Raw genomic sequence first — 71,338 nt, forward strand, 5'->3', positions numbered from 1 at the left:
GCCAGAGTCATCCCACCCAGTCGCAGCTCCGCCTCCCTGGGCCATGTCCGTCCGTTGGGGACAAACGGACTGTGACTGTGCCTCTTCCTCTGACCATCAGCAAACTTACAGAGCAGGGGCTCAGGGGGCGCCAAAGTTCCTGGCACCATCTTGATAAACTTCCCATTGAAGTGGGAGATCACTGCGTTGCACTTCTCTGTGGACTCCATCCTGGCGAAGCCCACCCCTCTGCTGTTCCCACTGTAGTCCCTGAGGACGCGGGTGGAGATGACCTGGCCGAAGGGCCTCAGCAGGCTCTCCAGCTCCTGCTCGTCCACTGACAGGGGCAGGTTGGAGATGTAGAGGTTGGTAGGGTCCTGCTCCTGCTGCTTAGCCATCTGAGCTTGTATTCCACTCGTCTTCAGGGCATGGACTGCCTTCAGGGCTGCTGCTGGACTGTCAAAGTCCACAAACCCATAGCCTTTACATTTATTTGTTGTCTTATCAAGGATGGCCTTAGCCGATACGATCTTGCCATACGGCTGGCAGAGTTTGACTAGATCCAGGTCGGTGGTTGCCGGGGGCAACCCGCGGATGTACAGGTTGGTTTTGCTGAGCTGGTCCCAGCCCGTGGTGCTGCTGTTGCTGCTGCTGCTCACCGTGCTGGGGCTGAAATCTGTTTGCTTGCTGTGACTCTAATCAATGCATTCTCTCAGCTTCAGAGATGGCAGAGTCCAGATTATCACCTGAACTCGAGCCTTCTCTTGGGAATACACCATTACACATCTCCCAGCTGGGTAAGGACTTGGGAATCCTTTGTTGATTCTCTGCTTTGGATTGTTCTTGGTCTAATCTGTAATACTTACCTAATGGGAGATGAGTTTGATGATTGATTAAAATGACTGGTTAGAATTAACCTATATTACTTCACTTATTCTCATATTTTGTCCATGCAGATACGGATTCTGATGACCCATATGTTGGTGCTCAGCCTTGCTCAAAGAGGAAAGATGGAAAGAAGCAACAAGAAGACACTAGTGACAACTGTCCTGGAAAATCCCTGCACAAGAACGACCAGTGGTTGTCACCTTGCAGTGATGTGTCGAGACCAAAATCATTAGATCCAATTCCTTTCCCTGCTTTATCAGCTGAAGACGAAGGCATAAAACAAGACAAAAAGCCAAGGTTGACCAAAATCAAAAGAGCTGGAGTCAAGAAACAAATTTCTTCAGAGAGTCCTGATGGTAGCAAGAGTGTGTTTACCTTTGACATGGCTGTTCCAGGAAACTCAAGACGATCAAGCAGAAGTAACAAAGCAAAAGGATTACCATCAGTCAACAAAAAACATACAGTGCAGTCCCCCATAGAAAGTAAATCAACCACAAATAAAGATGCTTGTAGTATTTCTGCATCTCTGTCCGCACGGTCCTTTGCTCTCTCAAAAGGATTACCATCAGTCAACAAAAAACATACAGTGCAGTCCCCCATAGAAAGTAAATCAAAATCAACCACAAATAAAGATGCTTGTAGTATTTCTGCATCTCTGTCCGCACGGTCCTTTGCTCTCTCAAGGGGCTCAGTGAATGCTTCTTCCTGTCCCAATGAAGATGATGGAGCGTTTGAGGACTACTTTTCTCCAGTTAACAACCCACAAAGGCCTCGTTTGCTCAACTTGCCCTCAAAGACTAATGTTCAGATCCTCTTTGAACCCAGCCCTGGGAAGAGAAAGAGGGGCAAGAGTGAAACCACAGGGCCTATGTTGGCCCCTGCCAAGAGAAAAAAAAAAAAAAGTGTGAAGGAGACCTCCTGGGAGTCCAACAGAAACAAGGAATTGCCTTGTGATCCTGCCAAACAGAGAGCATTGTCATCACAGATCCCACACCTCTCAAAATGCAGTTTAACAGAAGCCAGTAAAGCTTTAGATCAGCAGGAAAGTCCAAATGTCCTACCTCATCACAATGAAAATGATGTGAATTACTATCATTATAAACACATCACCCTGCAGTATCTTCAGTTGAATTAATATTTTCTTAATTAATATTGCTCTCCCAGTTATGTTTGTACCAAGGATGTTATTCAGCTTCTTATTCAGCACAGCAGAAATATTATTTCTCGAGAGGAATGTCTCGTTCAGATGTTTTGCATTCACTACTGTGTAACTTTTCAATCCACAATCTTACTCGGGATGGCAATAGATCGCTATGTAGCCATCTGTGTCCCTTTACGCTACAATGATTACATGAATCTGAAAAATTCACTTGTTTTTACTTCTGTGTTTGTTACTAGAAATACTATGATTATCGTTGCAATGGTTGGTTTGTTTGGACCGCTCACATTTTGCTTATCAAATGTTCTCTACCACTGCTTCTGTGAGCATACAATAGTGGTTAGTGTGTCATGTGGTGATGTTTTCAGAAACTACATAGCAGGGGTTGTGGCTTTCTGTATACCAACTATTGACTGTATTTTCATAGCGTTTTCTTATATACTGATTTTTTTCAATATATTTCGGTCATCCTCAGGAGATTCACGCCAAAAAGCCATCCAAACCTGCAGTTCTCATATAATGGTCATCTGTGTTGCCTATGGAAGTGTTTTGGTTGCATTTACTGGGTATAGGGTTAGTACTATCCCCCCTGATGTGCGTGTCTTAACAAGCTTAATGTATCTTCTTGTTCCTACTTCTTTGAATCCAGTCATTTACGGTATCAGAACAAAAGAGATAAAAGTTCATTTAATTAGATATTTAAAATGCAATAAAGTTGACACTTTGTTATCCTGATTGCAATAAAGGATGTGTGCAAAGCATAGATAACGACTCATGTCTGTTTTGTTTTTATCATTGATACTTGTTTACATGTAACAATAACAGCAGCAGCCAAACAGATGCCTTTCGGCTTTCACCTTCCTCAATGTTTGGAGAACAAAAGACAGTCACTCTGTGGTATTCTGTAGTAAGGAAGTAGTTAGGAAAGAATGAGACCGGGAGACACGCAGCTGCTGTTCCTTCGCACGTTTATTCAACTCCTCCTTCTTCACATCCGTAAGTGCATACATCACTTCCGTAACTGCATACATCACTAGCATACTAGCGCCCACTGGCGGTATAAACAGGACACAACATTTCCCCCTTTCTTAAAGGAATTACCGTACTCAAAGAAGGCAATATTCTGTAAACTGGTGTCAGTACAATTGAAATAAAATGAAAACTAAGGAAATGAAAATGAATGAATCAGCAGAATGAATAACAACAATAAACAGTTTATGACAGTGAAACATGAAATGAACATTCACTTTTGTCCTTGCATTGTAGGACCTTTTGGTACTAAGTTAGAACCGTGTTCTATCCTACCCTTTCAGTACGTTCTCTACGGCACAAAGTCTACCAGCCACTTAGGTGGGTTTCTGACTCTAAGGTTCCTTCTTGGACCTGGTTCATTAAACACATTCTCCGACTCGGGCACCATGAACTCCTCTAGCTCAATCTCCTTTTCACCACTGGTGCCAGACAGAGCATCCTTGGGGAAGCGTGTAAGCTTGGATGCATTCCATTTTCGACCATCACTGAGCAGGTATGTATTCTGTCCTGCTTTACTAACTACTGTCAGCGGTTCTGTGAATCTTGATGATCCCTTTTTTACATGCTCCGGTCTGCGGACACGTACGGTGTCATTCACTTGGAACATGGGCACTTTCGCTCCCCTCATTCTGTCTGTGTACTCCTTACTCTCCTGTTGCTTGCGTCTCACTGTCTCCTGCACTTTCTCATGTGACTTAGTTTGGTGTGAGACAGGGAGGACATTTAGTTTTGTACGCATCTTTCTGTTCCTCAGCAACTCAAAGGGAGTAGCTCCTGTAGTAGCATGCGGCGTAGCGCGATAGTTCAGTAAGAACTCTGTTACTGCATGTTTCCATGGCTTGTGCATTCTCTCAGCCGTCTGAATACACTCTTTGAGAACTCGATTAAATCTCTCAATAGCCCCGTTGGCTCTTGGATAATAAACACTGGAACGCAGGTGCTTTATCTCTCTCTCTCCCAGAAAGCTTGCAAAAGCATGGGAGGTAAACTGACATCCGTTGTCAGAGACCAGGAAGGAAGGGTTACCTTCACGACTAAACACTGTAGTCAAGAAGCTAATAACCGCCTCTGTAGTTACAGTAGAGACAAACGCCACCTCTGGCCACTTACTGTAATAGTCTGTGAGTGTAATAGCATAACGGCAGTCCCATGTCGCACAGTCAAAGGGACCAACAATGTCAATGGCCACCTTCTCCCATGGTCCACCTGGCAGTTCCACTGGGGTAAGTGGTGCAGGCGCAGTTTTGGCTGTTTTGTCATTGTATTGACAGGGTACACATGAGCCTACTAATGTCTGGACACATCTGTCCATTTGCGGCCACCAATATAGCTCTCGTAGTCTCTGTTTAGTACGCACTATTCCCTGATGCGCTTCATGAGCTAAATTTACAACTTTAGACCGTAGTGTAGTAGGAACCACCACACGGTCGGGCCTCTCATGACAAGTAGTTCATCCACAGCCAGTTCATCTCTCACTCTAAAATATGGAGCAAGTTCCTTTGTCACATTCTTACTGCATTTTGGCCAACCTTTCTGTATCTGCTGTCTCAGTTGAGTCAGTTCAGGACAGGCCTCACAGGCAGCAGTGAACTCGGTCACAGATATGGCATGTGAGGAACCTGTGAACACAGTAGCCACCATGTCTGGCTCCTCCTCCACCTCTCCTGTCGAAGGCAGAGGGAGTCTGGACAAGCAGTCAGCAGTCACATTACGTTTCCCTGGATGGTAAGTGACATCATAAGTAAAGCATAGTAGACGTGCAGACCATCTCGCTATTCTCAGACCTGCGCGACCCGTACCCCTGGAAGTGAGTAGGGTTGTCAACGCTTGGTGGTCTGTGCGTAGGACAAAACGATGTCCCCACAGGTAGGTTCTCCACCTTTCCACCGCCCAAACGCATGCCAGCGCCTCACGCTCGACGGTAGAGTACTTTCTCTCTGCAGGAGAAAGTGTCCTGGACGCAAAAGCTATGGTTCTCTCTGTATTGTCTGGGTGAATCTGGCTCATTACAGCCCCCAATCCATAGTTAGAAGCATCGGTAGTGACATAAGTAGGTAACTCAGGATCATATAATGCTAAGGTAGGACTCTCAGTAATCAGTCTCTTAACCTCAGTAAAACTGGACTCTGCATCCGCTGTCCATTCAAACTTAGTGTCAGTAGATTCCCTGAGTGTAGCACGTAGCGGTTCCACCACAGTAGAGAAGTCAGGTATGAATTTACTATACCACGATGCAAGTCCTAGGAAGGACCGCAGGGAGGATGTGTCGTGCGGGGCAGGCGCGTTCGCCACAGCACTGACCCCGTCTTGGTCAGGATGAAGACCATCTTTGGACACAGTGTGGCCCAGGAAGCGCAGAGCTTTCTGGTTGAACTTACACTTGTGCATGTTCAGTTTAAGTCCCACTTCATTTAGAGCATGTAGCACTCTCCGTAGGCTGACATCGTGAACCTGCTGTGTGATGCCGTAGCAAATCACATCATCCAGGTAGGCCTGTACGCCTGGCAGGCCTGTCAGTACAGTCGACATCATTTTCTGAAAAGCTGAAGGAGCAGAAGCGAGGCCAAATGGCACTCGGCAGAAACGAAAGAGACCCTCATGCGTGATAAACGCAGTTAAATCACGGCTATCTGGATGCAATGGCAACTGGTGATAAGCAGAGGCTAAGTCTATAGTAGAAAAGACTGTGGCTCCACGGAGCTCAGCGAACAGTTCATCCATGTGCGGTAAGGGATGACAGTCACTGATGATTGCCTTATTAGGTTCTCTGAGGTCAACACACAGGCGAGGCTTTCCTCCCCCCTTTCTCTGGGTCACAACTATAGGGGAAACCCATGGAGATGCGTCTATACGTTCTATAACGCCTTTTTCCTGTAGATCTGCGAGCTCATCGGTCACAGCCTGCCTCACTGAGAACGGAAACCTCCTCAGTTTCTGCTGTACTGGCACAGCATCTGGTTTAACCTGTATTTTGTGCATAAAACCTTTTGCACACCCTAACTCCTGTACTAGAACCTCTGGTTCGGTCTGTGGAGTGGTACTCTGTACAGTAGGTGCTCGGAGCACAGTAGGAGAGCTAGCAGGGCTAACAGTAATAATTTTCTTACCCTCAATGCACATCTGCAATGCTACAAATAAATCTAGTCCCAGCAATGCATTTCCTGATTCAACCACTATCAATGAACCTGTAACTGAATGTCCATTATGAACAACTGTAGCATGCATGCAACCTTTAACAGGAATTTTCTCTCTGGAGTAAGTAAGCAGATTCAATGTAGGCTCAGCAAGGACACACGTATGGAAAAGTGTCTGGTAAGTACTCTCTGGAATAATAGAAACAGATGAGCCTGTATCCACTATCAGCTCAACATCATGGGAATGATAATTTGCATCAACTCGTACAGTACACATAATTGTATCATTCACGACGGCCCCCTGCATGTAAAGCACAGTAACGTCATTCACCACTACCTCACGCACCTCTTTTTGAGCCGATCTACACACCTTGGAAAAATGTCCAACTTCTCCGCATGTATTGCAAGTCACCTTAACCGCCGGGCATGTAGGCTTGTTAGCTAAGTGTCCTGTGGATCCGCATCGGAAGCAGGCGCGCTGATTCCCAGTTGTAGCTGGCTGGCTGTAGACCGTGGCAGGTGCAGTCGTCGTCGGAGCTTTCTTCTTGCCCTTGTCGAACCTCCTCCTCGTCGGCTGTTTCTCGATGGCTCTCACCGAAGCTGTAGCTCCAGAGAGAACGTTGGAGTTCCGTAGTCCAGCCTCGATTTGTAAGGCCATTGAAGTAGCTTTGTCCAGAGACAAGTCCGATTCAAGCAAAAGTCTGTCTCGTATGCGTGTATTAGCAACACGCTCAATCAGTTGATCACGAATCATTTGTTCCTCCATGGCACCAAATTCACAAGCTGCAGCTAGCTCGCGTAATGAAGCAAGGAACTGATTAACCGTCTCGTCAGGACCCTGAGCTCTCTGTCGAAATTTGTGACGTTCAGCAATCACATTCACCTTAGGAACAAAGTACTTTTTCAGTCCCTCCACGGCAGAAGTGTAGGTAACACCCGTATCCTTTAGAGTGTAGAACAGTCTTTGTCCTTCGGTCCCAAGTGCATGGAGAAGAACCGCGCGCTTTCTTTCCTCCGGCCATTTTTCTCCGGTAGCATCAATTACGAGCATGTAATTTTCAAACATTCTCAACCAAGTAGGAAAAGAAATAGCAGGTTCGCCTGGCACAGGCATGAACGGTGTAGGTAAGGGTACGGAAATAGCCATCCTCGTCGCCAAAAATGTGGTATTCTGTAGTAAGGAAGTAGTTAGGAAAGAATGAGACCGGGAGACACGCAGCTGCTGTTCCTTCGCACGTTTATTCAACTCCTCCTTCTTCACATCCGTAAGTGCATACATCACTAGCATACTAGCGCCCACTGGCGGTATAAACAGGACTAAACACACTCCTATTTATAAACTGTATCAAGCTGCAATAAAGTACTTCATGATGATGATGATAATAATAATTCTGTCAGGACATTCTCTTCTTAGTTTGAAAATGTCCACGGAAACATGGACATGACGGACTCAGTCTGTGCCCGAAATGACAGCACCTGCTGCCCCCAAAGCAAAGCTGTCTTTCTGGGCTAAGCTCAAAAGGAAAAGCAAGAAGACCAAGAAGACAAAGAAGGTCGACGATTCAGAGCCCTCCACGGGCTGCTGCCTCCCCTTCTGGCCAATGATAACATTATGGCTAAAAATATAAGTAAAAAGCTATGTTTCTGAAAACTCTCTTGTTTATGTTTTTCTTTCATAGTAGGCTTAGACATATAGGATAATGATAATAATAATAATAATAATAATAATAGTGGTCATAATAACGACGACAACAACAACAACCACAACGTTTAATATAATAATACTTAAAATATTATTATTATTATCCCATCTCTATGTTGCTATCTTAACAAAGCAATATATGCAAAAAATACTCATTATAATAATTATACTTATAATAATAGAATAATACACTTTATTGATATAGCACAAAAAAAAGTAGAGTATCAGTTAAAGGCTAGTCTATAAACATGAGTTTTAAGAAGAGATTTAAAAGAGAATACTGACCTTGCTAGCCTGATATCCTCATAGATGTCTGTCTGATCATTTTCTATAACCTTGATAGCTATAAATATCCTACTGTGTCTGCAGTGAGAGTTTATTTAATTGTATTAGCTGTTACTCAATGAAAACCAGACCGTACAAAATGTGAAGGAAAGGAAGGAAATGAAGAGAACTATCACTTCCACTCATCCTAACACTTACAACATTTACAAAACTGTCCACTCAAAACTGTCTGTCTACTTGAACATGGTTTGAGTATAAATAAAACGTGTGGAGAATTTTCAACAAATGTGGAAGATCTTGATTTTCTTATGTCTGAGTTGTTCATTATGCTAGGTGTATACAGTGTGTATTGTATTAATCTACAGTGTTTTCCTGTTATTGTAAAGGATTGCCAAAACACATTGAATCACTGTCTACACCCTCAAAATAACACCAACAGAAATTAAATGTCTTTTGCATTTGACATTTAAATTTTTGGCATTTAGCAGACGCCTTATTCCAAAGCGACTTACAATCAATACATTTGAATACTAAGCAAGTGAATCATCAATCCACCAGTCGTAGCAGGAAGAGTAATCCAGCTCAGGCCCGGGGCCATTGATAGAAGGAAAAACCTTCTTCTATCACCTTCTTCTATCACCTTCTTCTAAACCTAGGTTTTTTTTATTTTTTATATTTAGACACTGGAGAAACAGAGAAACAGTACAAGGGGGGCAATTGAAGTTTTTAGGGACACAGTAGAGGGGAAAAGCGGGTGTCTTCAGGAGACGCAGTGCTGGGGGGCAGTAGATGTCTCAGGAGGAGCAGTTAAGGTGTAACCCGAAGAGATGGGTCTTCAGTCTACGACGGAAGATGGGTAGTGACTCTGCAGTTCTGACAGCCGTGGGAAGCTCATTCCACCAGCAGGGAGCCAGTGTCGTGAAGAGACGTGATCGGGCTGCATGACTGCCGTGTTGGTGTAGAGGTGGTGGGGCCAGTCGGCCAGCCGAGGTGGAGGAGCGGAGTGAACAGGCTGGAGTTTGGGGGGTGACCATTTCCTTCAGGTAGGCAGGGGCTGCCCCTTTAGCTCCCTGGTAAGCAAGCACCAGGGTCTTGAATCTGATGCGAGCTGCTATCGGGAGCCAGTGCAGGGTGCGAAGGAGAGGGGTGACATGAGAGTATTTGGGGAGGTTGAACACCAGACAGGCAGCAGCGTTCTGGATGAGCTGCAGAGGTCTGATGGCGGAGGCGGGGAGCCCAGCCAGGAGTATGTTGCAGTAATCAAGGCGGGAGATGACCAGTGCCTGGGTCAAGAGTTGCGCTGCTTCTCTGGTGAGGAATGGTCGTATCCTTCTGATGTTGTAAAGGAAGAATCTGCAGGAGCGAGCCGTTGCTGCAATGTTCTCCGCACAGGATAGTCGGTTGTCCAGGATCACTCCAAGGTTCTTGGCTGTTAGGGAGGGGGTTACAGTAGAGTTCTCCACTGTGATGGAGAAGTCTTGGAGAGGGCAGGCTTTCCCGGGGATTAAGAGGAGCTCGGTCTTGTTAAGATTGAGCTTGAGATGGTGGTCTGACATCCATGTTGAAATGTCAGCGAGACATGCAGAGACACGGGTTGCCACGTGTAAAGTATTCTGAAGAACCTTTTATGGCCTTGCGTGAACTCGCAAACTTTGCTCAATGCAACAATGCCTGCCAGCACTTAGCGTGCCACAGAGAGATATACTGCAACACTGATTATCGTTGTTGTGTTGTTTATTTCAAATACATTTTAATGGTGTACACTTTGCCCTTCAACATCCTTCATTGCATTATACAGTTCCGTAGACATAGACCTAAGGCTACTGTTGACACTCAGTGGTCATAATGAACATAGTGAGCGGGTGTGATAATTGCCCCCTTGGGGATGCTCATAAGTCCATTCTGACCCCCAGATGCCACCTGGGCGTTACTATGTGTCTGGTGGCTAATGAGTGTGTGTGTAAATGTGCTCTATTGATGCAGAAACTAGAACTGAGACTCCACTGAGGTTCATTACAGAACCAATTAAATAAAAACAAAACATGGGGTAAACAGGATTACATTTTCACCAAGGGTTTGAGTTTTAATTAATTTGAAATAAACAACACAACAACGATAATCAGTGTTGCAGTATATCTCTCTGTGGCACGCTAAGTGCTGGCAGGCATTGTTGCATTGAGCAAAGTTTGCGAGTTCACACAAGGCCATAAAAGCTTCTTCAGAATACTTTAAGGCTACATTGAGGTGCAACAAAGTAATTTATAGAACCTTTTTTTATTTTATCAAATAGGTTCTATTTGTAACCTTTTCCTATCTAACCTATCTCATTACATGCATCACACATGTTTGAAGTTGGCATGTCACAGATATAATACAGTTAGAATCAAACAAGAACCAACATCACAGGGACATTGGCTAGTGAGATATTAGTAATGACCGGCCCTCCACTTCATACAATATAAACATTTTCATATTTAAATGGCACTGCACACCGGTTCAATGAAATCCCAGGTCGCGCAACTTGTGACTGAACATGTTGAATGTATCAGCATTTTGATGTTTTCTCGAGCTGTGGTTTTAGTCGGACGCCCATATGCCCATATGTCCCATATATCCAAGAGCTTGAGCTCCCATATGTCCAAGAGGTGTTGTGTGTTTTGTAGCTGTCTGCTACCTGCATTCTCTTTCACAATCACAATCACCTTACGCAGTGTTACAACTAACCGAGAGGTGAGGTAAATTGGAACTGTTCACTCCTTGTATTTGAGACAACATCACACCCTTTCTGTTTGCTTTAGTGAGACAATATCTGTACCAATTGGTAGCAGACAGATGACTTTGTTGACTTTGTTTTTATTTATTTATCTTCACTGTCTTAGCCGTTCTCATGTATTGTATGTATTGTTTTATGTTGACCCTGAGTGTTTCTGTTTATATGTTTGTTTTATTCTTGCCGGGGGCCTCTTGGCCAGATCATCATTGAAAATTCGAATTTGTTCTCAACTGATTTTATCTGGTTAAATAAAGGTCAAATAAATAAATAAATAAAAAGTAATTTAACAGACAAGTTATTTGTGAATCGGTGGGTTGCCAAAATAATTTAAACAACCAATTGTTTTTAAATGTTTTACCGATCCACGTTTGGGAAAGACCAGGTCATTTAATCGAGTCTGATAACACAACGCTGAGACATGCATCTTTCCACAGGTCAGCGTTTTATTAATATCTTCACATCCACATTATCATAATAAAGCCAATATAAAACGGTACATTGGATATGACTTCAAAACAAACTATTGTTAACGAAAGGATGCTACTGCATATGCAACTTCAGTTTCCATAATAGTGCAGATAAGTACCTGTGCTTGATGAGAACATTACTTCAATAAACATGGTATTACAGTTACTACACATGGTTGTGTGGCTACGAAGACAGAAAGCAGACACAAAACAACATAAAAGTGGTAAAAGGTCAGATGGTCAGTCATATTAAGATCTTATTCATCCTGTGAGATATATATATACAGTATATATACTGTATATATATATATACAGTATATAGTATATATAGGCTATATAATATATATAGGCTATAGTCAAATAAAAATTGCAAGAAATATTCACCCATAATAAACTTGCACTCTTTTTCATAATGCGCTTTTTATATTCATATTCATTGCACGTGTACTGACTTTATACTAACCTACTTATACTTTATACTATATCTTAGTATATATACACTATATATAATATATATATATATATATATATATATATATATATATATATATACTGTAATACCGTACACCATGCACTGTCCATACATTCATGACTTTTGCACTGCACTATTTGCATCTGGTTAGATGCCGAACTGCGTTTCGTTGCTTCTGTAATAAAGTTGAATCTAATCTAATCTAATCTATTGAAGAGTTCCCTGCAGTGCACACATAAAAACATGATTAAGAATAATAAATACAAACAGAGATATTGTTTTTTGCAAAACAATCCCTCAAATTTGTACAGTTTAATCTGGAATCATATTTGATTGGATGTGTAATTATTAAACAATACTTGCATGTTATGAAGTGTATTCTCATAAATAATAAGAACAGTAGGACAAATGACGTTTAAACTGATGCTGTTTTCGAGATATGAGTGCAGTTACATATTGTTATGATGTGCTCGTTGTGCAGAACTGTTTCACTGGGTGACATTTATTTTCTATGGGGATTTGCCGTCATTGTCCTCATGCAGTCAGTATAGATTAATATTAATTTGGGGCGTTTCACTGAACATTTATAGGCAACTATGGGCATTAAAAGGGTGGGACAAGATGCTTGTTCACGTGCGCAAAAGTTTTAGTTGGGTGGGTCATTTTTTTTATACGGTGCCATTTGGACTTCCTAACTTGTGAAAAATAAATTGTTGATTTATCTATATTTTAATGTTCTATTATATAAAGGACATATCTAGCTTGTTGAAAAACATAGTGGTCGAGCTCAGGCACCTAAATTGTATTTTATTTAGAATACCCTCTGTAGTTGAATAGGGCGAGTGTCTCCAGAGCAGAGTGGACACATAACAGGGTGGACACTAACAGGGTGGACATTTTGAGTTAAAGTTAGCCTTTAGCCTGTCTGTGTTAGCATAATGCCTAGAATGACCATGAATACTTGATGAGGAATCGAATTTGCACTAAATACTTTTTGAAATTATTCAATTTGATTGATCTCCTCAATATTTAGGCATAACAGGGTGGACACGTTATCAACCACATTAAACTCACTGGATAAAAACATAAAAATCAGATGGTAAAAGATCACACAGCTTACAACATTTGAAATCCCCTCCACTGATGTGATGTCACCTCATGAGAGTGATGTGATTGAGAAATATGGTTTTCTTTTAAAAGGGACATTAACACAGCATAACAGGGTGGACAGTGATCGCAGGGACAACCTTACTTTTTTGTACAAAAAAAAACTATAAAACTATATTTGATTCCAATAGATATTGATCAGGAAAATGAAATAATAATAACATATTTGGAAAGGTATGTTTTTAATAGTTATTTTTTGGATTGAAGTTTAATGAACAACACTGGGGACATCCCAAATGTAGAAAACAACAACTTAGAAGCCCATATCATTGTATTCATAATAAATAACAATTGACTATACATGAAAAACCTAATGGAATTAGTATTTGTCCAAATTTAGACAAAATACAACATGATTTGTACTGGGGACGGAAAAGGCACCGTATAAAAAAAATGACCGATTGTGATTTCTAAAGGGAAACAGGCGTGGGACTTGCGTGCGCACCGTTTTACAAATCTGAATGTTGGTGCGCGTTAACATTCTTGCTTGTCTATGTATGCAAGCTTTTTACACCAATCCTACGCAAAGCTTTATAAATGAGGCCCCAGGGATCTCACAGGATGCTAAAACAACGCTGCTAAACGAAAATCCAGGCTTATTTTGATAAGTCTTGCGAGATTGGATTTTCCTTTAGCAATGTTGATGGAATACTCCCCAGGATAGAGGAATGCTGATAATGCTTTAGATAATGACTAAAAAACTAATTAAATACATGTAATATGATTAGTCTTAAAGTAGCTATCAGTGATTTGTGCAAATAGTTTTAGATTTCTATGACCTAACTTTTGTGCATTACTTTTTCAAAACTTGATTTGAAGCTATACCATACATCATGTGTTTACAAATTCTAAACAAAAACAAACAATACAGCAATAGGTCCTTCTTTGGTTATGAAGAGGTACAAAGCTTGTTCTACATTGATTAATGTATTTAGGAGTAATATTAATCATAATCTAGGAGTATTTTTTTAGGACGTAACAAAATCACTGACAGCTGCTACAAAGGACTCCTAAGACAGCAACAGCTTATAATAATCGTCATCACTAGGCATGGGAATTGATAAGATGTTATTGATACCGATTCCATTATCGATTCTGCTTATCGGTTCGATTCTTCTATTGATTCCCTATCCATTTTCTGTGTGGAAAAAAGTAGGCCTACACAGGTTTTATTATCGAGTCTCTGAACACAGTGTACAAATATCCAAAACTAAATAAAAGAATGGAAAATAAGTGAAATGGTCCTTTTCTCAAAAGGATATAACTTTGAAAACAAATATAAAACTGATAAACTCAACAATGTCTCATGTCTGCTTTCTCTGGGAGGGTCTGTAGCAACCGTCTGTCTGTCATCATCAGAAATGGATGAAATGGGAGAATATTTGTACAGCGTTCGTTTTCATTTAGGGTTTCCTCGTCAAAGAAAATATCTGCTAAGCCTGCCTGCGTGGCACTAATGTTATTAGCATAGGATATTTACCCTCAGAGACGGACGCGTTGCTCACTTGGGAGGCAGTGGCACTCGTGCGTAGTGTGTGGAGTGTCAAACACATGGCCTTCCTGTCATTTAAGCCCATGTTGCGTCGAAAGATGTTTCAACATATTGCTGGTGTTTCCACCATTATCATTTTACAGATGTTACAAATAGCCATGTTAGTAATTTTTCCTTGCCATGCTTTGGACCTTTTCTCAACTGGAACCGGTTCTCCATTCCCATCTCTTGCAGCAACAGTTTATAATAATCGTCATCACGTTTGACCTTTCGAGATTCCAGTGTGCCCTTCATCAGTGGGGCCCTCAGTTTTACGTGACCTGTGATCTGTCCAGGAAAAAACTCAGTGCCCAGTCTCCCAAAAGTTTCCTAGCTAACGTGACAGTTTATTTCTCCCAACAGAGCTAGAGGACTGACCTCCCAGCACACATTTTACAATCATTGCTTCCTCTGCACTGTGGCTGGGTTTCTGAGAGAAATAAAGTACAACTTTAGTTACAAAGCTTTTTGGATACTAAGCACGGGTCTCTATGGGGTATAACTTCGGCCCTTTTTCTGGTAAGGTTCATGTGGTTAGGAAAAACTCTTGGCCCTACATAAAGAAAGGGGTGGGGACTTCATTGTCATCTTTAATCAGTGCATTCACAAACACAGGACTTTTACCATAGCTGTATGAGCTGTTGAAGATGAGGTAATGTGTTTTAATTATGTCTCTCTGAGTTATTCAGTCTCTCAGTCCTAGTCCCTAGTCCTTTGTGCAAATCTGGATTTTCATTTCCATAGTCAAACTCAATCACAAACTCACAATAGTACAGTATTGGGTCAGTATTGGGTCAAATGCACATGAAAGAGATAATACATGTCTTTGTGGGAGTCATCTTTTTTCTTATTTTTTTTCTTTTCTCACTCACACACACACACACACACCTTGTCCTTCTGTATTTGAGACCTCCTTTCTCCTTTAATCCCTCCCCTCTCTTACAACCTTTCCCCACCCCTTCTCTCTCCCTCTCACCCCATCCCCCTCTCCTCCAACCTTTCCCCGACCTTCCTCTCTCCCTCAGCCGGTCAGTAGTTGCTGTGCCAGTATCTGGACGCTCTCCCGCTGTTCGTACAGGTACATCTGGGTCTCCCACAGCATGTCCACCAGGACGGAGTCCCTCACCTCGTCCAGCATCACCTCTTGTGAGAGCTGGGGGCTCAACCTGGGGGTTCGAGGGCAGGAGAGACGGAGGGAGGGAGGGAGGGAAGATAATGGGGGGACAGAGAGACATTCGAGGGAGGAGAAAGACGGGGAGAGGGTGGAAGGACATTTTGACAACATGAGGCAGAAGAGGGAGGGGCGGGGGGGAGAATGAGCTTACTAGACAACAGAGAACTGCTTCGTTGCAATGTCCATAACGTTTTGTAGTCGGTTCGCTTATAGGTAAAGAGTTGTGAGATCAAAGACAAACCTGTGATAGATGGTATCAGTCAACTCGCACCATGACCTGGCCCTGTCCACAGCACAGCCGTCAGAGTCTGTGCACTGAGACAGAGGAGACAACAACAGCATGGTGAAGTCAGCCGTCAGCCACGACATTGTGTGACGCGGGCAAAAACTATGTATTGAAAAGCTTGCCTTGCATGCAGCATTTGCAGTTCTGTAACCTCACCCAAGTCCTTTTTTACTACGTATCTGTTGAATAGCTAGTACCTGTTTAGCTTCACCCTGCCCAGGCTTGAATAGCGAGTGCATAGAGTCTGGTAATTTACTGGGTAACCTAATAATCAATTCAAAATCGGAGCAAATCACACAACTAGGAGGCGCGACTCCACATCGAGGGAAGAAGAGTGCGAGACGTCCTGTGAACGCTATTTTAGCCAGATTGTTGAGCGTGATCAAATAATTTTTGTTTTTGTTGAAGACATGTACTGGTACGTGGCTATCGTTGCTAACCGCTCGCTAATATAGCTGAAAGTGTTGTCTCCCGTTTCTGGGATGGGGAAAGTGGGATAAGGAAAACTAGTCCATTCTATTATGGTGAGGGCAAGTTTGGCAGCATTATCAGGTCGGTGTTACAGCGCTATGCACTTGTTTGTGTGTCTCCAGTGAGGAATGCAGCACATTGGGGGAGATTCTACGGGTTGCTGAGGATGAGACTAAGGGAAAAAAGACCTCAAAACAAACAACTGAATATGACTGTAGTCTGGGGGGGGGGGGGGGGGGGTCAACGTCGTTAAAGGAAAATCTAGAGAAAATGTAGAAAAAAGCCTGGATTTTCCTTTAGTGACGTTAATGGAATACCCCCCAGGCCTGGCAGAACATCACCAGTCAATGAGCCACAGCCTTCGGACAGTTCTTGCATCCGAAGGATCTTTTGGACGAAACACTAAACGTGATTGCTTCATTTGAACATTATATGAATCTGTCCCAATACTTTTGGAGCCCTGCTATGGAGGGACTATGTTTTAAAAAGTGTTGTCATTACTAAACGGTGAAACCAATACTAACACAAATACCTTCAAAATAAAAAGCTGAGAATTGACACTTTAACCTCATCGTAACTGTTTGATTTGGAACATTTGGGAGTATCGAGCCTAAAAGAAGAAAGAAAAACCCTTCACTGTCCCAATAACTATATTCAATTGTGGGGAGCATGCAGCGTCTGTCCTGTAGAGGGAGTCACTCACTCACGCTCCACCACGGTCCTGTAGCTCCCTCTACAGGCCAGATGCTGCATGCTCCCCACAAAAACCAGTGTAACCCACATTGTCCCTCCACTCACACAGTCCACCAGCATCTTGATCAGCTCCTTGGCTCCTACGAAGCTCTTGGCCAGTTCCAGAGGGTTGGAGGGCCTGAACACATCCACGGAGCTGACCGCCACCTGAGGGAGTTTCCCTGTACCCAGAGACACCACCACACCCAGGCTCTGGACCACCTCTCCTCGCCCCTGGGACAACAACAGGGGAAGGGGGAGGAAAGGAAAGAGGGGAGGAAAGGAGAGGGGAGATAAGGAAAGAGGGGAGGAAAGGAGAGGGGAGATAAGGAAAAGGTGGGGGGAGAGATGGGGCAGAGAAAGAGAGCAACTTTGATTTTATAGAATTGATTTGGGCAAATCTAAGGTTTTGGCTATTTTTTTGTCAGTTACATTTTTCTAATATTTCAGCCATAATGGCTATTTGGTCCTCATGTTGACAGACATCAATAGCAGACTTCAAAGGCAAATGCAACGCCTAGAATCAACAACTAGACATTGACAGCTCTCTAACCCTGCACACATGATGTGATGGAACACACCTGACTAACCAGATACACCTGTCAGGTCAATTTTCCAATACTTGATGGGAGGACGGGAGCAGGGGGGAGGGAGGGGAGGAAGGGAGCAGGGGGGATGGAGGGGAGGAAGGGAGAACGGGGGAGGGATGGGAGGAAGGGAGCAGGGGGGAGGGATGGGAGGAAGGGAGCCAGGGGAAAGGGAGGGGAGGAAGGGAGCAGGGGGAGGGAGGGGAGGAAGGGAGCAGGGGGGAGGGAGGGGAGGAAGGGAGCAGGGGGGAGGAAGGGAGCAGGGGGGAGGGAGGGGAGGAAGGGAGCAGGGGGGAGGGAGGGGAGGAAGGGAGCAGGGGGAGGGTTGGGTTACACGTCCATAAGAGCCCACCTCCGCCCTCAGAGCCTTGTTGTACTGGTGGATCTCCGTCATGGCGTCCAGCGTGGGGTTGTTAGCCAGGAGCCCTCCGTCCAGAAACCGCCCGCTCGGCCGGAAGTAGGTGGGGGCGGCGCCGCTGGAGCGGGCGGCTCGCCACACGCACTGCTCTGATTGGGCGAGAGGTGACGACAGTCAAACCTCCCTGGTCGACACGGTTGGACTGATTTGTTAAAAGAAACCGCTCTCACCAAGTGACTGGTTCACCAATTTGATCATACTCGCTGTGACCCTTTCCCTCTGAAACCCAGCCCCCCGTCCAGACACACACGCACACGCACACATACACACCTTCTTCAGTCGCCATCCTACGTGTTTCGGGCATCTCAGTGTATCCTACTACCAACACATCCTCATTCTCCCATCCTACAACAGCAACACTGGCACTCGGATGACGGGAGCATTACACACAGGAAGACAACTGGATCCACACACACACACACACACACGGGCACGCACGCACACACACACACGGGCAATCACTCACGCACACACACACACACACACACACACGCACGCACGGGCACACACACACACACACACACAGGCACGGGCACACACACACACACACACACACACACACACGCACAGGCACGCACACAGGCACGCACACACACGGGCACGCATGCACACACACACACACACAGGCACGCACACACACACACACACACACACACAAGAACGCACACACACACAGGCACGCACAGACACACAGGCCCACACACACACACTCAGGCCCACACACACACACACAGGCATGCACACACACACGCACACACACACGCACACACACACACACCTTGGGGGATGGTGAGGGGTTTGAAGGTGGCAGTGGAAGCGTAGGGGGGTTCTCTATGGATGGAGGGGGGCTCGTAGTTCCTGAAGAGGTGCAGCTCCCCTGGGTGTCTGTCTGCCAGGACACTGGTCACTATCACCCTGGGAGAGAGAAGGAGAGGAGAGGGAGAGGGAGGGTGAGGGAATGCTAGGGAGAGAGAGGACGGCTTTGCAGAAAGTACAGCTACAAAGGGGTGGGAAAGCCATTTGAAACGAGTGACACCTCTCGACACGTCAACTTGGTCATGGTCTCTACCTACCCTCTACCTACCCTAACCCCAACTCTACTTACCCTAACTTGACCATGGTCTCTACCTACCCTAACTTGACCATGGTCTCTACCTACCCTAACTTGACCATGGTCTCTACCTACCCTAACTTGACCATGGTCTCTACCTACCTAACCCTAACCCTAATTTTTGGGACGTAGAATTGAAGATGAAAACACAACTTCCCAAAAATAACACGCATGCTTAAACCCCAAATAAAGCATGGGACTCAGTCCTGATGAAAGGCAAAACAGTAATTTAGGCCTAAGTGCCTTACTCGAGGGCACACTAGTGGTGGTGTTCCCAGGTGGGGATTTTAACTCATGGCCTTCTGATCACCAATACAACTCACTATCCACTAGGCCGCCACCACCACTACCCCTTATGTACCACGGGGCAACGCAAACTGTTTTAAGCGCTCCATTTTCTTCTACGTTTGCAACAATTGCAATGCGCAGGAGGAAGAAAGGGTAACATACTGTACGCAACCTACTGATGAGAAACAGAGCGCAACTCATGTTAACGCTACTGCTCGCTAAGTTAGAGAACAATGTGATGTTGTTGACGTGTGACGTGTGACGGAACGACGGTTGCAATCTTAGCGTGAACTGAAGGGATGTCACCGTCGTGCGTCTACCGTCTGTCATTTGACCGGCGCGATTTCCCACGGTTACCTGGGGTGGCTTACGTCCGTCATCATGGTGTTCTCTCCGAACTCTCTCTTCAGGAAGTCCTCCAGGGGAGCCGATTCGTAGGGCCGCGAACCGTTGAACACCTGCTCCTTCATCCGGAAGTACAGGCAGCGCAGGTACTCCATCGACTTACCTGGTTACAGGTACAACAACAATCACATGACTCCGGCTTGTCTCTCTCACAACAAAATGTGTCACGTTCTAATGCTTTGGTCCACATATCGGGATCTGATGTAATGATCTGACTTTTCTTTCTAAATGCTTTTAGTACATTTCCGCGTCAACTAACACAGCTTGTTTCGTGAGCTTGCTAACAATGTTCTAGTTAACTAGGTAGCAGTGGGGGATTACTCACCGAATCCATTTGCCTTGCAGTATTTTGGCTTGACTAGTGTGTTTGTGTTGTGATTCTCAACCACGTTGAAACGTAGCTCCGTGTTTCAAAAGAAAAGTCTGAACATTTTGATTGGTTGTCGATATGCGGACCAAAAGATTAGAACGTGTCACAAATGTCCTCCAACGTCACCGTGGCCTAGCTTCACAGCACAATGTATTAGTGGACACACATATTTACATTTCCCATTTACACCATTTAGCAGAAGCTTTTATCCAAAGCGACTGACAATTACGAGATGACAGGAGATGACAGGCGCCTTCACTCAAGGGCACACTAGTGGTGGTGTTCCCAGGTGGGATTTGAACTCATGACCTTCTGATCACCGGTCCCTACGGGGACGGACGGACGGACACACACACGCACACACACACACAAACAAACACACACTCACCGTGGATGATGGCCAGGGCCAGGATTCCCCCGGTGCTGGTCCCAGAGATCCAGTCGAACAGCTCCACCACGGGCCGGCCCGCCTCCCTCTCCAGAGCGATCAGCAGCTGGATCAGAACCAGGCCCTTGATGCCCCCCCCGTCCAGACACAGTAATCTATCCATCCTTATAGAGGACGAGAGGAGAGAGAGGAGGAGGAGAACAAGGTGCAGAGAGAGGGATGAGAGAGAGAAGAGGAAACTACTACAGTAGTCTGTCTATCGTGGATGGACAGGAAGAGAAAGGGGGGAGTTAGGATGATTAGGATGATTTAGTATTATCTATTTAAACTGACCCTACTCCTACTTTGTCTGGATACTGCTGATTGTATCCTGTCTTATTTGTCACTTATGTTCTGTACTATTGTCACTTTTATCTTGAATTATACCTAGCGCCTTATTGTCTTGTGCTGAAATGTCAGGAACCGAAGCCTAAGAATTTTACTCTCTTACACGCGTGTAATGTGACGTAACGATACAACTTTAAACTTGAATACAGTCCCAGGTTACAGCTGCGAGGGTTCCATCTGTGTTCAATGGCAGTTTGTTGGCAGGTGGAGACATGCTGGACACCGCCACTAACCTGTCACAATTGAACCGGAGGTGTGCGATTAGCCCTTCTAGTTTAGCTCATCAGGAGTAGAATACTCTTCCTGGGGCCCACGCGACATAAAACACATTCTACAACAGCATGTTTGGATACTGGATTCTGATTGGCTAGCAACAGTGGTAAATACCCCCAACAACCCACAGTTCAGACCGCATTTCCAGTATCAATGCGCCTCCCAATCAATCTGATTAAGAACACCTGTGCTGAACTACAATGCAATCGTTGATCTTGTTTATGGGACTATAATCTATATCTATAATCTATATTCTGTGGCTTCGCCTCGTGCCACAACCCTGTACTAGTGGTAAATGTCTCCACAACCCCCTTCCTCTCATGGTAAATTGCTTACATATATGCCGTTAAGCTGACGCTTTTATCCAAAGCGACTTACATTGCAATGTAGGATTTTTTTAAAGGTAGACTCAGTAATATAATTAAATCACTCAAGTCACAAATTGAAACACATAATAGTCTCACGTACTTCCTCTTTCCTGTTTTCACCCCGTCCACTTCCTCTTTGCCTCGACCCCCGGGTCCGACCGTAGACGCCACGTGCATGATGTTCTCAAACCCTGCCAGCCCAATCACAGACCAGAACTCAATGCAACAAACAGAATGCAGAATCCCCCTCAGGGTCTAGGTAAGCGTGTCTTCATTTCACATATACTTATCTGTGTTGGGGAGAATCATTTGATAAAGGGCCAACTGAAGGGGCTTGGGAGGAAGTGATGCTGAGGAGGTAGGGGGGGGGGGGGAAGAATGAATGAAGGAAGGAAGGTCTAGAGAAAAGGGAGGGGGGACGAGGGAGGGGAAAAGAGGCAGGGGAATGGAGAGGTAGGACGAAGGCGTAGTAGATTCCTCCGTCCTCTCTTTTGTTAAAGCGATAAGCGCCATAAGAAGTCTTCCGTCTGCTCCACACACCATTGAACGAAGAGGGACTATTTAGTAATGGAAATGATCCATTATTATAATATTATACTGTATAAGACATATTATGCATAGTTGCATAATTACCCATCACTACCATTCTTGTTCTATTCATATCACGCCCTTATATTATTACTATTCACACTTTTGGTTGGATGCTAAATTGTATTTCGTCGTATAGTACTTGTACCCTGTACTACTCTGCGATGACAAAGTTGAATCTAATCTAATGTCATTATTATAACATTACTGTGGGGCGCATGCTGCGTTCTAGCCTGCAGAGGGAGCTGCAGGGCCGTGGTGGAGGGTAGAGGAGGGTTTGATCGACGTCGGCTGATCTGTCAATCAGGCCATCATCTGATGGCATTTAACCCACCCGTGTGTTTGTTACCTGCGGAGAGCAGGGGCTGGGGAGTGAACCCGAGGCTGAGGCGTCCAGCGCAGACAGCGAGCAGCAGGTGACTGCGGACTAGACGACACAAAAGGGTCAGGGACGGGACGCGCCGCTGAGCTTGGACTACCGGGCTGACTGTTATTGTGGTGGGAAAACCCCCCATGTCCGTTCATTCAACTTCTGTTCTTCAATTCTCTTATGGAAGTGATGGAAACATGTATCAGGTTATTGTCCATCTGCCTCTGCACAAAACTACTTCAAAAGGTCACTGAAAACTTATCAGCCACGTAGGTTGATATCCAGATTGGAACAATAAACTATACAGGTGTGGCTCACCCCATGGAAAATGACTTGGGCCACCTTGTTGACTTGAGCCACCTTGACTTGGGCCACGCCTTCTAATTGGACAATAGTCTAGAACAGGAAGTAGGAAGCACCTGAGAATAACCAATCAATGAGTTTAGGCCCTGTGACAAACAGACCTCCTATTAAAATGTATTTAACACAATGTATGATTGTATGAAGTTCAGTTGCTCTGCAGACCGACCGGGTCTTTGTAATCAATCCTAAGTTTTTGTGCGAGACCGTAATAGACGGGCGGTGACCCGACCCAACACTTGTGTACCGACCTGCCTCTGTGCCTGAGACCGCTATATTATACTGTATAAGACATTATTATAAGATTATACTGTATAAGATATTTCATATTTAAGTGCTTACAGGCTACTACACATATCAGCAGCTATTTGGTCATTTTAACATATCGTTAGCCTCATATTAGTAATATTTTCGCCAAATTGAGATATCTGCCTAAATCTACTGTCCTAACACTGCTGATTCACTGTGCACTACGTATTGCCTATGCCCTCATCAGAATGCTTGTTACATTCCAAAATCATCATGACATTTTTGACACTACATACAAAGATGGCTCGGGCTGACCATAAGTGAAGCATGACTTAGGCAATTATGTTATGAGGCTAACGACAGAGTATTTCATCATGACACGTCTCGTTTGTTGCGAGCGCGTTCTCTGTTCCCGTGGTTTTCCCCTTCATCATCTCCTCGTGTCCCTTCTAGGCTTTAGTAGGAAGTGAGTAAAGGACTGACCCACTTAAGGCATTGGGCCGTCGTAAGTAGAGAGAGAGCGGGAGAAACAGAAAGACAGGGGGGAGAAGAGCGGGGAGGTAGGGGGCAGAGAGGGGAGGTAGGGGGCAGAGAGGGGAGGTAGGGGCAGACCATCTGCTCCATGATAGGCTCACTATAACAGCGGAGCCCTCCCGGCGTCTCAAGTCGAGACACCCATTTGTGCCTGCCGCACAGGATCTCAGGCAGCAATGCAGAGATCTTAACATCAGTGCGGCAGGATGGGCGGATTATATGTGGCGCGCGGAGTGGGAGGCTAACACCTCCAAACTCCGCGACCACATCCCAGTCGCCGGCCTTGAGCCCCTCGGGATGGACTTGCCAAGGTTATCCTGGGTGAGGCTCAATCGTCTCCGGACCGGCGTCGGGCGCTTCCGCTCATCAATGCACAGATGGGGCAGAGAGGGGAGGTAGGGGGCAGAGAGGGAAGGTAGGGGGCAGAGAGGGAAGGTAGGGGGCAGAGAGGGAAGGTAGGGGGCAGAGAGGGGAGGTAGGGGGCAGAGAGGGGAGGTAGGGGGCAGAGAGGGGGCAGAGAGGGGAGGTAGGGGGCAGAGAGGGAAGGTAGGGGGCAGAGAGGGGAGGTAGGGGGCAGATAGGGGAGGTAGGGGGCACAGAGGGGAGGTAGGGGGCACAGAGGGGAGGTAGGGGGCACAGAGGGGAGGTAGGGGGCACAGAGGGGAGGTAGGGGCAGAGAAGGGAGGTAGGGGGCAGAGAGGGGAGGTAGGGGCAGAGAGGGGAGGTAGGGGGCAGAGAGGGGAGGTAGGGGGCACAGAGGGGAGGTAGGGGGCACAGAGGGGAGGTAGGGGCAGAGAAGGGAGGTAGGGGGCAGAGAGGGGAGGTAGGGGGCAGAGAGGGGAGGTAGGGGGCAGAGAGGGGAGGTAGGGGGCAGAGAGGGGAGGTAGGGGGCAGAGAGGGGAGGTAGGGGCAGAGAGGGGAGGAAGGGGCAGAGAGGGGAGGTAGGGGCAGAGAGGGGAGGAAGGGGGCAGAGAGGGGAGGTAGGGGGCAGAGAGGGAAGGTAGGGGGCAGAGAGGGGAGGAAGGGGCAGAGAGGGGAGGTAGGGGCAGAGAGGGGAGGAAGGGGGCAGAGAGGGGAGGTAGGGGGCAGAGAGGGAAGGTAGGGGGCAGAGAGGGAAGGTAGGGGGCAGAGAGGGGAGGTAGGGGGCAGAGAGGGGAGGTAGGGGCAGAGAGGGGAGGTAGGGGGCAGAGAGGGGAGGTAGGGGGCAGAGAGGGGAGGTAGGGGGCAGAGAGGGGAGGTAGGGGGCAGAGAGGGGAGGTAGGGGGCAGAGAGGGGAGGTAGGGGGCAGAGAGGGGAGGTAGGGGGCAGAGAGGGGAGGTAGGGGGCAGAGAGGGGAGGTAGGGGCAGAGAGGGGAGGTAGGGGGCAGAGAGGGGAGGTAGGGGGCAGAGAGGGGAGGTAGGGGGCAGAGAGGGGAGGTAGGGGGCACAGAGGGGAGGTAGGGGGCACAGAGGGGAGGTAGGGGGCAGAGAGGGGAGGTAGGGGGCAGAGAGGGAAGGTAGGGGGCAGAGAAGGGAGGTAGGGGGCAGAGAGTGGAGGTAGGGGCAGAGAGGGAAGGTAGGGGGCAGAGAAGGGAGGTAGGGGGCAGAGAGGGGAGGTAGGGGCAGAGAGGGGAGGTAGGGGCAGAGAGGGGAGGTAGGGGGCAGAGAGGGGAGGAAGGGGGCAGAGAGGGGAGGTATGGGGCAGAGAGGGGAGGTAGGGGGCAGAGAGGGGAGGTAGGGGGCAGAGAAGGGAGGAAGGGGGCAGAGAGGGGAGGTAGGGGGCAGAGAGGGGAGGTAGGGGGCAGAGAGGGGAGGTAGGGGGCAGAGAGGGGAGGTAGGGGCAGAGAGGGGAGGTAGGGGGCAGAGAGGGGAGGTAGGGGCAGAGAGGGAAGGTAGGGGGCAGAGAGGGAAGGTAGGGGGCAGAGAGGGGAGGTAGGGGCAGAGAGGGGAGGTAGGGGCAGAGAGGGGAGGTAGGGGCAGAGAGGGGAGGTAGGGGGCAGAGAGGGGAGGTAGGGGCAGAGAGGGGAGGTAGGGGGCAGAGAGGGGAGGTAGGGGCAGAGAGGGGAGGTAGGGGGCAGAGAGGGGAGGTAGGGGGCAGAGAGGGGAGGTAGGGGCAGAGAGGGGAGGTAGGGGGCAGAGAGGGGAGGTAGGGGGCAGAGAGGGGAGGTAGGGGGCAGAGAGGGGAGGTAGGGGCAGAGAGGGGAGGTAGGGGGCAGAGAGGGGAGGTAGGGGGCAGAGAGGGGAGGTAGGGGCAGAGAGGGGAGGTAGGGGGCAGAGAGGGGATGTAGGGGGCAGAGTTCAGCTGTAGTGTCCGATAGGAGCGGAGGACACTACACCCCTTCCACTAACTTGATGGAGGTCGATGGAGGGAGAATAGCAAAGGAGGGATACAAACAAAGAAAAAAAAAACATTTTATGGTTTGGTTTTTACATCCAAAACAACTTTTACATTCAAGGAGAACCTCTTGGTTCACACAACAGGATCAAGAGACAGATCAAGAGGAGTTGAGAAGGGTTGGTGGCCTTAAGCTTATTAAAACAATCAAATGAACAGATGGGAAGAAAGTATAAAAATGGCACCAAGAGGGAGGGGTGACCAGGGAAAGATGTGTGTGGGGGGGTCGGGAGAGGGCAGAGAGGGGTGACGTTACCTATGCCAGGAGGTGCTGGAGCCCTCTCTCTGCTGGGAGTAAGGGGGTCGGGGGAGGGGGGGAGGCACCGTTGGACACCTACACTACACAGCATGTCCAGAAGAACCTTTCTGTTGGGGCCTTCAACACACAAGCCAGCGGGGGTTAGACACATGCACACACACACATGCCATGACGGAGGAAGAGAGAAGGACAGCCCCGGTGAGCTGATGTTGTAAAAACAAAGAACACAATACATGAGTGCACACGCACAGTATATAATGGGACAGTGAAGCATTTTTTCCTTCTTTGGCTATGAGGTTAAAGTACAGTGTCCGTTTTTTTATTTAAGGGGGTACTAAGGGTATTAAGGGTTTGTATTTTGGCTGGTGACTTATTCTGTGGATGGTGGTCTCGGACACATTGAACCCTAACGGGTGGACTATGTAGAAAAGGTGCTGTCATTTCGAAATTGTGAAAGAAATATGGACACAAATACCATCAAATAAAAGCTGAAAACCTATACTTGTTACTTGTAATTGTTTGATTTCAAGAGTCAAAAGAAGAAAAAATGCTTCACTGTCGCATTCCTTATATACCTCAGAATCTCAATCTCCAGTAGGAATCATCATTAATACAGAGACATGCACAATCACACCTAGGCTCAAAGTATTTGAAAGACAATGTGACAGCTTGCCTGGAACGGAACCAATGGAATACTTTCAAAAGTGCAAACCATGCCCATCTGCCATTATAGATAGACTCAAAATGTATTTGAAAGTATTTGAAATACTTTTAATGCAGATATTCTCAGCCTACAGGGTTTCCATTGAAAGACATTTCCATTATGCCTTCATCAGTAAGGCTGCAATCACAGTTTATTTGTGCACAAGTAAAGTAAAACGCAAAACATCTATACACAATTAAAACAACAACAGTATGTCCAATTGTGTTGGAGTGAGATATTGCCAATAACTTTAAACCATATTCATGTTTGTCCATGGAAACCTTGTAAAAACGGAGGTGTTGTTGACAGACAATACCTGTAAAAATACAGATATTACACAAGGATAACACATTTTAACAACGTACAAGTGGTATATCAAGCGATGAGTCTCAGAAATGTCACATTTAATAGTCATTAAGCTCCATCATATTCATGCAAGATCTGATTAACCATCTGATATGAAACATGCTATTCAGTGGACTGGCTTTAAATGTTCATGTTAATGATATGTTAGTTCTGTTCGGTACTGGCTTGTGAGGTCACCATTTAAAACCCCACACCTGAGTCACATCTGAGATACTTCAGCTCTACTTGGTTTAGTTTGATCTGATGTAATCACTGTCTGCAGCACATCTTGACACACACTAGGGCTGCAATATTAATTGTATATTAATCGCGATGTCGATATTGGCCTCCACAATTAATTGATTGTGGCCGGGGACGTTTATTTTTTATTTTCATGAAGAAAAAAAAAAGGAACTTGCTCTTGTGGATTACAAACAAGTTCTTCATGCGCCAGTAAAAAGAAAATAAATCTCTTTGTACTCAAATTTCACTTTTTCCTAGATATATCTCTCCCTCTCTCCCTCCCAGCCACCATCCCTCCCTCCCTCCCAGCCACTACCCATCCCTCCCTCCCTCCCAGCCACCACCCATCCCTCCGTCCGCCAGTCCCTCCCAGCCACCATCCCTCCCAGCCACCATCCCTCCCTCCCTCCCAGACACCCCCCATCCCTCCCTCCCAGACACCCTCCCTCCCTCCCTCCCTCACCTTTGCTGGTGCGGGCAGCGATGAGCCCGGGTGTCTCCCCCAGGTCGTTGTGGATCTCCACGTCGGCTCCGAACACGATCAGAGCCTTGATCAGCTCCATGTGGTCCACCTGCAGCAGCAGCAGCAGCCAGTCAGACACATCATCACACCACAACACTTTATTCAATGGACAATTCAATTAGAAAAAGTGTCCATATAAACTTATGGAAGAATAGACCTTTCCATAGAAGAATAAACAGTTACTTAGAAGAATAGACAGTTTAATCGAAAACACATGATTTAAAAAAAAAGGACATAGGACACACGCATACACACAGACACACACACAGACACACACACCTTCATGGCCAGGTGGAGGGCAGTGTTTCCGTCCTGACCCTTGAGGTTGGGCTCGGCCCCGTGCGTGAGCAGCACCATCGCTGCCTCGAAGCGCCCCCTCTTGGTCAGGACGTGGAGGGCACTCTCCCCAGTCTTACTCAGGTAGTTGACTGGGCTGCCTTGCTCAAGCAACATACGACACATCTGGGGGAGGGAGAGGAAAGAGAGAGAGAGAGAGAGGAGAGAGGAGAGAGGAGAGAGGAGAGAGGAGAGAGGAGAGAGGAGAGAGGAGAGAGGAGAGAGGAGAGAGAGAGAGAGAGAGAGAGAGAGAGAGAGAGAGGGGTAGGGTAGCAGTTATATTCCGACATCTATGTATATTCAACTGTCGTCTGCGCCCTGGAAAAAACATACAGTGCCATGTATAACTTGTTCTTCTTTTGCCTCTACACTCCAAACGTTTAGATTTCAAATCAAACAACTACATTTGGGTTAAGGTAGAGATGATCTGCCTTTATTTGACAGTATTTGTGCATATTTAGTTTTCACCATTCAGAAATGACACACATATGACTGTGCATATGTATGCATAGTCCCCCTATTTCAGGGTAACCAGAAGTGATGTGACTTGGCTTTACATGTGTTTCTGGTTAGGTAGATGTGTTCCGTCACATCATTCGTGCAGGCATAAGAGAGCTGTCAATGTCTAGTATTGATTCTAGACTTTGCATTTGCCTTCTGCTATCGGTGTCTGTCAACATGAGAAACCAATGAGAGTCAGGGAATCCATTATGAGGCCGAAATATCAGGGGAAAAAAACAACCAAAACAGCTGTCCCATAGATCAGGAACACTCTCCAGGAGGCGTGGATGTCAGAGTCTACCATCTGCAGAATACGTCACGTGCAGAACTACAGAGGCTAGCCACAAAACAAAAATGACAAAAATGAAAAAAAGTACCTAAAAGAACATAAAGAGTTCTGGAAAAAGGTCTTGTGGACGGATGAGACAAATATTACAACAGCACAAGAGTGATGGCAAGAGTAAAATGTGGAGAAAAAAAAAAACGGCCCAATATCTACAGCATACGATGTCATGCCATGTCTTGATAGAAGTGCTGAAGGCAGCAGTGGACATATGCCTCCAAACTCATCATACAGCAGGACAATGACCCAAAACATACTGCGAAAGCAACTCAGGAAGTTTTCAGCCCCAAAAAGTGTTTAAGTTGTTGACTGGCCAATTGCCCTATTGAACATGCATTGTTCAATATTGTTAATGATTAAGTTTAATATGTAAAGTTTACATCAGGTTCACTCACACTTAATTTGGGCAATTAGAGTAGGTGTTCTGAATTACTTTGGTCGGTCCTTGCATCAATTCCTTGCAAAACTTGGGAGCTTTCCGTTAATGTAAAAAAGGTCACGTTTCTACATTAGTTCAGCATATATATAGGCTACTGGCCAATAACTGAACAGCTTAGTAAAGCTATTCATTTCCAGGAGAATACTTCACCCCTTCTTCTATCCCTAAAAAAGGACATCAGAAATGATCATCAGGGGTTATTAGGCGGTGTTGTCCCACCTCAGCTGTCTTGGTCCAGTGTAGGGGGGTGCCTCCATACACCGCGTCCTCCGCCTGCAGCTGGGCAGGGTCTGCTGTCAAAATAGCCTCCACACAACTGAGACAGACACACAGACAGACAGACAGACACACAAACAAAGAGACAGACAGACAGACAGACAAACAAACAGGCACACAAACAGTCAGGTCACAAAGTGAAAGAGACCGGGAAAATCCCATGGACCTCAAAGCTCTCACTCTTCACTGTTGTATTAGGTATTTCTTAAAAAAAAAAAAGGGCAATCTAGGATTGATACATGCATTTGGCTTTTTAATAAATTAAGATATAACGCCATTGATTCTTTCGGAATATAAAATGATATACTCTTAGTGCAACTGTCTTACCCCATCAGAACCGAAACTATAACCCTGTTTTACTCCATTGTTTGTAGGGAATGGAATTGTAAACAAACACTGTACAGCTTCGAAACATGGATGAAACTATCATGTGGATCTGGTGGATGGTCAGTCCTTGCATCTGTCGAGGAATTTGAGAGTGGTGACATTTCTCCAACCCCCCTGGCCCTCGACTGTTTACCAACAAAAAAAAAATCCTGGTGTCCACATCCACTCACCTCTTCTCACTGTATTTCATGGCAGCATGGATGGGGTAGCCGCTGCCGCCGATGATGTCACACCTGGCCCCGCCTCCCAGTAAGGCTTTGACGGCCTCCACCCTCCCCAGGCGACAGGCCACGTGGAGGGGGGTCTCCCCGGCGGCGTTCAGCTCGTTCACCCCCGCACAGAGACGAGAACACAGGGCCTGGGGCGGAAGGAGGGAGGGGGGGGGAGGGGAAAGAGGGAGGGAGGTGGAGGTAGGGCAAAGAGCAGACAACGTATAGATAGATTAACCAAATCTCAAGAGCCATTGGCTTTGAACACTTGACCTTGTGCTCTATAACATCATGTGCATCATGTACAAAATCCTCCATGTCTGCGCCCCCCAGTACCTAACTGATCTTCTCTGCCAACATACCCCATCCCGGAACCTGCGGTCCTCAGACATGGGTCTGCTTTAAATAAAAAGTGAAGCTCCAATGGTTGATAACAAGAAAACACTGAACACTGTTCAGGTTTGAAGAATAGCCTGACGTTGTTGTCTATATATATTTGTTGTTAATGTTGTTAACGTTTGCTATTTCTGATGTTGTTCAGAGAACAAAACTGGAACGTGCATCATTTGTTTTGTCATTGTGAAAATAACAATGATAATAATAAACATAAACTTTATTTGTTTAGCACCTTTCATACAAGAAATTAAGCTTAAAGTGCTTTACAACGAAACAAGAAATTAGAAAACATAAAAATAGACACAAAATTAACATAAAAACATGTTAAAGCTAATGTGACATAAGATGGAAATTCACAGTTGAAGTGTAATGCAGCCAGCCACCTTGTGGCCCGAAACGGTATAACAGCGACTACATAAATTCATCATTTGAAATTGGCAGCTCCCTCAACGCCCTACAATGTGATTTTTAATCCCACGGTAATACTGTATACAGTAACATTTGGGGAAGGTTTAACAGGTTGGATACCGCCCAACCCTATTGGAAATATTGGCTATCAAAAAAAGCTGTGGTAGTCATGAATAATGATAACTAATAATAATAACTAATATAGCATATTATGCTTCCAGATGTATTTCTTTTTCTAAATGTTTTCAATTTAGTCAGAAACAGACATCTAGGAAAAGTCAGAGGAGGGGGACAAGGGTGTCACAAAGGTGTAGTTACTTCGTTATTAACAGGGATGCAAACTGGTGATGGCCCAAAAAGGCTTTTTTTTTTGCCTGAAAACAAAGAACATTTATGAAAATTGTTGACCTATTTTGAGGTAAAAACAGCTAAAAGGTGACAAGTTTGCACCCCTGTCTCCCCCTGTCTCCCTCTCTCTCTCTCTCTCTCTCTCTCTCTCTCTCTCTCTCTCTCTCTCTCTCTCTCTCTCTCTCTCTCTCTCTCTCTCTCTCTCTCTCTCTCTCTCTCTCTCTCTCTCTCTCTCTCTCTCTCTCTCTCTCTCTCTCTCTCTCTCTCTCTCTCTCTCTCTCTCTCTCTCTCTCTCTCTCTCTCTCTCTCTCTCTCTCTCTCTCTCTCTCTCTCTCTCTCTCTCTCTCTCTCTCTCTCTCTCCTCTCTCTCCTCTCTCACCTGGATGATGACAGCAGAGTCCTGCTTGGCGGCACAGTGCATGGGCGTCTCCCCGTTGCGGTCCTTGATGTCCGTGCGAGCCTGGCTCTCCTCCAGCAGCTCTCTCACACACCCCACGTCCCCTCGCTCGCAGGCCAGGTGGAGGGGAGTCTGGCCCGACCCGTCCCGCGCGTTGATCTGACTGAAGAAGGGGGGGATTGATTGATTGAGAATGTTTATTTTTGGTCCCCTATACAATTCACAATACAGATATAAAAAATGTACACAGTCACAATGCATAACACCATGGATGTGGGGACATGATATTGGGTGGGGTTGGGGGTGAGGGTTGTGGTCGAGGAGGGTCAGGAGAGATTGGAAGCGAGAGACAGGGCATTTAGAACATGTGCAACTTCCAGGGACATTCGTTTTAGCTCTTCGAATGACTCAACAGAATTTACTGTAGAGGTCTCTAGCTTTTTCAGACTATCTTCCGTTATGAACCAATTTATTATGTTACCTTCTCTCTTGTGTTTTTTAACGTGCTTAACACTACTACTACCCTTTTGTTATAACCCCTCCTCTGTCCGCACCTCTGAACATAGTTGTGCTTCAGGCACTCCCTCAGGCCCGTATCCACGGCGATATGGGCAGAGCTCCAGTCCGGGTGGTTGCGGAGGCAGTCGACGATGGGCTGGGTGGTCTCGGCCTTGAGGGGGACCGTCTCGTAGAACGGCCGCAGTTTGAGGGCGTACTGGGGGAACCAGTTCATGGCGTCCTCCTCTGAGCCCACCTGGAACAACCTGGGACAGGAAGTGGCGAGGGAAATGGTCAGAGGATTCAGACATTCAGCGAATTCACTTCATCATCATGTTTGAGCTTGTGTTGCCGGTATTCTTGTCGCTATTCAGCCCTGTCGTCGATTTAACCAATTAAGCATCTACTAATCATTGATAACCTGTTTCCCATCATGATTCCCCCCCCCCCCAACCTTGAGAGGAGCAGAGACCCTTCACATTTGATGACCAGTGTAAAGGAGTGCACAGCCCTCAAATTCACACTCATTCTGCCCCCATACCCTCATAAACTCACCTCAAAGCCACGTTAGGAGTTTCAGGGCAAAGTAGTAGACAGTCCCATGACTGGCTAGGAGGGTTTCTGTACAACACCATCCGCCCCTCTTCTTTCAGACGGACTTTGTCCGTTCCGCTGTAATCTGACAGTTGTGCATCCCTGACGCGGTAGGGGTTGGAGAAGAGGTTGGAGACCGAATGGACTGTCGTGTCTATAAGACGCCCAAGAAACTGCATGGTGGTGACCGGTGAAAGGATCTGGTAGACAGTGCAGAGGCGACATAGGGGGGATATAAAGACATGCAGAACATACACGTCAGAAATGTTCACTGCATAGATACAGGGTGGAATACATTTTCTCATTGACTGTGGGAGCAAGAAACAAAACAAAGAGTTCAGTGGGCTCTCTGTGTACAAAGGTTAGGAACGCCCTCCTCAACCACATCAGACAGGCCAACACCCTGCCAACATTTAAATAGGCCCTCAAAACCCAACTCTTCAAGCTTGCCTTCACCAGTTAACCCTCTCCCCCTCCCCCTCCCATGTGTCCCCAGCACTACCTTAATTAGGCCCCTATACTTTTATTTAGTTATTTATTTTATACAAATGTGTATTACTACTCAATCTTTTCAGTTTGTAAAGCGTCTGTGTGTCTAGAAAGGCGCTATATAAGTCTTATGTATTATTATTATTATTATTATTATTATTATTATTATTATATCATCTGTGGACAGTCGACATTGATATTCTCTGTTCGAGACAATCACAAGGATCTACAATCATTGAGTGATCCAACTGGGGGCCAAAAGGGCAGATGAGCTATTTTTTTTCTTGATAACGTTTACACATTTTCTGCAAATGTGGTTAACAACATGATGATGTGAATTTATAACAATATATATATATATATAATAATGTTATTAAATAACAAAAGAAATAATTGTATTTAGTTAAGCATTTCTATGCGCCCCTGTTGGCCCTGATAGATCTGCAAGGGGGCGATGTCTCACTACAGCCAGGAGCATGACATGCTCAAAAAGACCATTTAATTTATGTTCAGAAAACTACATTAGTCTAAAATAATGACTTGGGTCGTATCACAGGTCGGCAACATCGTCACAGTCAGTGACACAAGTTTCGTTTATTTAAATGCCACAGCGAGTTTGTCAAAAGCTGCTTTTCAAAAGGAAACATTGCAAAAGTCCAGTATCAGATAAGGCGACAACAACAAGGCAGCAGCCACAGACAACACAGCTTTATCCCTCAATGGACATTGACAAAAAGACATGTGTGTGCTAAACGAAAGGAAAGCATTCGGTCTAGCCAAGAAGCAAAAGCTAATCGCTTTACCGTTATTAGATGCGGCAGCAGGCTGGTTGATCTTTACCTGATGGCAGCGACTTCCCTTCTGGACGCGACAGTGACAGTCGACTTCTGACAGCCTATCAAAAATCGTCTGGCTTCAACCTATCATGCTAGGACATAGCATTATTGACGTATTAGCTTAACCAATCAGTTAGCAAATAAGTAACATTTGCTCGCCAATGCACCAATCACACTAAGTTGGTGAGCAAGTCTATCTCTACGGTGGGCGGGACATGATGAGGGCAACAGTCATACAGCGTGTTTGACATTAGGACGAAACCGCCTTGAAAGTAGGCGGAGGCAAACGAGGACAAACGGGGAGTTGAAGTTGTTATTTTTTGCTTTTTAAGAACATTATTTCACTCTGCTGTCATATTTTATTGACAAATAGGACTGTTGACAGTGGGGAAGTAGAGAGGGCAGTATCAAATCGACGGTATTCGAACAGTAGGCCTTGTACGCATGTGTTAGTGTTACACAATCCATATTAACTATTAAAACATTACATTTATTTTAGTTATTGTTTTCCCCGAAGTACTCAAAAATGTCTTGGGTTATGGTTAATACTGTAACATCCAAACACTACTGTCATATCCAAACACAGAGTATATTAATTGCAGGCAATCTGCACATTTTAAAGTTGGGTGGTTATTACTGTACAGCTGTGTAGTGTGGGATATGAACACAAACTGCCCATTGACACCAATGCAAATTCATAACAACGTCAAGGCAGGCCAGGCCGACATAATAATCAAGTGTAAAAAGAAATGTGCCTAAAGATGCTCCAATTGGATTCTAACCCCCCACAGCACTATACGCTGTTGCAATAAGTATGAATGAATGAATTAATGAATGGTCTTTATTGTCATTGCTATAGTACAGGTACCAAACAACGAAATTTGGGAGGGGTGGCTCCCCTGGTGCTAGGAAAGAAAAAAAAAAGAAGGGAAAGGAGCTGGTTTACATAAATAAAGGCTATGTACACTATCCACTATACTATACTGTACAGATAAAACGACTAGGGTTGTCATATTGCACATAGTGTTATTGCACATTCATTTAAAGTGTCGCAGTTTGCAGGCTTGAAATGTACACATTTGTGCCTCAGCACTACACCTGATTTTTTCAATCCAGCAGCTGCCATCAATCCGTCCAGACTGTCCAGGGCCCAGAACCTAGGTCTTTGCTGTGTTCAGGGCCTGGATGGCCCTGGGGTAGAAGCTGAGCTTCAGTCTGTTTGTCCTTGCGGCCATGGTCCTGTACCGCCTTTTCGAGGGCAGCCGGGCAAAGTGTTCGTACCCAGGGTGGGTTGGGTCTCTGGAGATCTTGGAGACATTGCATGTTTAACTATCTTTTTTTTAAATCAAATCGTAGAGGTCAATCTATATTGTGTACGTTTGGGAACTGGTAATGTAAAGAATGATTGGTGGTTTCCTTGGTTTGTGCATTCTATCTGTGATCGTCGACATGCAATAACAACAGGTGTACTTTTATAGCGATAGGTCCCAGAGTCAATGATACGGCTCGCACTGAAACATTGCAGTGTGTGATTTTGTGTACAGTGGACAACTCTTGGAGTTTTTATATAGGTTCTTATTAGGGATGTCCCGATCCCACTTTTCCACTACCGATACCGATACCTGGGCTTCAGGTATCTGCGATACCGATATCAATCCGATATTTGTATTTATTTTTTTACTCCTGAATAATAACAAATACTTCCCCAGTATATAGTCCACAACAACAGTTGGCTATTAAAGACTGCCAGCCTTTAGTCAAGAAACAAAAACAGTACTCTGCAGTACTCAGTGACCAACTGTTTTTTTCAGGTTTTTATTCTATTTATCTTGTCTTACAAATGGCAAATCAAATATAGGACCCTTTTTTTTAAAGTGTAGCCTAGTGACGCCCGCTGGTGAGACCATAAACCAGTCGCAGAATCGAAGGTGTCGAAAAGTGAAAGTTAAACGTATTGTGTCAACAATATCTAGTTTTATTTCATAACAGGCAACTTGAAGTACCCACTCGATATAATATACAACAGTTTAATGATCACTAAATATTTTTTGTGGATTGGATTCACTGTTCTCGTTTGCCGTAGGCTACCAGTAAGTGATAATGACTTGTAAACATACTTTCGTTTTAGGACGTGTTCAAAAGCAAGGACTGTGTGTTCATCTAATTATGTGTAGTTATGTGTTTTTAGCATGTCGATTTTCTCTCAGCATGCTGTGATGTTATAAAAACGCAGTTAGACAGCGATGATGTACCACAGTTAGCCGCTAGCTGTTAGCAGCGTTTGTTGTTGTGGTTTGATCAGTACATTTTCTCCTGTCGCATTCCCATTCTTGAGGTGCTCAACATTCAAATACTTGTGTCGTCTTGAATTGTTTTCCAATTTCAATGTATGACGCATCATTTGAAAGCTTACAATCTGTTGTTTCAGAATTCAGTTTTACGAAAAATTACTTTGGCAAATGGTTTATGATTTCACCAGTTGGCATCAGACTCATTACACACAGGTAGCTACTAGCCAACTCTCATGCATGTGACCACTGGCTACTATACTACTGTTGTCATCACGTGAATGACATGCCAGATCGGGAGCGCAGATCGGAGCCGATTTTCTTTCCTGTCCGATCTGCGATCCAGCATTCTGGACCAATATCGCACAGATACGATGCAGTGGATCGGATCGGGACATCCCTAGTTCTTATGAGCAACAATCCATACAAACCACACACAAAGCAACACAAAAAGGAGAGGATCATTGACCTGATTGTAATGATGAATTGGGGCTCGATTGCAATACGGTGAACAACGAAGGAGAATGGGATATACAGAAGGAGAATGGGATATACAGAAGGAGAATGGGATATACAGAAAGAGCTTGAGCCCTGAGGACAAACCAACATGCCCACATAACACATAAACTTTCCGAACAGCTGCCAGTTTCCCACATTGAACGTTGTTCAAGGAAATTGGTGAGATTAACCTAAAGTTAAACAGAGGCGTATCTTTGTGTACAGTGGTTGCATAATTCACTAATGTGGGTGCCTCCCTATAAGTGTGTGGGCAGCCAATGCAATGGGCATTTCCCAACAGGAGCTGGTGCACAGCGTGTTGTGGGCTTAATGGATACTCTAAAGAAAAGGCAGTGGAAACTGTCCCTGACCATTCTCCTGGTTTTGGTCTGGGGTTACACTGACGGTAATTACATGATTTTCTTTTTTTCTATTTGGATGTTAATATAGTATCGCTCTACATGAAAACTGTTTAGGTGCTATGATATGGTGCAGATACAGGGGTCAGTGTTTAAAAGGTTCATCGCAACAGTGGTCTTCCTCAATGCTGCTGCTACTGCAGCAGACAGGAGTTGTGAAGACATGTGAAGAGCTGTGAAGGATGTTTAAAATGATCCATCCTTCTGTTGGTATAAATGACTGACAGTGATGATGTTGTTGGCCTTCCCTACAAATAATCACTGAAATAAAATGACATAGAGAATGGTTTGTGATTGTAGAGCCTTGCTTACTCAGTTTCTTAGATAGATAGATAGATAATAATAATAATAATAATAATAATAATAATAATACATTAGACTATAATATTTTATAGACACTCTTTACAAAACTTTACAAACTGAAAAGATTGAGTAGTAATAAAAAATAAATAAAATAAAGTATAGGGGCCTAAATAAGGTAGTTCTGGGGACACATGGGAAGGGGAGGGGGAGAGGGTTAACTGGTGAAGGCAAGCTTGAAGAGGTGGGTTTTGAGGGCCTGTTTAAATGTTGGCAGGGTGTTGGCCTGTCTGATGTGGTTGGGGAGGGCGTTCCAGAGGGACGGGGCTGCAGCTGAAAAGGCCCTATCACCCCAGGTCCGTAGCTTGGTCCTGGTGGTCTTGAGGGTGGTTTGGTCGGCAAACCTGAGGCAACAAGAGGGGGTGTGGAGGGGGACGAGGTCGGCAAGGTAGGAGGGGGCCAGATCGTTGATGGCTTTGTAAGTTATGGGTAGGATTTTGAATTGGATCCTGTATTTGACCGGGAGCCAGTGGAGGTTTTGGAGGACAGGGTCACAGCGGCGAGTGGAGGTGAGCAGACGGGCAGCAGAGTTCTGGACGTATTGGAATTTGTTTAGGATGTTATTAAGTAAACCGTAGAGGATGCTGTTGCAGTAGTCGAGTCGGGAAGTTATGAGGGCGTGGATGAGTGTTTCAGCAGCGGAAAAGAACAGGGAGGGTCGGATGCAGGCAATGTTCCTGAGGTGGAAAAATGAAGATTTAGTGACCTCCACAAATGACAGCTACATTTAGCAAAATAAAGTTGATTATAGCAGATGAATGAATTTCAGGGTGATAGAGGGGAATTGTTTGAAATATCAAGTTATCTTAATGAGGACCAGGCAATGGGACCAACTTGTGTTTTTTAAATATATCCTGTCATAACGTTTGTTTTAGTACAGACGATATGAGTTTGAGAGTAGAGTAGCATTTATTTAAACACAAGCTGGTCCCCATTAAAATACCTGGATATTGAAACAATGAGTGATGAGTTAATTCATGTTCAATTTCAGATTTCCTGATTGCCCCGCCTATTCAATGGTAGGGGAAACACTGCTACATACACTCACAGAACACTTTATTAAGAACACTATACTTACACTGGGTAGGGCCTCACTTGCTCTCAAAACAACCTCAATTCTTTGAGGCATTTTCCACAAGATGTTGGAAACATTCCTTTGAGATTCTATTCCATGATGACATGAGCTGCTTTTCAAAAAGAAACATTGCAAAAGTCCAGAATCAGATAAGGCGACAACAACAAGACACACAGTCAGGGGCAGCAGTCAAAGACAACACATCTTTGTCCCTCAATGTACATTGATTCTGACAAGAAATATGTGTGTGCTGAACGAAAGAAAAGCATTTGCCTGCGGGATAAGGATTCGGACTAGCAGGCAAGCAAAACCTAATAACGCTTTACTGTTATTAGATCATTTTGAAAAACCCAAAGTTGACTCGCTACTGCTGTAGTGCTACCACTGCTCCAATATGAACCTTTTAAACACTTTCCTCCTGGATCGTAATGGAGACAGACTCAGTCTCAGACTTATAAGTGGGTTAAGGGTTAGTGCAGCCATTCATAAGGCAGACTGAGGGAGAACTGTGTCACAGGCTGGTGTTGTCTGGTCTGCTTCTAGCCACCACCTCCAGGCACATGGATGACTTCATCAGGGTGGTTGAGCAGGTAGAGGACGGAAACCCGGGTCTGGAGCCCTTGGCCGTGCTAAGAGGCCTGCGCAGGGCAGCAGACAGCACAGACGACTTCCTTCAACACTTCATGGGTGCGCTCACAGAGGATGCACCCGTCATGGACGACAGTCTCTCAGAGGTCATTGCCAGAGCTGTGCAGCATCGGGTCAACGAGGGAGGCAGGGAGGAAGGAGTTGTGCTCACTGCTGATGGCACCACAGTTGCTCTGACCCCACTCCTTCTCGGTATCGAAGCTGGCTTGCTGTCTACGACGAGGGGGCGGGTCCATGGGCTGTACCAACTCACTCTTGCTAAGACCCTAGGCCTGGCCTTCCAACATGCCCACGGCTCTCTCCTCTCTCAACGCCTGGGCCCGGACGGCTGCTGGGACAATGTGACCTCACCTAGGGTTTTCACCCTCTCTGGCGAGCCCACTCTTGCCACCGACGCCCTGGTCAACGGGGGCATGGACGGTGTGATTCTGGGGACGGAGGTGTCAGCGCAGTCCCGGCGTCCTCTCAAGCTGAGCAGCCTGCTGAGGAGCTACTACTGCCACCGTCTGGAGGGGGGAGGACTGGACACCCGTATGGTCAGCCCGCGTCGTAGAGGGAACTTCCAAGAGCTGGTCAAAACCCCCCTCCTACAGAGGCAAGTGGTGAGATCCCTGGCCCTGCTCCGGAGAAAGAAGAGGGAATCAAAGATGTCCGGAAAAGAAAAGGAAGAGTTGACAACCGTGGTGAGAGAGGGAATTAAGGAGTTCATCCACAAATACATGGGTAAGTAAATCTCCCACTGCAGATAGAAGAGACAGATTTGATAGATCACATTGACAGTTTTATACAGTCCAACAGATGTACAGTAAATGTCCATTATCCTATAGTTTACAACATTAAGTTCCAAGTTCAAAAGTTTTATTGTCAATTTTTCAGGGTAATAAAAATGGAAATTCTTATTCAGCTTCTATGGCTTTCAACACAACACAACAATACACGTCCCGAACAAAACATGACAGAATAATTTAATGTAAACATGTTCATGACTTAACAAAAACGTATAATCCCTCTCTCTGTCCCGAAAGATTGTCCAACCATCATCCCACGGTGTCAGTGGGGGGCAGAGTCGTACAGAGGCACTCCCACCCTCCTGTCCCTCCCCCTCTCCTTCATGTACATCCACCACACTCACACACCAAGCCAGCCCTGTCTGACCTTCCAGCAGTGCTCCGCAGACATGAGGGCCATGCAGCGCTTCCACCAGGACGACCGCGGCTGGGACGATATTGGATACAGGTGCAGTAGCAGACCTGGGTTCAAATAGTACACAAATCAAAAACCAATATGAACACAATACAAGAGTAGGAAAACTAAAAAGGTCTAAACAAAGTCTAACAAAGTGGATCAAACTAAACCAACTGAGTAAAACAATCTACCCCCCCCCCTCCCCCCAAACACAAGCAACAACAGACATTAAATAGGAGACAGGTAGCAGGATGATTGGACCACAGTGCAGGTGGTGGATTGGAGACAAGTGGACTGGGTTAGAGTTGATTGCCAGGACAGCCAGCACAGCAACAGACCAAGGGGGAGGAGCTCCAATGACAACACCTGGGAGACAGAGGAACACAACAAAAACACAGACACATACCAGGCCGCAACAGTTGTATTATAATTAATTTAACAATTTAACGTGACTTCCGATATAAACCACGCCCACTTCAGGTCTTCTATCCGAATACAGATACAGATAATTTTGTAGGTTGAACAGATACAGATTCAGATAACGGCTAGTACACCCCTACTTCTTAAAAGACAGTTGCAAATCTGTCATACTAAGTTGCTTAGAGAGGTTCTTGTTCCCATAATACAAACCAAAATGTGACTTCATTGGTTGGCTACTAAATAATACTATTCACTCCACCATCCCCATCCAGCTTCGTGGCAGGCTCTGACGGCTACCTCTATGAGGGCAGAGGGTGGGACTGGCAGGGAGCCCACACTAAGGGCCACAACTCCAAAGGCTATGGGGTCTCCTTTATCGGCGACTACACCTACAGCCTGCCCTCCCAGTACACCATGGAGCAGGTGAGAGATCGGCTGGCGTCCTGCGCCGTTGGTGGCCAGCGACTGGTTGCCACCTTCACTCTGCATGGGCACAGGCAGCTGGTCAACACTTCCTGCCCTGGAGACGCCCTCTACGCAGAGGTCGAAGGATGGGAACACTTTAGGGTGAGAGAGATACAGTAGCTAGTGTACTGTATCTAGTAGCTAGTGTCTAGCTGCCCTGTTTACATTACCGATTTTCTGCAACTCACAAGGACCTGCGTCATTAAGAACAATAAGGCCTATGTGTTTTTGTTATTTGATGTCCAAGGGTGTTACCGCATCACAAACTTACATTCCTTATTTCCATTTCAAACAGGAAGTCCAGAATTGATGGTACTTCACAGTGGATTAAGGAGCTCCTAATCATGGTGGAAGAGCAACAGAATAAATATTGTACTTCTTAAATGTGTCCAATTGAATGTATCCTTTGTTTAACTCTAATAATGACTGATATTTGTAACATGGTATATGCTAACTAGTGGGGGGTCTGCTCTTCCCCCAGCCCCATTTCAGCTTAAACTGCTGGCAGGTTACTAGTTGGGATGGTTCAGAGTAATTTTTTTATGTAATTATTTTCTTCGTTAATAAAGATTTTTTAAAATCATGATAACCATCGTATTATCTTAGTTTAATGTCATTTCAATGTATTGTAGACCTTTTCTTTCTCCAGAGAAGGAGAACATTCTCCAGCATACAGCATCCATACGTCAAGCTACTAAATATGAGGGATGTGCAGTTCGTGAATTAATCATTATTTTTCATTCCATAACATTACCATTCATTACAAAAGCATTTAGGCCTACCTTTTCTATAATCTGTTCTATTATATCTCTAACAAAGCTAACAAGGTAACAGTTGTTTGGCTAGCTTAGTAAACATACACACACACACACACACACACACACAATAACTTGTGTACGTTCGTACACAACAAACAAAACCATGCCAAGTCAGCTAACAAAAACAAACAAACAAACAAGCTTTGAACAAAGTTACCTAGCTAGCTGACAAGCTAACACCTGTGTGGCTAGCCTAGTAAACACTCACACAGCTTAGTAAATGACGCATGTAACTCAGTACACTAGTTAACAAGCAAACACGTTTGGCTATGGCATGTAACTCACTACATACACAGCATCCTCACCAACTGCATCACAGTGAGGTATGGCAACTGCAATGTGTCCGACCGGAAGGCCCTGCAACAGGTGGTGAAAACTGCCCAGCACATCATTGACACCAAACTCCCTTCCATCGAGTCCCTCCAGCCATCCGGTGTCGACGGAGGGCGGCAAACATCATCAAGGACACCTCGCACCCTAACCACAGACTGTTTGACCCCCTACCTTCTAAGAGACTGAGGAAGTACAGGATCCTCAGACCCGTACCAGCAGGCTTCTTACACAGAGCTATCACTCTGATAAACATTCCCCCTCTCCATACACCCTGCTGAACTATTGCCCCCCCCATACAATACTATGATGACAATGTCAATACTTTGATGACTGCACATCCCTGGTTAATGTGATCACTCTATAACCTTTGCACTACTGATGTTTACATAGTTAACAAACAAACACGTTTGACTATGGCATGTAACTCACTGTCGGTGTGTCGGCAACAAACATACAAACTTGTTGGTTACCCTAGTCAACACACACACAGCTTAGTAAACAACGCATGTAACTCACTTACCCAAAAACAAAGCAGAAGGTGCATCGACAGACCACAGTCCTGTGATAGTATGTTGATCACACATGCACATGACTATTTATCACAGTCCTGTGATAGTATGTTGATCACACATGCACATGACTATTTATCGGGGTGTGGGTTGGGAAGCGTATACAGTCTGAGGCCTCTTTGTGATGTGTTGATTGTGCCTTGTGTGTTTGAGAAGATGTTTAACATTGCTGTTAACATTGTATTTCAGGTGCTCTGCCGTCTGCAGTCTTGATGAAAACAGACTTACGGTAAGTCGCAAGACATGAGTGAAGAGACTGAAGAGATGTCCTGCATCTGTTTTTACATAATGTATGGTTTACCAGTTGTAAAATGTGCGTTCTTGTATCAGTTGCTATTTGGCTTGAACGCTTATATAGGGTTGCAATAAAGAAGACAACACTTACATTAGGGTCACATTTGTAAAGGGTTTATAAATGGCTTATAATTAGTTAATAAATCACTTATAACCAGTATATTATTCAATTATGAACCATTGATAAACAGATATAACTCATTACTATAGATCGATATTCACATGGTGCTTGCCAAATAGGGAGTTTGCAATCAGGAGCCAGTTATTAATGCTTTATAAATTCACTTATAAATGCTTTAAAAACTAACCCTGATGTGAAATTATGCAACATTATTTACATTATATATAACAACATTAGTGGTTGGACAGTTGGTAAAAGTTATTTCCTGAATTGTGGAGATGATTCGACTGGCACCAAACTGATTCAACTCATCTTTACATACAGTGTAATCTCCCAAAGTACAGTACAGCTGTCACCATCTTTTTTTAACCATGGCCTATACTTGATATCCTGATGTCCCTTGTCAACACTTTACTCAGGTAAATAAACAGTTTGAAAGCTGCGTTTCACATTGGCATCAATTGACAGGCTTGCTACAGGTGCTACTGGCTAACTACCTACTACGTAGCCTCATTTAGCATTCATTTTAGCTAGTTAGTGAACACCACCTTGCAAAAGCAAGCCCATTAATTAAGCATGACGAATAACAGTAGCGTGTTGCTTTGCATACATTAATTACTCTGTCCATGAGGTTTACGAATGCGTGTGTGTATAAGAGGAGGTGACTTTCAACTCTTGTCCCAGTAATTCTGTTGCAGAGAAACAAGACGTATAAAGTTTTCCTCCATCCTCTGTGGAAGGAGCTGTTCTGTGCATCCTCTCTGGTCCTCTGTGGAAGGAGCTGTTCTGTGCATCCTCTCTGGTCCTCTGTGGAAGGAGCTGTTCTGTGCATCCTCTCTGGTCCTCTGTGGAAGGAGCTGTTCTGTGCATCCTCTCTGGTCCTCTGTGGAAGGAGCTGTTCTGTGCATCCTCTCTGGTCCTCTGGCGCTGCTAGGACGACCTGGGCACGATAGATTAGGCTGATAGATAGATTGGCCAAAGACTCGCCTTTTCACAACTGTTATGCCCTGCTGCTGCCGCTCTACTCAACTTGCTTCGGGGGAGGGGAGGGGAGGGAGGGAGGGGAGGGGAGGGAGGGGAGGGGAGGGGAGGGAGGGAGGGAGGGGGGTTTGCTAGTGTGTTGCTGTCTTCTTCTGCTAATAGATTTGGGGAAAGTGGATTTGCCGCCAGACAGCGGAGTTGGGCATCTGGAGAGAGAGGAGTCGGCCAATAAAAGATGGAGCTGTCGGCGGTCGGGGAACGCGTTTTCGCCGCGGAAGCTATTCTGAAACGCCGCGTTCGCAAGGTGAGCGTCCCGCCGCGGCCGTCGCCTCAGCACGCCGGGGTGGGCGACGGTCTCCAGGGGCGGCCCGACCCGAGGCTCTGTTTCCACAACGTGGAGGCCTTGTGAAGAGCTAGCTGGCTAATAGCGGGATGTTTCGCTGCTAGCTGAATGATTAGCATAGCTATCTGCGTTATTTCTGCCAGCTAGTTAATATTCGCCAGCCAGGGACGTTGGAAGGGAGGAAGGTATGAAAGGCAGTGTTTTTAGGAAATAGCCACGCAAAAGAGGGGGGCTGCGGAGAAGATGAACTCAAGCTAACAGAGGGGTATACATTGTTTTCTAGCCAGAGAAAGCCTGAGGCAGACAGCACACAGCACACAGCCTGTCACTGGTTACTGTCAGAGAGGATGGCTGCTCGTCAATTGCCTAGCTATAATCCAGCCAATGCCCCCAATTAACTTGTAGTTGTCCGTGTAAATGAGCTAATCTGCAGTCTGCCCGGGGTCATTGAGTCAGAAAAGCAAGCTGTCATGCTAGAAAGCTAGCTAGCGTTAGTCAGTCATTGTCTCCACACCACAGTTTTTGTTCAGCGGACAGAGACGGAATTGGGTAGTTGCTTTAGGGTGCGTTCGTAAATGTGCTCTGACAGCGCCGGAGCGCACTCTGGGTTCAACGTCATAGAGCAACCAAGTAATTTCATTGGACAAGACTCATTCCATGAGTGCTGATCATATTTTCAGAGCGAATTTAGGAACGCACCCTTAATGTGAGAACAAGACAACCTAGTTTGCCAGTTAGCTAGCTAATTTTTTATTTTATTTTTGCTAGGTAGCTACGACATGGAACTTGCTTGTAGTATTAACTCTGATGACTGGAAAAGTAGCTATGCAATGTTAACAATCTTGTGTTTTAAATGTTTATTATTTGAAAAAATATATATTATTATTCCTCTGTACCTCTCTATTGCAGGCGCACATTGAGTATCTGGTCAAATGGAAAGGATGGGCATTGAAGTAAGTGATTGCATCCAGAGACACTGCAAAGATGTAGCCTAACCTTTTTTAACAACACACCCAGCCATCACCTTTGTATGCCACTGCTGTGGAGTAGCCCTTGTTAAGGGGTCAGAAAAGGTGACCACTTTTAAGTCTAACCTCAAGACCCACCTTTACTTATTGAGTTTGTATTTGTTCCCCTAATATGAAAAGACAATAATTTGCGACCCCTTTGCTTTTTTAGGCACAGCACATGGGAACCAGAGGAGAACATTCTGGATGACAGGCTGATAGCAGGCTTTGAACAGAAGTGAGTTACTATACTGTAGTTGGATCTTTCAATATATTTCTATGTGAATATTCAGTTGATATTCACCTCACTGCAAGGTGTGTGTGTGTGTGTGTGTGTGTGTGTGTGTGTGTGTGTAGCCTAATTCTTACATTCAGGGCTCGACATTAAGGCTTGTCCTCTTGTCCGGGACGCGTCCTAACGATTCCCACCGTAGTTGGGGTAGACCACACCCACGCCACGGCAACTTCTGGAATATGTAGGGGTGTTCTCTGTATCTTGTTCTTCCGCCCCGCAGGTCGTTCCGCAACCCCATTGGATTTTAGCTTGTGACGTAACACGGGGTGCACGATTAGATATAGGTTACCCATCTCTGTATGCAACTCGGCGGCGCTGAGTGTGCCGCGGGCCAACGGTCAATGTTCGCCGCGGCCGGGCGCGGCTCTCATTGCCCTGTGGGCCCTGGAACGCGCGCCTATTCAAAAAAATACAAAAAAACTACATATTCCAGAAGTTGGCGTGGTCTACCCCAACTACGGTGGGAATAGTTAGGACGCGTCCGGGACAAGTACATTTTATGTTCGGACAAGTGGACTTCCTCCTGCACTTGTCCGATGGACAAGTGAAAAAAAAAAATATATATATATATAATATCTGCAAAACATTAATTCCTCCTTCCGATCTGAATAAAAAATATTATAAACAAAGCGATGCAGCGCCTCGCTGAGGCTATTTCAGTCGCTCGTAGTTCATTATCGTCGATGTTATAGAGTAGTTCATTCATAGTTCGTAAATTCGCTCACAGCGCACACTGCGTTCAACGTCATAAAGAGACCAAGTAATTTGATTGGACAAAAGGCATTCCATGAGTGCTGATCAAGTTTTAAGACCAGCACATCGCAATGCGAACTTCAGAATGACACTAATGATACATTTCTCAATTTGAATATAGGATAATATCCAAAAGCTAGCAAATAAGATTGCTTCCATTGGGGAGGGACTATACGTAGTTACAAATATTTTTTGTAAATATTCCTAGATATTTACAAAAAACTTTTGTGGCCAATCTTAAGCTATAAGGGTTAGGGTTAGGGTAATCACTGATTACCCCATCGTAATAATTTAAAATAATTACAAAATATTGTTTAATGAATACATTTGAAAATTAAGGATACATCATTATCAAATCAATAGTAGTCAAATGTGTTATTTGCATACACATACACTCACTGGCCACTTCATTAGGCACACCTTGCGGTTGGACCCCCTCTTTTGCCTTCAGAACTGCCTTAATTCTTTGTGGCATAGATTCAACAAGGTGCTGGAAACATTCCTCAGAGATTTTGGTCCATATTGACACTATAATATCACGCAAACAGCCCGCCTGGCACCAACAACCATGCCAGGTTCAAAGTCACTTAAATCACCTTTATTTCCCATTCTGATGCTTGGTTTGAACTTCAGCAGATCGTCTTGACCATGTCTACATGGTTTGCTGCCACATGATTGGCTGATTAGATATTTGCGTTAACAAGCAGTTGAAAAGGTGTACCTAATGAAGTGGCCGGTGAGAGTATTATATATTATTATTAATATTATTGCTTTTTCAAAATCTTTGGATTTGGACAAGTAACTTGAGCTCTCGGACAAGTAAAAGATAAGTTCACTTGTCCGAAGGACAAGTACCTGAAAAAGCTTAATGTCAAGCCCTGTACATGATGTGGAAATATTTGGTTTGTGTTGATGATATAGGCCTACTAATAGATAGATAGATAGATAGGTACTTTATTGATCCCAGAGGTTAAATTAAAGCATTACAGAAGCTTGCATCATAAACAACAAAATAAAAGTGACAATAGAATAATACAAATAAAATGGCGGATACACTGTTGAGAATGCAGGTGGACTCCCCCATTGTTTCCTGGATTCCGAACAGTAATCGTACATTGTACATTGATTGTACAGTCCAGTGTTTCCTCTAGGATTTTTCACATTAGTGGCGGTGTGGTTAGTTTATGCGCGCGGAACGCGTGAATTTTTTTCCGCGTGCACGTGCATAAAACGCGCTCTGGCGCTCAAAACAAAGACGTAATTTCACCAAAAACTAGAGGGTGGCAAAAACGTTTTTTAAATAGCGGTTAAGTCATTAAAGCAGAGCAGGTGATTTTATATAGAAGGTGATCAAATACCAAGATATCCGACAGCTGCAGAGGAACATGCGGAACGCGCATGACACACACACACAGAAAGATCATCAGCTCATCGAATAAGAAGTACACAAGAGTAGAGTAGGCTACACATGGAACCGGGAACGCGCATACAGCACTGAACAACATCCGTAGAATATAAACTTCTGACTGACAGTCACATACATGCATACATACTTAGGGCCAATCCCAATTCACCCCTAACCCTTCGTTTTCACCCCTATGGCTCGATTTGCGCGTTCACGTTTAGGGGGAGGGCTATCCCAATTCATATTTCATCGAGCCATGGCTTCATTTCGAGGGCTAACTATGACTTCGTTTCGAGCGATTCCAGGACCAGACTAGCTTTGAAGCCATAGGGGTACGCTACCCCTTGATTCCAGGATGCATTGCGAATCATCTACAGAAATCTTATGTCGCTCTATTCAATGCGGAAATATCATTTTACTTTCTCTGTAATTACTTATTAATAAAGATTTGAAAAATTATGATAACCATCTTATTGTCTTAGTTTAATGTCATTACAATGCATTATAGACCTTTTATTTATAACATAACCAAAAAAAATCGCTTTTATGTCGGTGCTGTGTCTAACGTTACAGTAACGCAACGCTGCATGACAGTCGAGCATTTCAGAGATGTACAATCATAAATCAATTATTACCTGTGGCGTTTGACAGCGGATGATGGTACACATATGTAAAGTTATCTGTCAAACGTTCGGCTGACTTGTACATGATGCACATTTTTACCTATTTCCATGTACCGGCACCCGCAATCTAATCTGAGCAGTTGTTATTATGTAATATTATTAATGGGTTGTATCATTCATTTAAATGCATTATAGACCTTTTCTTTAACAAGCACAACAACAACAAAACATTATTATGCCGATGTGCTGTGTGTCTAACGTTACAGGCTGCATGACAGTCGAGCATTTCAGAGGATGATGGTACACATATGTAAAGTTATCTATCAAACGTTAGTTTAATGTCATTACAATGCATTATAGACCTTTATAACAAGCATAACAAAAAAAATCGCTGTTATGCCTGATCACTTCCATTAGACTACTAAAGCAAGACACCGGAGCACTCATATCTGCGCGTTTGTCACAGGCTGACAGTCACCCTGGTGTTCCTCTGCCCCGGCAACTGACCCATAGAAGTGCGCGATTAACATTTCAGAGATGTACAATCACGAAATAAATGGTGGTGTTTGACAGCGGGTGATGGTAGACATATTTAATGTAAAGTTATCTCTCTAAAGTTTTCTATCCACAGGCTGATATGTGCATGATAGGCGCGAATCCCCCCCCCCCCCCTTGGTGGTATAAATTGTATTGCGGCATACCAAAACAACTCGCAATCTAATCCGAGCAGTTGTTATTATGTAATATTATTGATGGACGTGACATTTTTGATGGAGGGCAGTGAGCGGGAGACTCATCAAGGACATGTAGTTAATTAATGCAGTGGACAGCGGCTGTTTCTCCAGCGTTCCTGTCACTTCGGATTTCGGAACGTCATAAAATTAAATATGTAAGTCATGCATTTTTCCATGTTTCCCATTGATGGCATATGACGCCGTAAATGTAACTAAAGTTCAGCCTCGAAGTTGTTGCACTGTTGTCCTAAATCAGTGCAGACTGGCAGGGTAGGAGCACAGGTTTCATACAGGTTAGAGCGCCGTTATTCTGTCATGGTCTGATAATGAAGCATTGTTCTTTTTTATTTGATGACTTGTTTGATCGATTGATAGCGTAAAAGTGAAGTTGTGAATGAGTCGTGAGCGTCAATGCTTTTCTACGATATTCCTGATCAGAATCAGAATCAGAAGACTTTTATTGCCATGACATGTAAACATGTTAGGAATTTGGTTTGGAACAATGGAGCACGGTTTACAGCAGGACAGGTGCAAGACAGGACAATGACGTATCAGTCTTGAAGGGTTGTCCCTCTTCCATGATTTCTCAGGTGTGTTGATAATAAACGAAAAAAGATGCTTATAGCACACGCAACAGAAATAAACACAGCTGAAGAAGGCATTGCGAGATGTGAGAATTCGCCGGCAACATAACGCGTCACCCGTACCGCGTCTATTTAAACCACTGTTGATGACGTAGCCGCCGTGAAGGGCCGTCCCAATTCATAGGGGTAGATTTCAACCCCTATGGCTTGCGGCTCTGTTCGAAGGCCTTGGCTTCGAATCGAGTCACACTCGAAAACGAGCCATAGGGGTAGAAAAGGGAATCGGGATTGGCCCATACACACACACACACACAATGAAAGATCATCAGCTCATCAATACGAAGTAGGCCTACATGAGAGTACACGCACAAAACCGGCTAACGTTACTGTTTACACAAGTAAAATCACAATGTGACAGTCAGATGGAGCATTCGGTAAACAACCAACAGCAAGGTAATGCATCAGCTGAGTTAAAGAAAACAAACTCTTACCTTTGATGACAGAACATGAGCCCTGTTTACCCGTACTTCCGCCGTTCTGTTCGTGATGATTTTAGAGGCAATAGATTATTTTTGCCCCGCGCATATTGCTATGAATAGTTCGAAGCTAGCGTTAGGTGCGAGGCTGCTCGGTTAGCCCATTAGCGAGAACATTATTTGTTTCACAAAATAGGCTGATTTAGTTGACCATGAACATCAGACTATATTACGAATGTTCATCTAAAATACTCTATACTGAGCACTGGTATAAGAACATGAACCAGAGAACAGCAGTAAATGCAATAACCCACAGTCGTCGCTGATGATGTTGCATTTTCGATTAGGATACGGGATTAAAGGGACGGGCGACGGGCTAAGAGAGAGAGTGAGGAGAGGGATTTCCTGAAATCCAAATGTCCCGCGAAATTCGGACCAATCACAAAACTGTTTTGCAAGCGCGTCGCCTCGCGCCGCGCGCCTGTTGAGAGCGATTCAGTCTCGATTGCAGTGCGAACACAAACGACGAGGTTAATTGCAACATTGTAACATTTTGTAACTTACTACACACTAAATCGTAACGAAATGTAGGTCTGGAGGCGGCCTAAATCTAGCTTCAATCTGCATTTTTTCTGTTCTCCGGTCATAATAACTGAATTAATTAGTGGCGGAGAAAATTCATTCGTGGCGGCCCCTATAAATGCATATAGAGGAAACACTGCAGTCATATTGCGGCAGGCAGAACATATCTCATATAGTGCTCTTTAGTGCAACATAGTTGTAGTAGTCTGTTACTAAAGGAGCTTCTTTGCTCTGCCACAATGTCATGTAGGGGATGGGAGGGATTGTCCATGATGGCCAGGAGTTTGGTTGTCATCCTCCTATATGCCACCTCATCCACTGTGTCCAGGGTGACACTGAGGATAGAACCAGCTTTCCTAATAAGGTTGTTCAGCCCCTTGGTGTCAACCTTCCTTGATGCTGCCCCCCTAGCATACCACCGCGTACAGCATTGCACTGGCCACCACTGACTGGCAGAACATGTTCAGCAGAGTCCTGCAACACCCCAAAGGACCTGAGCCTAAAATCCACCACAATCTCCTTTATCATGCCGATGTTGAGACTAGGTGGTTCTGCTCACACAATTCAACAAACTGTCCACCAGTCCTCTGTACTCAGTCTCTTGGAGCCAGAACTGTCCCCTTGGGGGTGCTGTTGGTCAGGTAGTTTGTAATCCAGGAAACAATGGGGGAGTCCGCCTGCCTCCTCAACTGTTGTATCCGCAAGTAGTAAGGGCTGTATGGTGTTAAATGCTCTGGAGAAGTCAAAGAAGATGACCCACACAGTGCTGCCAGCCTGGTCTAAATGAGAGCGGGCTCTGTGCAGCAGGTAGATGATGGCGTCATCCACACCAATGTCTGCCTGGTAGGCAAACTGCAGGAGGTCCAAGGATGAAGTCAGAGGGGCTGGAGAGGGAAGGGAGAGGGTACTGGATGGAACAAAGGGTTAGGTGAGAGGTGTAAAGGGGTCCAGACAGTGCAGGGGGAGGAGATGGGGGGGCTGGTCCGGTAGCTGAGCAGGGCTGGTGTGCCTGGGGGGAGGAGAAGGAGGGGGGAGTGGAGAAAGCTGGGGGGAGGAGAAGGAGGGGGGAGTGGAGAGAGCTAGGGGGAGGAGAAGGAGGGGGGAGGTGGGAGAGCTGGGGGGAGGAGAAGGAGGGGGGAGTGGAGAGAGCTGGGGGGAGGAGAACATTATCAATATGTGTGGTGGCCTGGGAAAACCCGTCGGATGTCGCTGGCGTTCGTTTGTGGCAAAGAGCAAAAATAGACGGAAATCGCGATTTTGGCGATTTTGATATTATGTGGTATTCTAGTACTTTGAACTCCATACTACATTATGGTGAATAAACATTTTAAGAAAACAAAAGAGAAAGTACTTGTTTTATACCGACGAGGCGAGCAGACTAACACCGCATCACAAGCAGACAAACGAGACCGGCCGATCTGCATAGGCTCCTCCCCCGACCCGGAGGAGAAAGGAGTAGGGGGCAGCATTTCTTACCTTTCACTTTTTTTGACATGATACATTAAAATGCTCATAACTTTTTAAAATAGAGGGCTATCTCAGTCATTCAACCAGTTATGAATAGCTGAGAACTTCTAATTTATGGAAATATTAAAAAATGAAAATGTCAAAATGCCACCATGTGAAGGGTTTTCCCAGGCCACCACACATATGCATTATCGTTAATTCAATATTGGCTCTGTCCAAGGTCAGCGTGTGCTAAAGGCTATCAGTTGTTTCCTGATAGGAAAATTAGGTATTAGGTGAGTGTGACTGATGCATGTTTTCTCTGTCTTATTCATACAGAGAGCGTGAGCGAGAACTCCATGGGCCAAAGAAACGGGGACCCAAACCCAAAAACTTTGTCACGAAGGTATTCTTCTGGATTATTCTGTGCCAAAAAATCTAATGATACCTTTTAGAAGTTTCATAAAACTGTTAAGTGAAAATGTTGGGTCCTCTCTTTCTCCTCATCTCAGGCTCGTGCACAGAAAGGGGAGACCTCAACGCGCCTCTCCAACACCCGCAAGCCAGCCCCGCGCTCCGCCACCCGACCACTACCCTCCTCGTCCACTTCCTCCCATCCCCCCTCTTCCTCTTCCCTCTCCTCAGCGATGACTCCAAAACTCAGCTCCCTGGTGGCGACCCATAAGCTGAAGAAAGACATTCGCCGCTGCCACCGCATGTCACGCCGGCCCCTGCCCCGCCCGGACCCCCTGGCCCCCCCTTTCTCCACCCCCGGTTTCCCCTTGCGGCCGCCCAGCTCCCCATTCTCAGAGACTGTCCGGATCCTCAACCGCAGGGTCAAGCCCCGAGAGGTCAAGAGGGGTCGCATCATCCTCAACCTCAAGGTCATTGACAAACCAGGAAGTGGAAGTGGAAGTGGAGGAGGAGGAGGAGGAGGTGGTGGCGGTGGTGGCGGCGGCGGTGGCGGTGGTGGCAGGGGTACCCGAAGGTCTACCCCTCTACCTCTCTCAGGGGGCCGTCAAAACATACCATCCCGAAACCGCATCATTGGGAAGAGACAAGGAGAGGCCCCCTACAGGCCCTTCCAGCCACCCTTGAAGATGCTTGGGTTCCCCATGTATGGGAAGCCTTTTGGGCTTCAGTGTGGGGGACTTGGTCCTTTCCACTCCCACCCAGGCACCTGCTCCAGTACAGGGGCCAGGGACACGCACTCAACCCCCTCCAGCTCCAGTGGCTCAGAAGTCCGGCCTCCCTGCTCGCCACAAATCCAGCCTACCCCACCGACCCCCCAGCCCCAGCCTGCCACAGGGGCCTCCGCTTCTGGGGGGCATCCTAACTCAAGCCCCCAGGCTTTAGCCTCGGCCCAACTTGACCCCAGCCATCCCTTACAGCTTCAAAAGAAGCCGAGCCCCCCGCAGGCTGCCCCTGCCCTGACACCTGAGCCCAAAGCAGCACCGACCCCCTTCCTCCCCTCGTCCCCCGCCCCGTCTTCTGCCTCTGGCTGCTCCGCCTCTTCCTCCTGTGAGGACGAAGAGGAAGCCGAGGATGCTCTAGACCTTTCCGTGCCTCAGGAGGGGAAGAGGAAGAGGAAGCTACGCCGTCGACGCCGGCAGAAACGCCAGGCCGCCTCCGACAGCACCGCCTCCCCTCCGCCTCTCCCCCGGGACTCCGACACCACCTCCGCCTCCACCCCCCTCGCCTCTGCCCCGCAGAGGGTCCCTGCAGAGGGGGACCCTGACTGGCACCCCGAAATGGCGCCCAGCTGTGAGAATGTGGTCGTGACCGACGTCACCACCAACCTTCTCACCGTCACCATCAAGGAGTTCTGCCAGCCACGCGACACCGAGACTGGGTCTGCGTCTGGCTCCGGACCCGCTTCTCCCTCCTCTCACCCGGGTTCCCCCGCCCCACCGCCAGAAAAAACCCAGTCATCTCCACCGCCCACTACCACCACTACCACCACCACCACCACCACCGAAGACCCCAAGCCATAGGAAGAGATTACAGCAGATTGCCATTGTGATACGTAAAACACCCTTCTAATACTGCAAGCCAGGCCCCCTAAAACATGAAAAATCATGTAATCATGTTAGTGTATGTTACACCAGCCAACCAATAAATAAAAAATAGCTTATTTTTTAAACAGAGATGTATGGAGCTGTTGATCTTCTGTTACTTAGTCATCTTCCTAGTGCATGTCAACTCGCACAACAGTGACTGTTTGCCGTAGACCTGGGTCAAATAATGAGTTTTCTTTCAGTTATTTTAGGTATTATTTTGTTTTTTCTTTCTTTGCTAAATGAAGTGTACCTCCATATAATTTATAGGAAACCTCTCTTTTGATGAAGGTCTAGTTTTGAAGCTGGTATTGGATTGCCTGCAGTGTCATAATATCGGGGTTTACCTTAGTTTCATTGAAAGTCTGACCTGTAACAGTTAAATAAGATGATTGTTTTGCACTTGCTTTGTTGGACTCTGCAATACTGCATTATTACATTGAGAGAAACACACTTGATTGCATCATAAAGGAGCTGATGCTGTATGATTTACTTATTCTCGTATGAATTTCAAGCCCTTCTTGCTCCCTCAAACGCACAGGCATACGTATATGAATATATATTTATATGCACGCACAATGTTAAAGCTGCAAAAATTAAAAGGACGAGGCAAAGGATTAAGTGATTAATCCTACCTTTCATCGTCTACCTGTCCCTATACTCACCCTCAATTCTGAAATGTCCGAGAAGACTCTAAACTGACTCTTTTGAGGTATTTAAGCTGTGGACTGCATCGAGCGATCGTAGATGGTATTTAACCCGCCGCATACTTGTCAGATTTGTTTTGTCTGTACCAGATGGTATCTGCATAACCCCTTACTCCAAGCCAGCCTTTCCATGGCCTTCTGACCCTGTATGGGCGGGGCTAGTCTCACGTGTTGGCTCTCTCTGACTGACACACATGGCCACTAAGAGACTAGTGTTGCTGTTGTTGTGTTATCTTTGGGGTTTTTTCCCAGACCCAGAACATTCTCTGGTGCTAAACCCTGTACCCTTCCAAGATTTCTTCTGCCCTCTGGGGCAGTGTGTCTCCCAATCCATTCCCAGAGGACCCCCCCCCCAGGATGTTTACGTATCGTAGCTCAACTCTAAGGTACCTTTTCAACTAGTGACAAAGCGCTTCATTGGTTGAGTCATGTGTGTCAATGTTAGGGCTAGAACAAAACATGTACACAATTTGAGGGAACTTCAGGAATGGATTGGAAAACACCGCCCCAGACTCTCCCCCCCCCCCCCCCTCTCTTTGTCTGGTGTATTTGTATAATATGGTATTTAAAACTAAGCATGTGTTGCCTTATAGCTGCTCTTTCCAACTCAAAAATGCATTTCATCCGTACTGTAGGTGGTCCTAGTTGTTGTTGATACTGTATTCTGTATTCCACATTGCACCACAAACCTGTAATGGTTAAGATGATAGCTGAATGTCCTTGGTTAAGCCATTGGGAGTCGGTCACACACTTCATGATGATTTTGAACAGTTGGCAGATGGGTTTTCTGTCAAAGGGGTAGCACAACTCTACTTTGTGGCCTATATTTATACCAAACAGGGCTCCGGTGTTCTTTTCCTTTGTTTTATTTTTTTGTTGTAAATACTTTTCTTATTATATTTTATTTGACATTGGTGGATATCATTTTGAGGGCCAGTCACGGCACTTAACGAAAAGGAAGGATCATGAAAAGGCAAAAGAGATATTTTGTCTACTGATAATGATAATGTGCATTTTTGAGTTTTGTTTTTTTGCCTTTCTACCTTTGAATTAAGCATACTGTGATGCTTTTATTTGATTGCCATTGTTGCTGTTTTGATGTCCAATATGGGTTTGATCAGAAGGGAAACCCTGATAATGAATTTAATGTGTGTCAAGATAGCATTTTGTCTCCTTAATGGTAATATGAATTATGTACATTCTGTTGATGGTGATGATAATGATGAAGATGATTTACATTGTGATGTATCTGAAGCATGTTTTGCAAACCCTTATTGTACAGGTTATGTATAAGTGTCATGTTATTGTTGTTGCTTTACGTTTCTTGTAAGAGGCTTATAATAAAAACCCACCTCAAAGACAGGTCTTGGGTTGTTGACCTTTTCTTTACGAATGAATTTTTGATACCTTGTCCTTAAAGGGCCAGACGGTTGTAACTTATCTGTTTGAATGGAAAGAACATTTCAGGTTGTTCCAGGTTTTGACCACCCAGTGACACTGTTCACACCATAGGGATATGATGACAGGATTGTGATGCTCTGGGTATCTTTACTGGATGGAACCCACTCCTGAGTAAATGCACATAAGAGACTTCCAGAGGTGAATAAGGTCAGCACTAAATCAAATGAGCAAGGCACCGGTGATGGAGTGTTTTAGTTAGGCCTGCAGGATAGGAACACAATATATTGGGATACTTTTATTATTGCAGTAATGATGTAAGTTGCAATGTACCAAACACTTGGGTGAACACTTATTATTCCCTCTGGACATGGTTGGAATACGATACCCCTCTAGTTTGAAGTACAGTGTCCATCAGTTTATGTGTTACTGAGAGTGAAAAAGCTGGATATTGCAACATCATGTGAAATGTGAATTGAAGCTTAGCTGGCTGGCTCACTGAATAATCTATGCTAGTTTTTGTGTACATTTCAAACCAAATAACAGAAAAACGTCCTAATGGTTGTCATGGATATGTTTAATTGGTAGAGGTCAGGGAATGAGATCTCTTGAAAGACATATTTCATTTACAAATGCTGTTTTGGTCCTGCGAAAGCGCTTGAACGAGTGTCCTACCTGACCTGTTTCGATACAAACATGTTGCTATGGCCAGGGGTGTTATAACATGTTGCTATGGCCAGGGGTGTTATAACATGTTGCTATGGCCAGGGGTGTTATAGGGGAGTGGACTCACTTTCTGCCTCTGGTGGCTGTCTCTTCCAATTGTGGGCGCATGCAGAAACACAACAGCTGTTGTCCGACGCTGCAAGTCCATTATATTATTAATAGGGAGGATGATGTAGACATATGTAGACAAACCTATGCCCTGTCCCTTTTAAAGCATCCAGTTTATTTTAAGAATTAATTATATTTGTGCAGAACATTTAATTGCAGTATTATATATACAATATATATATATATATTATATATAGCTATACAAATGTATTATATATACAAAGAAATTAAGGGAAGACTTCAAGGATATGCCTCCCCAGACCATCACTGACGCGCCAGGATGTTGCAGGCAGCATAACGTTCACCATGGCGTCTCCAGACTCTTCCGCGTCTGTCACATGTGCTCAGTGTGAACTTGCTCTCAACTGTGACGAGAACGGGGCGCCACTGGCGAACCTGCCAATTCTGGTGTTCTCTGGCAAATCGAGCTGCACGGTGATGGGCTGTGAGCACATGTCCCACTACAGGACGTCAGGTCCAAATGCCACCCTCAGGTCAGAAACATGCACATGAGTAGCCCGCTGGAGGTCATTTTGTAGGGCTCTGGCAGTGCTCCTCCTGTTCCTCCTCTCACAAAGGAGCAGACACTGGTCCTGCTGCTGGGTTGTTGCCCTTCTACAGCCCTGTCCAGCTCTCTTGTAATGGCCCCTCTCCAGGTATCTCTACACTCTTTAGACTGTGCTGGGAGACACAGCAAACCTTCTTGCGACGGCATGTATGGATGTGCCATCCTGGAGGAGCTGGACTACCTGTGCAACCTGAATGGGCTGCAGGTACCGCCTCATGCTACCAGTAGTGACAAGGGCACTAGCAAAATGCAAAACTAGAGAAAAATCAGTCAGGAAGGATAAGGAGAGAGAAATGCTTTCAATGCTTTTTAAAAGCAGGTGCAATTGATTAACAATCGTTTACGCTTCCTAACTGGACAGATCGGTATCCAAGAAGTTTAATTGACTAGGGGCCAGTTTCACAGACAAGGCTTAAGCCTAATCCTGGACTAAAAAGCATCTTCAATGGAGATTTTACATTGAAAGTGTGATTTAGTCCAGGACTAGGCTTAAGCCTTGTCTGTGAAACCGGCCCTTGGTGTTATACTGTGATGATTAAGTGTTCCCTTAATTATTTTATTTAATTGCCATGAAGAATTGAGTCTGCTTTGAGAGCAAAGGGAGGCCCTACCCAGTCTTAGTATAGTGTTCCTAATAAAGTGTTCAGTGAGTGTATATTTCTAGGCATATTCATTGATGAAAACATTTACTGAAAACATTTCTGATCTCCAACAAAATTGCTAGGAATATTGGTGTCAGCTAATCAGTAGAATATGTCATCTACCTAGGAAAATTATTGTTAATTTCTACTACACTATGATATATCCGTTTTTTTCATACTGTAACATTGTTTGGCGCGGCATTAATTTTCTTAAAGATTCTTAGCATGATGTCAACAAATTACAGCCAATTTGGTTTACATTTTTCGGAAGGGATCTTCTACCCATCAGCTTTCATAGCCTGTTTCAGTTCAACAAACACATTCACAGTTACTCCACAAGATCCTCCTCTGTTTAATGGTAACGCTGTGTCCAGTCTGATACTCAGGTTATGAGCTGATTCCAGGCCGGTCCCATCTAACTGACCCTGTCTAAGGAGTAGATGTGATTGGCAGATACAAACATTTAATCCTCTCATACTCAGCCGCATCAATTATTGTTCTGTTGTTTGGGGAAATGCAATGGCATCCATAACAAAAAGGGACCATTTGCAAACTGTGCCCTTCATTTAGGTGTGCCTCCGCAAGTGTGATTTGGCTAGCCGCCCATTCTGAAAAACAATATGGAAGACATGGCATCTCACATAGTAAAAAATAAACCTGGAGAGAGTTTATCAACATGACAACCCTTGACAAGTTAAGGTTTATAGCAAAATTGTTGGCAGTGTGTAAGCTTACCTGAGTGAAATACGGATCCTCACTGAGGCTCCACAGTCCTAGAGGAGGTGTGTAAACAATAAGCGCTGTAGATTGCAGTGTGCTACTGTAACCATAAACCTTACAATGATTCGACATCAGTGTTTAGGGTCAGTGGCTTTAGCAAGCTGTCTCTGGTTACTTTTAGCCACAACCAGTGGAGGGCCAGTCTATTGACAACCAGCAGAGGGCCAGTCTATTGACAACCAGCAGAGGGCCAGTCTATTGACAACCAGCAGAGGGCCAGTCTATTGACAACCAGCAGAGGGCCAGTCTATTGACAACCAGCAGAGGGCCAGTCTATTGACAACCAGCAGAGGGCCAGTCTATTGACAACCAGCAGAGGGCCAGTCTATTGACAACCAGCAGAGGGCCAGTCTATTGACAACCAGCAGAGGGCCAGCATATTGACAACCAGTGGAGAGCAGCTTTAAACAGACACTCTCCTTCACAGACCCTAACCCTAACCCAGGTCAGAGCTGGGCAGGAGAGCTTAATTGGTGCCAATGTGGTAAATGCATGGAATTACTCTGCAATTCTTCCAATTCATGTGTAAAAGACTTGTGTATGAGTCACAGAGACGATATGTGAGTGATATGGGAAAGAGACAAACATGTGACAACCAGACCTTCTCTCGACCTAATTCCATTTCTGTCAATTCTTGAAGTTAACTGAATTTAATAAATGAAAAAAACATTTTTATAACAAGTGGCACTTCAATTCTTGAATTTAATTTAAAATCATATCATTAATAGATTAGAATCTAAAAAAACACAATCTCACAATCCTTCCTTCCTTTCTCTCCTCTTTTCTCTTCTACCTTCCATCCTTGAATTCCCTTTTTCTTTGGGTGCATATGCCATATGATGTTGTTTTCCTCTTCGTCACACACACACACACACACACACACACACACACACACACACACACACACACACACAGACAACCTTGGCATTAGTACATCATCGTTATAACATCATCGTGATGTTGTTTCTGTCTCTGACTCTGAGTGACGCATCCCGCACCCTCCCCTCTCCACCCTCCACCCTCCCCTCTCCACCCTCCCCTCTCCTCCCTCCCCTCTCCACCCTCCCCTCTCCACCCTCCTCCCTCCACTCTCCTCCCTCCGCCTACTCTCACGGTCCCCATAGTAACTACGGAGGAGAGCAGCTTAGCAACACAGAGAGAAGAATACTGTCAATGACTACATTCATTTGACATTTTTCATTCGGTAAGGACGTGTTTGCCATCCGCCGACAGTCATTCTGCAGTGCGTAAAAGGCAATTTTCTAGGTGATTCAATTTACCAGCAAAAGGACCAGGTGGACAACAATCCATCATCCGATATTGAAGAGCGGCTTACAAAAATGGTCGAGTGATGTTGGCGAGCCTATAGACAAGCTCTGTGCATGTGTTTCAGATTCTGACTACTAAAAATACGATTATATCTTATATCTTAAAATTATTCGTGAATCGATCGCTCTTAGCAATGAAGTTTATCGTGGTGTTGGTTGGTGCGGGAAGCCTGGCCTTCCTCGGCGCGGTCATCTGCATCGTCGCCAGTGTGTACCCCCGTAAGGACGGGGCCGCGCCCCAGGCTTTGGCCGACAACGGGACGCTGACCTCCCAGACCCTGTTGCAGCCTTTCGCCCCGGGCTCCGTAGCGCACGCCGGGCCGCTGGGCGCTCTCCACGGTGCTGAATCCTACGAGGGAAGAGGCGGTCTGGGGATGGGCTTGGAAGCTCCTACTCTCAACGAGCTCAGCCCGGGCGAAGTGACCGCCGGCGGCGCTGGGGCGCCGAAACAGTTCAGCTTCAGTCGGCTCATATGCACCCCTATCCCCGTCGGAGAATGTAAGCCCAAGAGTCTCAAACAGCAGGCGGACGACCCATCGCTCTTCGGGGACGAGGACTGGAGCTATCTCCGCACCACCGCCGACGAGCTACGGCAGACGGTCGTGCAGCAGAACGACCAGATCCTGATGGACCAGCGGACCATCCGGGAGCTGACGGGGAAGCTGTCCGAATGCGAGAGCGGCCTGGAGGAGAGGGGTCTCGACGAGCGGAGCCTCGGGGTCTGGACGGGCACCCGCCGCCTTATGGCCGGGGACGACGTGAGCTCGTCGGTGGCAGTGCAGCTGCAGACAGCACGGGCCGTAGAGGAGCTGGAAAGAGCCATTCTCAACCTGAAAGATCGCATCGAGAAACTAGAGGTGAGCTGGGTGAATTAGAGATTATTATTATTAGAGATGGTGGGGGGGGGGGGGGGGGGGGGACTAGACACATACATAAAAGATGGGATGATGCTGTCTTGTGAGAGGAGAGACCTTTACATGGAAGCTATCAAACTGAGGTTTGTGTGTGCTGTGCTGTGCTGTGCTGTGCTCTGCTGTGTGTGTGTGTGTGTGTGTGTGTGTGTGTGTGTGTGTGTGTCCATTTTGTGGGAATTTATGTCCGTCTTATAGATCCAATCAGCTCCACATGGCAACTCTCCCGTCTCTTTATAATGCCTCTTGCCTCTCATCCCCCTCTTTCATGCTCACTCTCACACTGACCTCTTCTCCTTTTCTCCTCCCCATCTCCTTCCATTAACTGATTTCCATTACTTCCTTTCCCTCTCTCTTTCTTTATTTCTTTCTTTCTTTCTCTCTTCTCTTCTTCACCCTAACTTTTTTCTATTTCTCTCTCTTATTCTTTGACTGTCTACCTCATTCCCTCATTACCCCCCCCCCTTCTTTACTAATCCCACCTCCTTCTCTCTCTCTCTCTCTCTCTCTTCTCTCACAGTCAGAGATAGGCCCAGGTGCTCTGAACCTCACGCAGCCGACTGTAAGTGCGGAGGGCGGTGGTGGTGTGGGTGTGAAGGGGGCAGCAGCAGGGGTCGTCTCTCGTCCTGCTGCTCCCCCTGCTGCTCCCGCCCCTGGCTTCCCTGGGGGAAAGGGCCCCTGGAGGGTGGAGGACCTGGAGGGCGAGCTGGAGAGGAAGATTAAGGTTCTGGAGAAGGAGAGGAAGACTCTGAGGAAGGAGACACAGAGTCACCATCAGAAGATCGACCAGGGCATCGACACACTGCACCACCGCGTCTCCGAACTGGAACAGAGTGAGTGTGTGTGTGTGTTGGGGAGGGTGGGGGTGTCCAGAATATACCTCACTGTGTAGACAATGCGCTTAGAAATCCAAACATTTCATTACATTGTCTACGGCTGTGTTATAGGTACATGACAAATAGACTTTGATTAGATTTTTTGTTTGACACAACAGATATTTGTTTCAACTTTGTTAAAAAGCATGGGACTCACGTTAAGTCATTAAAACAAACAAAACACAGAGTTCTCAACAGAGCTTCAAGCGTACCACATTGACTTTAATATTCAAAGCCTTCTGCATTTATTTCAGCTACTGCTATTCTTATCTTACTTGTTGCAACCTTAAGCCCAGTTTACACTCCTGCGTAAAATCGACGGCGTAGGCTACGGCGTAGCCTTGCGTAGCCTACGTAGCCTACGGCGTAGATTAACGCGCTCCTCTCCAAAAATGTAAGTACGCGTCAGTTTCTACGCAACCGTAAGCTCTGTGATTGGTCCGCTTGGTAGCACATGATTCCGACAAGATTACGACTCTCTCGTCGGCCAAAATGCGGAAGCCATGACAGAAATGTCATTTACTTTTTCTGTAATTACTTATTAATAAAGATTTGAAAAATGATGATAACCATCGTATTAACTTAGTTTAATGTCATTTCAATGCATCATAGAACTTTTATTTACAACAAGCATAACAAAAACAATATCGCTATTATGCCGCTTTGAGTAGAGCACCCTATGGAAGCGTCAGGCACAGCCTTCCTATAAGGAGCGCGATTCACATTTACGAGATGTACAATCCTGTTTATTTAGAAATAAATGATTAGTTACAGGGAGCCCCATGGCTGTTCGTTGGGTTTAAATTATATTTATGATAGACATATTTAATGTTAAGTTATCTATAAGAACTGTGATTGGTCCGCTTGGCAGCGTCACATTCCGACTCTCTCGTAAATGCGGAAGTCATGACAGAAATGTCATTAACTTTTTCTGTAATTAATTATTAATAAAGATTTGAAAATGTATGATAACCATCTTATTATCTTAGTTTACTGTAATTTCAATGCATTATAGACATTTTCTTTACAACAAGCTTAACAAAAATACGTTTTTTGATCGCTATTATGCCGCTATGAGTACACCGACCGTCAGCATTGTCAGAATGATAGCTTACCGGAAGAGGCACAGCACAGGGGCATAGAAAACACACTGCCACCTAGCGATGTGACGGTGTAATTGCAGAGCGACCTACGTAGAAGTGTAAAGTGCGAGACCCCTTACGTAGGCTACGGCGTAGACGCGCGTAAATTCGACGCAGAAGCTTAAATCGGCCTTAAGAAACAACTAGCAGGACCGATGCAACATATAAGTTGCTACAGCTACAGCTGTCGACTTTGTTGTAGGATGTATCATGTGCCAAACTTGTATTAGATACCCCACTGAGCCACAAAGGGTGGTATCCTGGGGATCTGTATTTTACACCTTAAGGAAGTGAAATGTAGATGTGTGTAGAAGTGAATGTCATTAGAGCACGTTTTCTCGCACACTGAGCACAGTGGGTGGACACCCTGTACATTGAAATGTCTTAATTTTCAGGTCTGCCTGACTACAACTTCCCCGACGGTTTCGTTCTCTCCTTCCCCATGCGCACCAACTACATGTACGGCCTGGTGAGGAGAGACATGCCGGAGATGTACGCCTTCACCGCCTGCGTGTGGCTGAAGGCCAAAGAAGGCGGCATCGGCACGCCCTTCTCCTACTCCGTCCCCGGGCAGCCCAACGAGCTGGTCCTCCTCCAGGGGGTTCACAACCCCGTGGAGCTGCTCATCAACGACAAGGTAGGGAGACGGTAGGGAGGTGTCGTGGAAAGGAAAGAAGATGTCAGTCAATTCTAACCGACGAAGTCATCGTGTTCTGTCTGTTCGTTGATTTCGTTTACGTCTTTCGTCACGTCTTGTTATTCTTTGTGTCACTACACTACCCTCACTCGCCTGTAGGTGGCGCAGCTGCCCCTGTCCCTGCCCCAGGGGGTGTGGCAGCACATCTGTGTGAGCTGGACCCTGAGGGACGGGGTGTGGAAGGCCTACGAGGGGGGCAAGCTGAAGGGCCGGGGCGAGGGACTGGCTGCCTGGCATCCCATCAAGCCCGGAGGAGTGCTCATTCTGGGGCAGGAACAGGTGAGAGGTCTGGAAGGATGGAGGGGGTGGAGGAGTGGAGGGGTGGAGGAGAGGAGGGGTGGAGGGATGGGGAGGAGGAGGGGTGGAGAGGAGGAGGGGTTGTGGAGAGGTGGAGGGATGGAGGGGTGGAGGATTGAGGAGGATGGGTGGAGAGAAGGAGGGATTGTGGAGAGGTGGTGAGATAGAGAGGTGGAATGGTTGAGAGGTGGAGGGATGGAGAGGAGGAGGGTGGAGAGGTGGAGGGGTGGAGAGGTGGAGAGGTGGAGGGATGGAGAGGTGGAATGGTTGAGAGGTGGAGGGATGGAGAGGAGGAGGGTGGAGAGGTGGAGGGGTGGAGAGGTGGAGAGGTGGAGGGATGGAGAGGTAGAGGAGTTGAGGAGTGGAAAGGTGGAGGGTGGAGGGATGGAGAGATGGAGAGGAGGAGGGATGGAGAGGTTGAGGGGTGGAGAGTTGGAGGGGTGGAGAGGGGGAGGGGTGGAGAGGTGGAGGGATGGAGAGGTAGAGGAGTTGAGGAGTGGAGAGGTGGAAGAGTGGAGGGATGGAGGGGAGGATAGGTTGAGGGTGGAGAGATAGAGAAGCAGAGGTAAGGGGGGGGGTCTCTAATGACTGGTTTGTATGCATTGTTGGGCACATACACAATTATTTTACAGTATTACACATGACTGGTGTTTCATTATCCTAAGAGAGAGCCATGTGCCTCCAAAACATATCCAAAACACCCAAAAACATAAACATCGTTCACACCTACATGTGGAGCCCATCACCCCTTCATAAAAGTAGAGGCATTACTGTAGTTCCATTAGTGATGTTTCCTGCCTCTTCTTACTTGGGGGGTTTGGGGGGATCTTTTGCTTGCTGCACTTTGCCCCTTGACTCAACATGAGATTCAACCTATATATATATACATGCCGTTTAGCTGACACTTTTATCCAAAGCGACTTACATTGCAGTGCATATATTTTTCAGTATACAGTATATGGTCCCAGCGGGAACCAGTGTGCATAAAACTGTGAACGAACACACCGCTCAGCAATCGCTTTCGCTAGTAGCTCGCTCAAAGCCGACGTAATCAGCCCTGTCAAGGTTTTGCTACTACCACCCAAACCGTGCCATTGCAGCTGTCACCACATTACACAGATCGAGCATTGCGTCCTCTCCAAACATTCTAATAGCTAATTAAACCTCTCCTGGATTCTCCTGTTTCCTCCACACATCCATCTGTTGTTGACAGCTGGGCATGACTTCTTTCATCATTTACATTTTTGGCATTTAGCTGACGCCTTTATCCAAAGCGACTTACAACAAATATGTTTGCAAGTGAATCATCTGTCCATCAGTCATCGCAAGAAAAAGTAAAAAATAGAAAGTAAAAAAATCCATGCTTGATCATTTAAAAAAAGTATTATTATTTACATAACTATTCAACATACAAACATGGACAAAACTATTGGCACCCCTGAACTTCTGGCTTTGGCTTTGGATTTGTTCTCTTTTTTGTGTTGTTCCAATGCAAACAAAATAAATCAACATGTGAATACCAAAGCATGTAATTGCAACAATTTTCTGGGAAAAGTTCAATATTTTTGGCCATGACTGTAGTTGAATATTGAACATTACATATGGACACCCTGGCCCATATGGTTGTGTTCTGCTGTGTTTAGGACACCCTGTGTTCTGCTGTGTTTTAGGACACCCTGGGCGGTCGATTTGATGCCTCCCAGGCCCTGGTGGGAGAGTTGTCTCAGTTCAACCTTTGGGATCGGCTCCTGAAGCCCGCGGAGGTGGCCGCCCTGGCCGCCTGCAGCTCCACCTCGCTGGGCTCCGTGGCTCCCTGGACCGACCGCGACGTGGAGGTCTACGGAGGGGCCACCAAGGAGCCTGTGGACCCCTGCGCCCAGCACTCCAGCCCCAAACAGTGAGGAGAAATCGGGGTCAGAGCGTATGTCATGTTTTAGGGGCGCTTCCTCTTAGAGAAGGAGGTTTTACGGTGGGTTTTTGGAAGGTTGGAATGAAGGCTGGTATGATGGGTTGCGAGATAGGGTGAGTTGGTTAAGAACAGGTTAGTTTTTTTTTTCTTTTCTAGATGTCCACGCTGAATGTTCTTCTCCAGTTCTACACAGTGAAACTTGTACAGAACAAGACAGCAAACTCACTTTTGTTCTGTGAGGGGAGAGAGTGTATGAATCGACGTACTGCACTTCTGAGTTGATTTTTGGAAGCAGTAGTTAAAGGTGCACACTGTAACTTTAAGCTCCAGTGGTGGGCCCTGTGCTTGTTTCTAACCAGAGGTTGTGGGTCTTTACGAATGTAACCAGACATTTTTTGTTTTGCTTCTTTTGCCTAATGTGTTTATATGTGGCACCTTGAGTTGGAAATGAAATTAAACTAGAGTGTTAAGTCTTCCAGTGCTTTGTCTTTCGTATGCTCTGATGCTTGTGTTTTTCTTTGAATGGTGATTTTTTAATTCATTTTTTAAAATGATACCAGTTCATGTTGCAACATGTATTGCTGTATTTCTTTTCATTTAAGTTAGAGTTTGTTTTTCTATCCCACATTATGTTGATTTCTTGCAGAGGTGGTCATGGTAACACCACATTGTTCTGTATATGTGTATTACGTAGTTAAACGTCTGTCCTGTGCCGACCAACTCTCCTTACTTTGACTCACAAAAACCTCTCACAAAGTTTCTATTGTACAATGCAATGTTATGGGTTGTTTGTATGTATTGTTATGGAGACGTTGCGCTTAATTGTGCAAGTCATGTGGCTTTTGGCATGTACGGTGCATTTAAGCCAGCTTGATTTCTAAGATACAATTAGATACTCAAACTATGAACAATCTTGGTGAATTAGAGTGATATCTGACCTGTTTCTATATCATATGAATGTTATGTATATATCTGATTGAACTAACTGCATGCATGAGCAAAGCATTTTCAGTGAAAGGGTTCAGATTTCTAATATTTCTAAGAAAATAATCCAAATTGTAAAAAATATTTAAGATACTGTCGTTGTCGCCGTTACCACACTATCCCCACGGTGAACCACACCTCACATGAATGTTTAATGCGCTTTTTTACCCCCACAGAATTTAACAATGGGACATTAAGACAGTGGAATTCAGCTGAAAGATGACTAAAGATTATTATTGTGCATTGCCCCAGGAACACAACAACTGCAGTCACCCTCACCATTGATATATCCTAGTCATTAAGTGCCTGTCTGGGTATACACACCACAAAACAATGTCAAACGTCTTTTTATCCTCCTCTTCCTTTCTTTTGTTTTCTCTTTTCTTTATTTTCTGCTAATGGTGATGTCATTGTGGTGCTTGTTCACATTTGCAACTCTGTGGATCTATCTATGATATCGTAAAATATGTGGATGAAAAGAAATAAAATGGTGATGATATACATTATTGCTGGCAACATGATATTCTGGGTCATCTTATTGTCGCTCTCCTTTCTCACCCTCTCACTCTCTAAGTTACAGTTTAGACCAGGAGGAATAAGACACCTACATACACACAAATACATACACAAACATAATGAATACTTCATTTGGGTTGAAGTAAAGCATTACATTTGAAGAAGTCAAAACATCGAAGGTCCTGCAGATGTTACACAGGTTCAACTAACCATATACCTGACACATTTACATTTTGGGCATTTAGCACACTCTAAAAAAAGAATAGTTGAGAATATTAAAAAATTCAAGGCAACCTTATGCACTAAGAAATGTGAGTTTGTTGTTCCAACTAATATTAGAATGTTGGTCCAACTAATATTAGATCGTTGGTCCAACTCATATTAGATCGTTGGTCCAACTCATATTAGATCGTTGGTCCAACTCATATTAGATCGTTGGTCCAACTCATATTAGTTTGTTGGTCCAACTAATAATAGATTGTTGGTCCAACTCATATTAGATTGTTGGTCCAACTGATATTAGATTGTTGGTCCAACTAATATTAGAATGTTGTTCCAACTAATCTCGCTTAGTGGAACGGGGCCCTGATCGCCCCTCCTCTACAAGGCCTAGCTAGCATTGTGCTTTATTATACGGCAGGGAAATAGACTCCTGGGGGACAACAACAAACAAAAGAATTGTTGTTCTTTACCACAATGGTTCTCCTGAATGTATGTAAAAATACCTCACAAAGTGCAAACAAAAATGTTGCCGACATGAGAACCGTACAAAAAAGGTATGTCACCGTGGACATATGCCAAATCAAGATAACAAAACAAAACAAAAAAATCAAGAAAGTAACCAAGTTATTGTCCAAACAAGCATTAAATCAAGAGTTTGTATAGAGATCACACGCGCTGTGTGCAATCAGAGCCAATGTCCATGAACACATTTTAGGTTATGGTTAGCACAAATCCACAATGTTGTCCCAACAACGAATTGCAATTTCAGTTTATTCACAATTGTATGTTTAGAACTTATTGGGGTCCATTCCATTCCTCTGATGTACATTTTTACGTTCACTCATAGTAATTTAAATGTTCCTGTCTGAACAATTCAGAATACTAACTCTACTGAATATAGCGTAGTTGTTTTTTTTACAGTGCAGACACCTTCATCCAAAGTGACTTACAACAAATACATTTGTGAATCATCTATCCACCAGTCATAGCAGGGAAAAGTAATATATGCTCAGGCCTGGAGCCATTGGCAGTCATCGTGTAACAAGCAAGAAGGAAGATTCTTTTTTTCTTTTCTTTTTTTATAATGACTGGGGATTGGAGAAACAGTACAGGGGGGTAGTAGATGTCTCAGGAGGGACTGTTCAGGCATAGCCTGAAGAGATGGGAAGAGATGTTGACAATATCTTGCCAGCTGCTTGGCTTTCTTCTTTCAGGAGGCTTGCAATTTGCAGGCTGTGTACAGTCAAGTTGTGCACATATCAAATATGACCAATTAAAACCTGAAGATAACACCTAAAACCTGTATGACCAATTAAAACCTGAAGTTAACACCTAAAACCTGTAGATAATACCTTAAAACCAGTATCTAACACCTAAAACCTGTAGTTAACACTTAAAACGAGTAGCTAAGACCTAAAACCAGTATCTAACACCTAAAACCTGTAGTTAACACTTAAAACGAGTAGCTAAGACCTAAAACCAGTAGCTAACACCTAAAGCTAAGGGGACCAATAACAATGCACAGGTGCTGGTATTTAAATAGTTTTGTAGAAAATGATTTTCTGTGTACAGATCAAAGGATCATCTTATGGCCACCTGTGTGTGTGTGTGTGTGTGTGTGTGTGTGTGTGTGTGTGTGTGTGTGTGTGTGTGTGTGTGTGTGTGTGTGTGTGTGTGTGTGTGTGTGTGTGAGAGAGAGAGAGAGAGATAGATAGATAGAGAGAGTGTGCAGCCGTCCTCCTCTCTAACCCTTTTTACTGTCAGGTAACATATAATGTAGTTCCTTTCTGGCTTGCAGAAAGTCGAGTTGTGGGCTGCTCCAGCGTCTGGTTGTGGGCAGACCTTGGTACAGGAGTGGAGAGGTATCCTCCCTGTTGGTCTGGTCTACAGTATTCACA

The 71,338-nt window shown here is 45.4% G+C and overlaps 5 protein-coding genes and 1 pseudogene across 6 annotated transcripts in view; 4 read left to right on the forward strand and 2 right to left on the reverse strand.

The window, feature by feature from the left end:
• LOC308149756 (RNA-binding motif, single-stranded-interacting protein 1-like) overlaps positions 1–1,251 on the reverse strand; it is a 1,646-nt pseudogene extending 395 nt beyond the window's left edge. Inside the window, exons 1-2 of the transcript in view lie at positions 1,243–1,251; positions 1–674 (exon numbers count right to left, since the gene is read on the reverse strand). The exon at positions 1–674 is cut by the window's left edge and continues 395 nt beyond it. The product of the transcript in view is annotated as an RNA-binding motif, single-stranded-interacting protein 1-like (transcript). The remainder of the gene's footprint in view (positions 675–1,242) is intronic.
• Positions 1,252–1,869: 618 nt separating this feature from the next.
• Positions 1,870–2,761, forward strand: LOC308149757 (olfactory receptor 52P1-like; the record flags this gene model as incomplete). Its single annotated transcript, XM_080522648.1, has 2 exons — positions 1,870–1,889; positions 2,032–2,761. The coding sequence occupies 2 exons, from the start codon at positions 1,870–1,872 to the stop codon at positions 2,759–2,761; spliced, it is 750 nt and encodes a 249-aa protein (XP_080378774.1).
• A 12,834-nt stretch (positions 2,762–15,595) lies between these two features.
• Positions 15,596–34,871, reverse strand: pla2g6 (phospholipase A2, group VI (cytosolic, calcium-independent)). The gene is made up of 17 exons (XM_080522546.1): positions 34,820–34,871; positions 33,489–33,727; positions 32,990–33,199; positions 32,418–32,598; positions 30,848–31,035; positions 30,234–30,330; positions 28,675–28,857; positions 28,336–28,444; positions 26,579–26,698; positions 21,948–22,038; positions 20,820–20,983; positions 20,014–20,164; positions 19,036–19,172; positions 18,192–18,346; positions 17,319–17,486; positions 16,005–16,078; positions 15,596–15,755 (listed from the first exon to the last, which is right to left on the reverse strand). The coding sequence occupies exons 2-17, from the start codon at positions 33,704–33,706 to the stop codon at positions 15,611–15,613; spliced, it is 2,391 nt and encodes a 796-aa protein (XP_080378672.1). The 5' UTR covers positions 33,707–33,727; positions 34,820–34,871; the 3' UTR covers positions 15,596–15,610.
• Positions 34,872–38,034: 3,163 nt separating this feature from the next.
• LOC308151039 (N-acetylmuramoyl-L-alanine amidase-like) lies at positions 38,035–42,644 on the forward strand. The gene is made up of 5 exons (XM_080523849.1): positions 38,035–38,044; positions 40,036–40,863; positions 41,166–41,376; positions 42,018–42,312; positions 42,506–42,644. Exons 2-5 carry the CDS (start codon positions 40,053–40,055, stop codon positions 42,518–42,520), a joined length of 1,332 nt encoding a protein of 443 aa, XP_080379975.1. The 5' UTR covers positions 38,035–38,044; positions 40,036–40,052; the 3' UTR covers positions 42,521–42,644.
• Positions 42,645–45,561: 2,917 nt separating this feature from the next.
• cbx6a (chromobox homolog 6a) lies at positions 45,562–55,773 on the forward strand (the record flags this gene model as incomplete). Its single annotated transcript, XM_080522649.1, has 5 exons — positions 45,562–45,630; positions 46,579–46,622; positions 46,849–46,914; positions 53,914–53,980; positions 54,087–55,773. The coding sequence occupies 5 exons, from the start codon at positions 45,562–45,564 to the stop codon at positions 55,566–55,568; spliced, it is 1,728 nt and encodes a 575-aa protein (XP_080378775.1). The 3' UTR covers positions 55,569–55,773.
• A 6,248-nt stretch (positions 55,774–62,021) lies between these two features.
• nptxrb (neuronal pentraxin receptor b) lies at positions 62,022–67,710 on the forward strand (the record flags this gene model as incomplete). Its single annotated transcript, XM_080524426.1, has 5 exons — positions 62,022–62,744; positions 63,319–63,631; positions 65,211–65,452; positions 65,612–65,791; positions 67,480–67,710. 5 exons carry the CDS (start codon positions 62,022–62,024, stop codon positions 67,708–67,710), a joined length of 1,689 nt encoding a protein of 562 aa, XP_080380552.1.
• Positions 67,711–71,338: the final 3,628 nt, after the last annotated feature.

The sequence above is a fragment of the Nansenia antarctica genome (genome assembly GCF_963989245.1).
Source record: "Nansenia antarctica genome assembly, chromosome: 2".
NCBI lineage: Eukaryota > Metazoa > Chordata > Actinopteri > Argentiniformes > Microstomatidae > Nansenia > Nansenia antarctica.

Excerpts from the sequence above, each read along its gene's own strand:
- pla2g6 (XM_080522546.1), bottom strand. The coding sequence starts at position 33,706 with ATGCAGTTTCTTGGGCGTCTTATAGACACGACAGTCCATTCGGTCTCC. Across the intron at positions 26,699-28,335 it reads CGCTGCCCGCACCAGCAAAG|GCCCCAACAGAAAGGTTCTT; the intron begins GTGAGGGAGGGA and ends TGTGTGTTGAAG. Across the intron at positions 20,984-21,947 it reads GTGAAAACAGGAAAGAGGAA|GATGGATAGATTACTGTGTC; the intron begins GTACGTGAGACT and ends GTCCTCTATAAG.
- LOC308151039 (XM_080523849.1), top strand. The coding sequence starts at position 40,053 with ATGGATGACTTCATCAGGGTGGTTGAGCAGGTAGAGGACGGAAACCCG. Across the intron at positions 40,864-41,165 it reads GTTCATCCACAAATACATGG|ATTGTCCAACCATCATCCCA; the intron begins GTAAGTAAATCT and ends CTGTCCCGAAAG. Across the intron at positions 41,377-42,017 it reads TGGGACGATATTGGATACAG|CTTCGTGGCAGGCTCTGACG; the intron begins GTGCAGTAGCAG and ends ATCCCCATCCAG.